The 72,089-nt window shown below is 37.6% G+C and overlaps 4 protein-coding genes across 5 annotated transcripts; all 4 read right to left on the bottom strand.

The window, feature by feature from the left end:
- Positions 1-17,511: 17,511 nt before the first annotated feature.
- LOC136225624 (cucumisin-like) lies at positions 17,512-21,442 on the bottom strand. Its single transcript, XM_066013704.1, has 10 exons — positions 21,305-21,442; positions 21,052-21,140; positions 20,849-20,940; positions 20,319-20,562; positions 19,716-20,226; positions 19,517-19,620; positions 19,226-19,444; positions 18,930-19,041; positions 18,635-18,848; positions 17,512-18,274 (listed from the first exon to the last, which is right to left on the bottom strand). Exons 1-10 carry the CDS (start codon positions 21,404-21,406, stop codon positions 17,742-17,744), a joined length of 2,220 nt encoding a protein of 739 aa, XP_065869776.1. The 5' UTR covers positions 21,407-21,442; the 3' UTR covers positions 17,512-17,741.
- A 19,841-nt stretch (positions 21,443-41,283) lies between these two features.
- On the bottom strand, positions 41,284-44,764 carry LOC136227138 (cucumisin-like). Its single transcript, XM_066015834.1, has 10 exons — positions 44,672-44,764; positions 44,486-44,574; positions 44,249-44,340; positions 43,935-44,178; positions 43,338-43,848; positions 43,137-43,240; positions 42,649-42,864; positions 42,442-42,553; positions 42,148-42,361; positions 41,284-41,819 (listed from the first exon to the last, which is right to left on the bottom strand). Exons 1-10 carry the CDS (start codon positions 44,762-44,764, stop codon positions 41,284-41,286), a joined length of 2,211 nt encoding a protein of 736 aa, XP_065871906.1.
- A 2,333-nt stretch (positions 44,765-47,097) lies between these two features.
- Positions 47,098-54,156, bottom strand: LOC136226883 (cucumisin-like). Of its 2 annotated transcripts, XM_066015556.1 has the most exons (9): positions 53,352-54,156; positions 50,641-50,729; positions 50,279-50,370; positions 49,958-50,201; positions 49,338-49,848; positions 49,032-49,135; positions 48,731-48,946; positions 48,019-48,130; positions 47,098-47,946 (listed from the first exon to the last, which is right to left on the bottom strand). In XM_066015556.1, exons 2-9 carry the CDS (start codon positions 50,712-50,714, stop codon positions 47,206-47,208), a joined length of 2,094 nt encoding a protein of 697 aa, XP_065871628.1. In that variant the 5' UTR covers positions 50,715-50,729; positions 53,352-54,156; the 3' UTR covers positions 47,098-47,205. The 2 variants fall into 2 exon arrangements, with proteins under 2 accessions (XP_065871628.1, XP_065871626.1); XM_066015554.1 differs by lacking the exon at positions 53,352-54,156 and having other exon boundaries at positions 50,641-50,735.
- A 288-nt stretch (positions 54,157-54,444) lies between these two features.
- On the bottom strand, positions 54,445-58,353 carry LOC136227243 (cucumisin-like). The gene is made up of 8 exons (XM_066015909.1): positions 57,957-58,353; positions 56,623-56,866; positions 56,032-56,542; positions 55,848-55,951; positions 55,535-55,753; positions 55,316-55,427; positions 55,044-55,245; positions 54,445-54,971 (listed from the first exon to the last, which is right to left on the bottom strand). The coding sequence occupies exons 1-8, from the start codon at positions 58,060-58,062 to the stop codon at positions 54,445-54,447; spliced, it is 2,025 nt and encodes a 674-aa protein (XP_065871981.1). The 5' UTR covers positions 58,063-58,353.
- Between the last annotated feature and the right edge of the window lie 13,736 nt (positions 58,354-72,089).

The following is a 72,089-nucleotide window of genomic DNA, read 5'->3' as shown; positions in this document are numbered from 1 at the left end:
AATCCCCGCTTTTGAGCCATCTTACTCACGGTCGTAGACCGGAGTTGCTTTTGAGCCATCTGACTCACGGCCGTAGACCGGAGTTGCTTTTGAGCCATTTGACTCAAGGTCGCAGACCTGAGTTGCTTTTCAGCCATTTTACCCGCGGTCGTGGACCAGGGTCGCTTTTGAGCCATCTTACCCGCGGTCGTAGACCAGGGTCGCTTTTGAGCCATCTTACTCTCGGTCGTAGACCAGAGTTGCTTTTGAGCCATCTTACTCTCGGTCGTAGACCAGAGTTGCTTTTGAGCCATCTGACTCACGGTCGTAGACCGGAGTTGCTTTTGAGCCATCTGACTCAAGGTCGCAGACCTGAGTTGCTTTTGAGCCATTGTACCCGCGGTCGTGGACCAGGGTCGCTTTTAAGCCATCTTACCCGTGGTCGTGGACCAGGGTCGCTTTTGAGCCATCTTACTCTTGGTCGTAGACCAGAGTCGCTTTTGAGCCATCTTACTCTCGGTCGTAGACCAGAGTTGCTTTTGAGCCATCTGACTCACGGTCGCAGACCGGAGTTGCTTTTGAGCCATTTTACCCGCGGTCGTGGACCAGGGTCGCTTTTGAGCCATCTTGCTCTCGGTCGTAGACCAGAGTTGCTTTTGAGCCATCTTACTCAAGGTCGCAGACCTGAGTTGCTTTTGAGCCATTTTACCCGCGGTCGTGGACCAGGGTCGCTTTTGAGCCATCTTACTCGCGGTCGCAGACCTGAGTTGCTTTTGAGCCATCCCGTTAGCGGTCGTACACCGAAATTGCTTTTGAGCCATAACCAACGTACGCTAGATTCCGAGAAAAGAACATTCATCGATGGCCATTCCAAAGGTGACGATGGAAGGAATCAGAGGACGACACCGGAATGCGCAGCGCGAAGGTCAGGTATGTTCCCTCCTACTCCTTACGTGTCTTTTACTTTTATATGTTTTACATTGCATGTGTTGCGTTAGCAAAAAACCTTTTCGAAACACACACGTCACTGTCAAAATAGAAAAGTAGGGGCAACTGTAGACACCGAGTCGGAGGACCTGTGACGAAAACTTGAAAACAAGACGGTTGAAGCGATTGATTCCGGAAGTTTTGAAAAAATATATAAAGGATAATAAGCGAAGAAAAATCGGCGGCACGGGACGTGCACTCGGCGTCCGTCGGACGCACCGCGAGTGGCACGCTCTCGACGTCCGAGCAATGCCCGGGTCCGGTGGCACGGTGCGCACTCTCGTGGGTCGCTGAGCACACGCGTCCGGTAGCGCGAAGCGTGCGTCCGGCGGCGCGGAACACGCGCTTGGCGGCCGTGGGGTGCGCACGCCCAACGACGCGAGGCACGCCCCGAGGGTCGTCGGGCGGGCGCCCAACCACCGTTGGGCGAACGCCCGACGAAGGTCGGGCGCGGGCGCCCAACCTTGCGTTGGGCGCTCGCCCAACGCCGTTGGGCGATCGCCCAACGATTGTTAGGCGATCGCCCAACAAATGTTGGGCGGCCGCCCAACATTGTTGGGCGGTAGCCCAACACAAGGTTGGGCGGCCGCCCAACCCCAATGGGCGACGCCCAATTTCCTTTGGGCGTCGCCCATTGGTCCGGGGACCCGTTTGCCTATAAAAGGCACGGATCCCCATGCAAAAAAAAAGAGGAGGGATTTTTTGGATAGCTTTCTCACTCTAAACATATTTAGAGAGAGAGTGATTTTTTTTGAGAAAAATATTTCTTTTTTCTCAAAAATTCTAAATTTCCTAAAGTTCAATTTTTACTAAATTTTCATTAAAAACGGAAGATCGTGGTTCGTGGAATCAATCGGCTTCGACTGTCAGATACCGAATTTAAGGTATTATCCGAGGACTAGACTCTCTTTTATTTAATTTTATTTATCTTCCTCTCCTATTTATTTTTATGTTATAGTTTTTATTTATTTAGTTATTTATTTATGTTGTCACATTTTATTTAATTAGCGTATTTATTTAATTTTCATCTCGTGTTGAATAAAATTCGGTTTTGTCTTAAAATAAAAAACCTCGTTTTGATATCCCAATACGAACCGTGATCCGATAAAAAGGTAGTTCGGGTATCGAAAACGTTGTAATTATAAGTTTTTAATTTAAAAGAAATTTCTAAATAATGTTTTGAAATAAAAAACGTCGTTTAGGAACTTCCGTTTTCGACTATGATCCATCTTGGGTAGTTCGGAAATCCAAAACGATTGAATTAAATTTAATTTAAAGCTTTTGAATAAATCTGGAAACATTTAGGAGTGCTGCTGTAATTTACCTATTCTGTCACTAAAGGCTGTTTACCAACGGATTTTCCGTCGGTAAGTCTGCCAAAACGTAAAAAATGCCATTTCAGTCCCTTTTTCCTAACTTTTAAGCTTTTAATCTTTAATATATATATGTATAATTATGTAATATATGTTTTTCAAATTATTTTGGACTTTTGGCATATGTAATTATTTGAGGATATTTGTATACCATTTTTTATACTATTTCCTAAATATAAGTATAATTATGTATATGTATTTCCTTTTTATTAATTTAGGCTATGTTTTAAATGATAGTTATTTGATATTTTGAGAAATAATTGATAGACATTAGTATATGTTATTTTTGGTATTTAAAACTATATTAGTTAAGTATATATATATAGTGTTGGGATATTTGAGTTATTTTGTTGATTATTGAATGAAATTATTTTTGGGTAAATGTTATTTTCTTATTCATAAGATTTACTTATTATTTTCACATTTTTTTTTTTGTATAAATGTGTTGTACCTATTATTTTCATATACATATAGTTCCTTTTGTGTTAACTCTTACTTTCATATCTTTTTTTTTGATTTAAATGTATATATATATATATGTCTAAATTATTTTCTTTATTCTTTTGGCCCATTCATGGGTCCATGTTCCAAATGAGTATTATTTGAGTGTGAATATTAGTTTAAAGGGTTTATTATTGTAATTGTAATAAGTAGAGAATCCATTAAGGAAAAATGGGAAAATAAATCACAAAAAGAGTTTTCAATTTAATTATTTAAACTAAAAGGTTTTTTAGAGATTCTTAATGTAAATAAATAGTGTTTTCTTGACATTTCAAATCGTTTCTTAAAACATCACGCTTTAAAACCTTAGTCCGTTCCAATCGACGGATTAAGCGAGCCTTGTAATTAAAATCGTTTTCATTGTAAATAATAGAGTTTTGAATCGTTTTCTTAAATGATTTGTACAAAATAAAATTGACTTGTATGTTTAACCACGTTTTCTCATCAAAGGTTTTTATCTCAATGTTTTCAAACCCTCGAGTCGTTCCAACGGCGATTCGGGTAAACTTCATCAAACGGGGTTTTAAAACGCACCTAAATCGTTCCAACGGCGATTAAGGTGCGAACCATGTAAATAAACTCGTTTTGGGGGAACAAGTTAGTGTAGAATAAACACACGACATGATTTTTAAATACGGTTGTAAATAAACCACTTCTTTCTCCCCCCTCTCTGTGTATGTATAACATAAATGGGTGATTCTTTACTAATATGGCTTTTCAATAATATATGCTCAAAACGGTTTCAAAAAAAAGAGAAAGAAAAGGGTTTCAAATGAATTTTAAACTTAAAGAAGTATACGATTAGTCCGTTATCGCCTAACATGCTGAGTAGGAGGCCGGTGGTTCATAACCGGGCGATGTCGGGGTTCCTAGTAGCCTTTCTCCGGAAAGGAGCTAGCCTTCTCGGCTCGTACCCAAGTTTCCCGAACCCACACCGGTCTCCCGCAAGGGATCAGTGTTCATTTTCCCATTCGTGGGTGGCGACTCTTCCATATCTCCGAGCTCCGGTCCTGCCGAGCAGCTTGATTCCACGATTGGTTGCTTTCGGCGCCAATCACCGCTTACGTCGCCATGAGGTTGTCCACCCCCCGGTCCGCCCGGGAGATTAGGCCGCGGCACCTCGTCTAACAGTGGTAAACATCTCAAATGTTTCATCCTTGCTACTCAGCAAGATGATCCAAGTGTACCGAGAGAAATCATCTACAATGACTAAGGAAAATTTCTTACCACCCAAGCTGAGTGGCTGGATAGGTCCGAAAAGATCCAAATGTAGTAATTCCAATGGTCTCTTGGTTGAGACAATATTTTTACTTTGAAATGACTTCTTAGTTTGTTTGCCTTGCTGACAAGCTTTACATAATTGATCTTTTTCAAATTTAAGTTTGGGTAATCCCTCAACTAGTTGCTTTCTAGCTAATTTGGCAAGAAGATCCATGCTTACATGACCAAGTCTTCTATGCCATAGCCATGAGTTATCCTCTTTAGACACTAAGCATATATTTTTAGAAAACTGTTTTTCTAAACTCAGCATGTATACATTGTCTACACGAGGGGCAGTTAAAATTAATTCGTTTATTTTTCCCTCGAGTATTTGGCACTTAGTATCATCAAATACAACCTTTCTGCCGCTCTTGCAAAGCTGAGCTACACTCAGCAGATTGTATTTGAGACCTTTAACTAAGGAGACTGACTCAATAGATGGGTTACCTCCGATAGTACCTGAGCCGACTATCTTACCCTTCTTATTGTCTCCAAAGCTTACACTTCCTCCTCGTTTAAGCTCTAGTGTGATGAACTGAGTTTCATCACCAGTCATGTGCCTCGAGCATGCGCTGTCTATATACCACAGTTTTGATTTCTCCACGCATCTCAGGCTCACCTGCATTTTAGACTATTCATCTTTAGGTACCCAATTCTTTTTGGGTCCTCGTTTGTTAGCATTAACAGGTGCAAAGTCATATTTTAATTTGTGACGGCATACTTTGATAGTGTGGCCACTTTTGCCACAGATGTCACAATGAATTACCCATTGGGGGTGGTCAGCATTATTGTGCTGAGCATGCCAACATACCTTTGTGGTATGTCCTCTCTTTCCACAGAAGTCACATTGGATAGTCCGCTTATTGTGCCAGCACACTTCTCTTGTGTGCCCCTTTTTCCCACAACAGTCACACTGTATGAACTGTTTATGCTGACTAGTACTTGAGTACTGAGCATGGGGTTTATTTTTATTTGAGCCTCTTATTTGGCTTTGTAAGGTAGTGACGTCCTTTTTCAGTTTTTTTGAATCTGATTGGACCTCCGAGATAAACTTTTGCATAATTTCCATGTTACTATACAAAGTTGAGTTGTCTTGGAGAAGATATTAGAGGTCACTCAGCTTGACCTCTTCAATCTCATCACACCTCCTGCTAAGTGCCTTTACTTTCTTATTACACTTTTTAGTTAGTGTATATAAATCACTCAGGGCATTTACCATCTCATTTCTAAGCAAAAGTAAGGATGTTACCTCATTGTTGTGTACCTCCTGGTCAGTTTCATCAGAGAGGTCATCTTGCTCAAATTGAGAGTGGTCAGCATCATCGACCATGAAGCATATGTTCGCCGTTTCATTTGCATCAGCTTCGGATGATGTTGACTCATCACTGTCACTCCATGTTGCTACCATTGCTTTCTTGTTTCCCTTCTTATCTCTCTTGAGGTTTGGGCAGCTTGACTTGATGTGCCCAGTTTGGTGGCACTCAAAACATGTGACAGGCTTGGAGCTGTCCTTCTTGTATTTGTCACTTGACTCAGCTTTGTATCTGTCATTTTTTCTGAATGGCCTTTTGCTGTTCTTCTCATTCTTCCTAAACAGCTTCTTCATTTTTCGTGTAAACATGGCCATCTCCTCATCGTCTGATGAGTCAGCTTCAGTCGAGTCAGCTTTCATGACAAGTGATTTTTGTTTCTTGTCTTCTGACTTTTCTTTCTCTTTAGCTTCAAAGTTTTGCATTGAGATCTTATGAGTCAGCAGAGATCCGATCAGCTCGTCATACTTGTATGTGGTCAGGTCCTAAGCTTCTTCTACAGCAGTTTTCTTAGCTTGCCAGCTCTTGGGTAAGCTTCTCAAGATTTTCTTTACTTGCTCTTTGATGCGCCTCACGTCGTTCGGTACCGCAAGGCTCACTAAGGGATAAGTGTACCCCATCGTTATCAAGTAATAAATCTAGAAAGTCCAGGTATCGAATCCACATGACTTATTTACCACAAGTATCGAGCTACTTGGTCTCAGGTGTTATCTAGGCTTTGTGGGTTTTGAGTTTGTTTGTTTAAGTTAATCTACTCCTAGGTTGAATTACGCTACTCCTAGCTAAGTTATACTAATTCTAACTAAGTTATTCTACGCCTAATTAAGTTAAACTACTCCTAATTAAGTTATACTACTCCTAGGTGATCTTTCACTAATGCAATTACCCGAAGGAACATGGTATGAACGATAATAATGAAGTTAGGTTATTAGGTCTATTGATTAAAAACCTAATCTAAGTCACTTGTATTCAAGGCGATTAACCCTACTTACCCTCCTGAAGTTCCTAGTGCGTGATTCCCTTGTAAGGCCGAAACTAGGTCTAAGGCTCAGCAATTTGGGCTTAATCAACTAAGAGGTCGTCAATCTCCTAGGCTCTGACTAGGTCAGATTCAGCTCACAATATGTGCCTACTAGATTTTGGGGCTTTTGAATGAGTTAAACCAATTTAATAAAGCGTAAGACAAAGATTAAACAAATAATCATAGAACAAAACAAGAGCTAAAATATTATTAAAGGCGAAGAACAATGTCACATGATACAATTAGCCTAGGATTCATAGACTGTATCAAAGAGTACAAACAAGGAAAGATAAAAGGAGATACAAAAATCCCTTTCAGGGAACATGTCTACTCTGCAGCCGGCTTCCTAGGTCTTAAATACGGACCTTGAATATTCCTCGGAGAACAGCTTTGAAGGAGATTCAATGGAGGTTGAAGAAGATGGAGGAGATGGAGAGGAATTTTAAGGGGAAAGCTAAAGTAAATTACAATAATGAAAGATATTTAATTTACAATGGAAAAGTTCTATTTATAGTTGTAGCTCGGGCCCTCTTTTTGACCTATTTCGTATCTTTATGCAGGTGGGAAGTCGTGGGACCGGTCGTGGAGTCGTGGGGTCAAAACTGCTTATTTTGACCAATTCCCGCAGGTCAGCTCGCCGAGCAGGGCGCGCTGCTGGGCGAGCTGGCCCTTGCAGGCCAGCTCGTCGTGAGCTGGAATGGGCAGCTCGCCCGAGCAGGCCCCTGGAGGCCTCCTCGGCGAGCTAGCCTAAAAAGGCCAGTTCGACGAGCCGTTTTGCCCTGCACGCTTCCGCACGGTTGCTCGATGTTCCACGATGTAATTTTTGCCTGAATTTATCCCTGCGCATGCACGAAAACTCCAAATAACATTAGTCTCGAGGCTAAATTGACCCGCCAATCGCTCATTTTAAGCAAACGCTCCGTTTGGTGCGACTTTTGGCGGATCAATTAGTTATAAAAGATAACGGAATTATAACATACATGCCATTTTGGCCTTATTTGCCTAAAATGATCAGAAAACGAGCCTAAACAACAAAATGTTACTAAAACATTTTCAATTCCTAACTAACTCACACAAAGGCATATAAATGCGAGAATTGCTCGCTTATTCATGAAATAACACTAAAAACCATCCTAAAACCGTACCCAAAGATAGGAGTTTTTGACCCTTATCAAACCTCCTCGCACTTAAAACCTTACTTGTCCCCAAGTAAACTAAAAAACTAAACCCGCAATCACAAGCAAGCTAGAAAACCTCCCGGTTTGACTAGGTGCTTGACACAATTTCGAGCATCTGTAATTACATGCATTCGGAAATACAAAGTAGAGACACGATATCCAAAAGCCACATTTCAATTATCATAGGTCATATGTTTTAAGAAAAAGGACACATGTTCAATTAAACGAGCTTAAGGGGATAGCTAAATAAAACACCTCACCATAGGTAGTTCACTCAATTCACACAATTTTGGTGGCTAAAGTGTTTACTCTCGGCTTATGTTCTTGCTTAGGATTACGTTGATTTTGCACGTTCATCCGAGTTCCTCTACTATGCTACATGACTCCGATGATATAAAAAACAGCCTCGAATTGGGGTTGTAATGTGGTTAGAGGGTTAAAGGTACAACAAGGGTTAGGAGTTCTAGCACTAGAAAAACAAAGTTTAAAGATGGCTTTAGCAAATTGTGAAGTGATTGAGCTTTTTATTTACATATATATATATTTTTTTTCTTTTCTGAGACGTTCTAATTTTAAGAACTGGGAGATAGGGTTCTCCTTCTTTTGTTCGTCTCTTTTCTTTTCTTTTTCTGTTTTTCTTTTTCTTTTTCTCTTTTCTCTTTTTTTTTGGATAGTGATGCTCATTCACTTCTTAGCCCTTTTGGCTTGCTACTATGATGCCATAAACAAAGATAAAGCGCTAGAAGAAAACAAAGGCTCAATGCGAGCTTTGCAAAAACTCGGGTTAAGTAACAAACCAAGTGATGGTTTGCAAAAATTGGGTTAGGACGAAAGAAAAATCTACAACTACAAAAATATAGGCTCAAAGGGGCTTCCTAGAGTGGATGAAAAAGAGAAAATAAGGTAAAGAAAAGGGTTAATTCTAATGAGGCTGATTCATCGTTTATCATCTCAAATCATTGCATGTAGGTTCAACACAGTATTAGGTGCAAAATCTGTAATCTTTCCACAAGTCAAAGCATTCACACAAAAATGTCAAGAAAAAGAGCTTTTTTATGTTCGCTCTTAGGCTCAAATTCAACTCACAATTCTTTGGGTTTCAATTTTGTGTTTAATAGTTCTCCCCAAACTCAAGTTTAACATCACATGCCTTCAATTCTTAAGTTATCTACCTAAGTAATGATTTTAGCATTTCTTCAAAAGTAGGGTCTAAATGCAAACTTTAGCTCATGTTTTTACAGATACAAGGATTGTGTCCTACACCTAAACTAGTTGTCATGCAATCTTAGATTCGGTCCTCAGCCCTCAAGGACAAATACCGAAGTTTAGATTTGAAGGAGGTTCACGGTTTTAGGTCATAAACATGCGAAAACATAAATAAAACCCGAAAACGCTTAACTAAACTAGACACGACGCAACAAATTTTTTTTAAAAAATTATACAATTTTTGTAAGTTTGACTACCCCTCCTCCTCACACTAAAAATATGCAATAAGTTCCAACATTGCATCACAAACCATAAAGAACAAGTGTAAAAAGTTAGGGTGGAGAAGTCAACTTACTGATTTTATCGCAATCGCCAAAAACTTGATGATTTGCGGTGCCGATTTTTTATTATTATTAATTTATTTATTTAGCTCCGTTCGGAAAAAATCCCGAAATGTTGCTTATCTCGGTCGAGCAGCTCGGCGAGTGCCCAGCTCGCCTGAGCTGGGGTGCCCAGCGAGCTGCTAGGCGGCAGTGCCCAGCGGGCTGTTGGGCGGCAGTGCCCAGATCGCCCGAGCTGGGATACCCAGCTCGCCGAGCTGGGCCTCCCGGGGCGAAATTACGATTTTTTTTCCAGCTCGTCGCGAGCTGGAAGGCAGAAGGTCCGAAATTTTTTTTTAACCCGAGAACTTTAAAAAAACGTAAAAGAAAACTAAACAAACCTAAAAGTATATCTATAAAATTTATTAAAAAGTAAAAACCTGAAAGTTGTATTCAAACTTGGGTTGCCTCCCAAGAAGCGCTACTTTTATAGTCTGTTAGCTCGACATAGAGTTCCTTCCTAAGTATAAGCTTCTATCCGCGTTAGGAACTCGAATTCCTTAACAAATAATCCGTACCTACAAAATGGATTAAGAGCCTCAAATGAGTTAAATAAAAACAAGAGGCCAAATTTAAACAGATTATGAAAACGTTTGGTTTGCTCCCTTTTGGATTCTCTTGGTAGGTCGAAGAGAATGAAAACTTCTGAACAAGGAGTAAATCCAAACTTTTCTAACTTTTGAGGAAAATGTAGTTCATATACACAAGCTTCGATATGATCATTTATTTCTATCACATGATTTATGATTTTAGGTTTTGAACCGGGGTTGCTTACTGCTTCCGGTTCCTCACTTACCTTGAGTGATGCATGTGACAGTGGGCTTGGTTCTACCTTTTTGTCGTTCCTCAAGGAGATGGCTTGAGCTGATTCCCTTTGTGAGATTTCTATGTTTTCCTTTATGCCTGGGAGAGCATCTCGGGATTGCTCTTACATCTCATGGTTTATTTGAGCCAATTGGTTGCTCAAGTCCTTGCAAACCTCCTCGTTGATTGTAAGTCGGGCTGATATTCCTTTCAAAAGGGACAGCACCTGATTTCGTGAGCTAGAGGGTTGTGGAGGAACTTGGCTTGCTTGTTCGTAAGGGAACATTCCCAATTCGTTTTCCATGTGCTCATTAACAAACCTATTTGGAGGCCTCAACATGTTAGGGTTCCCTTATGACAGATTTGAGTGTTGAGGTCTCCTCCAATCACTACCATAAAAGCTGTAAGAATTGGGTTTAGAATTATACCTTTGGTGATTACCCACAAAACTTACACTTTCATTGGTGTTGAGGCTCAGTTTCGCCATCAAGATATCCATTTTCTTATTTAAGTCGGCCATGGAGGGATTGGGAGCCTCATTCTCCAGGGCATGAATGTATTGTCTTGATGGGATAATAAACTCTTGAGCTTGCCACTCGACCCTTCTTGCCAATTCATTGATCAAAGAATGCTGAGAAAAAGTGAAGTTCTAGCACAAAAGTTGATAAGTAAAAGTATATAGTTATAAACAAATACAAAAGATATGAACAAGTATAGAAGTTATAAAGAATTATATATAAACATGTATAAACGATATAAACAAAGGATATTCACAAAAGAATGCCTAAACTAACAAATCTACCTTTGGTTCGATATTGCAGAAGAAATAAATCCCCGACAACAGCGCCAAAAACTTGATGCGCCTCACGGCATTCGGTACCGCAAGGCTCACTAAGGGATAAGTGTACCCCGTCGTTATCAAGTAATAAATATGGAAAGTCCAGGTATCGAATCCACATGACTTATTTACCACAAGTATCGAGCTACTTGGTCTCAGGTGTTATATAGGCTTTGTGGGTTTTGAGTTTATTTGTTTAAGTTAATCTACTCCTAGGTTGAATTACGCTACTCCTAGCTAAGTTATACTAATTCTAACTAAGTTATTCTACGCCTAATTAAGTTAAACTACTCCTAATTAAGTTATACTACTCCTAGGTGATCTTTCACTAATGCAATTACCCGAAGGAACATGGTATGAACGATAATAATGAAGTTAGGTTATTAGGTCTATTGATTAAAAACCTAATCTAAGTCACTTGTATTCAAGGCGATTAACCCTACTTACCCTCCTGAAGTTCCTAGTGCGTGATTCCTTTGTAAGGCCGAAACTAGGTCTAAGGCTCAACAATTTGGGCTTAATCAACTAAGAGGTCGTCAATCTCCTAGGCTCTGACTAGGTCAGATTCAGCTCACAATATGTGCCTACTAGATTTTGGGGCTTTTGAATGAGTTAAACCAATTGAATAAAGCGTAAGACAAAGATTAAACAAATAATCATAGAACAAAACAAGAGCTAAAATATTATTAAAGGCGAAGAACAATGTCACAGGATATAATTAGCCTAGGATTCATAGACTGTATCAAAGAGTACAAACAAGGAAAGATAAAAGGAGATACGAAAATCCCTTTTAGGGAACCTGTCTACTCTACAGCCGGCTTCCTAGGTCTTAAGGACGGACCTTGAATATTCCTCGAAGAACAGCTTTAAAGGAGCTTCAATGGAGGTTGAAGAAGATGGAGGAGATGGAGAGGAATTTCAAGGGGAAAGCTAAAGTAAATTACAATAATGAAAGATATCTAATTTACAATGGAAAAGTTCTATTTATAGTTGTAGCTCGGGCCCTCTTTTTGACCTATTTCGTATCCTTATGCAGGTGGGAAGTCGTGAGACCGGTCATGGAGTTGTGGGGTCAAAACTGCTTATTTTGACCAATTCCCGCAGGTCAGCTCACCAAGCAGGGCGCGCTGCTCGACGAGCTGGCCCTTGCAGGCCAGCTCGCCCGAGCTGGCCTAAAAAGGCCAGTTCGACGAGCCATTTTGCCCTGCACGCTTCCGCACGGTTGCTCGATGTTCCACGATGTAATTTTCGCCCGAATTTATCCCTGCGCATGCACGAAAACTCCAAATAACATTAGTCTCGAGGCTAAATTGACCCGCCAATCACTCATTTTAAGCAAACGCTCCGTTTGGTGCGACGTTTGGCGGATCAATTAGCTATAAAAGATAACAGAATTATAACATACATGCCATTTTGGCCTTATTTGCCTAAAATGATCAGAAAACGAGCCTAAACAACAAAAAGTTACTAAAACATTTCCAATTCCTAACTAACTCACACAAAGGCATATAAATGCGAGAATTGCTCGCTTATTCATGAAATAACACTAAAAACCGTCCTAAAACCGTACCCAAAGATAGGGGGTTTTGACCCCTATCACTCTTCTTCAGTGAAGTTCTTGCCGAGTCTTGTCAGCTCATTTATAATATCAGTGAACCTAGAATTCATTCCAGAGATATCCTCGTTGTCGTTCATTTCGAACAGCTCGTACAATCTCATATGTTGGTTCACTTTTGACTCTTTGACCTTGCTTGTGCCTTCATAGGTCACCTCGAGCTTTTTCCATATCTCCTGTGCTGACGGCAACCTGATATTTTATTGTATTCTGCAGCATCTAGAGCACAGTGAAGCATATTGATAGCCGAAGTATTGTTTTGAAGTTTTCTGAGGTCATCTTCCGACCACTCAGTTTCACTCTTAACAACTTTCTCATTGTCAACAGTTTTATATGGCACGTATGAGCCTTGAACTATTGCAAGCCATGCACTCATGTTTGTGGCTTGAATAAATTTCTTCATCCTATTCTTCCAGAATGTATAGTTAGATCCAAAGAATAGGGGAGGCCGACCAATAGATAATCCCTCAGGGAGTATCTGTATTGTTTGGTTCCCTGGAAGGAAACGAGTGCTGTTCTCAGCCATTTATGGGGATCCGCTCAAGATAGTTATATCTTTGAGTAGTGAGCTTAGGCTCTGATACCACTTATTGGTCCCGTGTGATTAGTTCCAGGGGGGGGGGGGGGTTAAGAACTAATATAACTTTTTCACTAATTAATCTTGCTGACTTAATTATTTTGGTGAGTTTATTGACTCAGCTTTGGTCAGCTTGGCCCAACTTAATGTAAGACAGCTTTAGTCAGATGCTGACTAAGACTGTTTTACTTGAGAGTTGGGAATTGACGCTTATGTGGTCACCTTCCAACTCAGCACACCAATTTACTCAGTGTCAGCTTCTAACAATTTATATGCTGAGTAAATATTACAAGCAACACAAACACACACACAGATATATATATATATATATATATATATATATATATATATATATATATATATATATATTTGAGAGAGTTAGAAATTACTCAGTATCACTTATCCTGGTTCGGCCTCTCCGCCTACGTCCAGTCCCCAGAATCCTCCGGGCTTTCAGAATCCAATACTGAGCTCTTTAAGGGTAGAGCACAAACCGATTATAGGCAGTTGAGTATGCAAGAGTACCTTTCTCTATTCGTCTACTCAACTCCTACTAAATGCTACAACCCAGCACTTAGATTTCTCTACCACTAAGTACTAAATACCAAGTACTCAGCTCGTACACTCTCAATATTAAAATTGATCACACACTTGTTCCTTTTAAGATAAAGAACACTTTAGATGACTACAAACAATCAATCTAGCATTTACACAAAGAATAGAAGATTGGTGTAAGCTTTCTCTTTTGTTTTGAGTGCTTTGAATTTGTATCTTTCTCACTTGTAATTTTCTGTAAATCGGCAATCTTCCAAATAATATCCTTGTCCCTTTTATAGTTAAAATATGAGGAACAAATCATTTGAATTTGATTTGTTCTTTGAGTCCAAAACGGCTCTTTTGGGGGACAAACCTCTGGTCAGCTTCAGACGTGCAGGCCAATCCTGTCTTCTGAATTCTTTAGATGTCAGATTTGTCTTCTTCCTACAGTCTTTGTTTTCTTGTGGCAGTTTGTCTTGTAGCATAGACCAGTTGACTCATGCATCTTGGAATTTGGCTTTTGCGTAATTCAAGACTTTTATTATTGGCGCAGACAGTTGTCGAATTTGTCTTTTAGCTTAACAGATCATTCATGCTGTCTTGAAGATCACTCAGCTTCACTTCGACATTCATTGTCTTTTGTTTTTCACCAAGTTACATACTGAGTTCTCTTTCACTCAGCTTCCGTGGTCAGCTTCGTTCTGTAGGATCTATTTCTTGAGGCAGACTTCTTCTGTGTTCGGCCTTGTTTTACTCAGCTTCTTTGTTCAGCTTTATTCTGAAGCTGTTATTCTGAAGATGACTTATCTTCTCTTATGCTGAGTTGCTCTTCACTCAGCTTGTGTTTTCATGCTGACTTTGTCCTGTCTTAATCTTTATTTCTTTTTGCATTTATACTCAATATTGAACAAACGGATTAGTACAATTAAATCAAAGCACTTAAATTTAATTGTCTCTTAATCATGGATTAAACTTAAATGATTTTGTCAAATCAAAATCTTGTGGAAAGGTGTTTCAACAGTAGACAGGTTTCCTGAAAGAGATTTTCTTACTCTTTTCATAATTTGTTTATCTCTTGATCCAGTCTATGAATCCTAGGCTCATTGTATCTCCATGACAATTTTCTTCATCTTTAATGATAATATAGTTTTTGTTTTGTTCAATTGATTTATCTATTTAATCTTTGTCTTACGCTTTGTTTGATTGGTTTAACTCATTCATAAATCCAAATATTAAGTTGAACATATTGCGAGCTGAATCTGACCTAGTCAGAGCCTATAAGATTGATGACCTTATAGATGATTAAGCCCAAATTGCCGAGCCTTAGAGCTAGTTTCAGCCTTACAAGGAAATCACGAACTAGGAACCACAGAAGGATAAGTAGGGTTAATCGCCTCGAACACTAGTGACTTAGATTATGTTTTTAATTTGTTGTCTAAACAGTCTATATTCATCATTATCGTACCATTTCGTATCCCTTCGGGTAATTACATTATTGAAAGATCACCTAGGAGTAGCTTAATTTAACCAAACTCAATCTCAAACCCCCCCAAAGCCTAGATAACACTAGGAACCGAGTAGTTCGATACTTGCAGGAATAAATCCTGTGGCTTCGATACCTGGAATTTTTCAGATTCTATTACTTGATAAGGACGGGGTACACTTATCCCTTAGTGAGTCTATCGGACCAACATCTGTTAGGCGCATCAGTTGTAGGCATAAAACCATCTCTTCCATCAGCTGTCCCATATACTTCAGCACTCTTACGTACTATCCCTGCAAATAAAAAGAGCAATGTTTACCTATATCAGCATCACGAAGTATATATTGTCCTAGGTGAAAAAAGATAAAGACCAGAGATCTAACATTTTCAACGATATAATAGATATCGTTTCCAGCTGCTGAAATCAACATACACAAGAGTAAATCGGATGGGGAAAAGAAATAGTAAGGAATAAAGAAACTCTAATACATCCAGGAACGAAGTAAATATGGCTTACCTTTACCTTGTTTGGACCCAGTGAGAAAGCAACCGGCCTGAGATAGCCAAAGAGAGGGGTGGGAGAGATGAAGATGAGCTGCACGAAACCTAGTTAGTTAGGGATTTGGAATGATAGAGGGATTTATATATGAGCTGAAATTTCAGTCAAACAGATTGAACACGATAAGTTTTCGTTGGCCGCGTAAGTGAAAATTTCATTGCCGCTTTTTTTGTTTTTCGCAAACAATGACAATTATTTATAACTAATGTCATCTAATGATTAAGTAAATTTTGACTTAAACGCGCGCTTTTTATAGATGACAGACTTGTATCATCGGAAGACCACATTTGAATTGAGCTGATTTAAACTTACGCTTTCAGATGACAGAATTTTAATATACTGTCACGAAAAATAATCAGACGACACGAAAACAAATCTCTGTTATAGTGCTTGTCTTTGCAACAACAAAACAAATAAACTTCTGCCATTTTGAAACTAAAATTACAGCTTTCAAAGTTTCTTTTGTATAAATTTACTTTGTTGATTTTCAGAACACAACCATTCAACCAGAGATGATGAAAGGGTTTTTCACGCGCGAGAAAAGGGTTAAAAGTTCAATTTTGGCTTAATACATACCCAACCCCTTAAAGTTGTCCATTTTATTCATTTAACCCCCTCAACTTAAGGGACGTCCTTTTAACCCCCTAAACTCCAAAAAAACGCTACTTTTAACCCCATATTTTAGACTGCCGAGATATAATGTTTTCCGTGTGTATCACGCGCGTGACACGTGTGTATCCCGAATTACCCAGCCCCCTAAAGTTATCCATTTTGTTCATTTAACCCCCTCACCTCACGGGACAACCCTTTAACCCCCTAAACTCCAAAAAAACGCTACTTTTAACCCCATATTTTAGACTGCCGAGATATAATATTGTCCGTGTGTATAACTTCAATTAGGACTTCTGCTCGGCGAGCAAGAGCATATGTGCTCGTCGAGCAAGGGCTACCTTTCTTGTATGCATTATATTGTGTAGTGACTACCTTTCTTTTTTGCTGTTGTTCTTATATTGTCTATGCATTATCTTGTGTAATAGCTACCTTTCTTGTATGCATTATATTGTGTAATGACTACCTTTTTTTAATATGATGAAATAAACTTGATTTGCTCTTTTCTTTCCTACTTTCTTCTTTTGAAAGTCCTTAATATTGAAAAATTGCTATAAATATCATTTATTCATCACTTCTCTTCCACTGTATTCTATACTTCATGTCAAATCAGATTTTAACTCTTCCTTTGTATTGCCTTCCACTGTATCTATATACACTGTGGTCATAATTCATACAAAGTTAAAGCATTTTTTACAATTCCAACGTGGATTGAGACCAAAAAAAGCACCAATTAAAAATTAGAAAGACACCAATTAAATCTTCTTTATCTCCAATACCCGTACTTGAGTTGGAACTAGGATTTTTTTGGAGTTTAGGGGGTTAAAGGGTTGTCCCGTGAGGTGAGGGGGTTAAATGAACAAAATGGACAACTTTAGGGGGCTGTATGCATTTTTTTCCCGTTGGAGGCAAGAACAAAATCCTCCCACGCGCCTCCTGTGTTTGAGACACAAACGTTGACTAGGTCAATGCCACGTCGGACGATATGGAGTTAAAAGTAGTGTTTTTTTGGAGTTTAGGGGGTTAAAAGGATGTCCCTTAAGTTGAGGGGGTTAAATGAATAAAATGGACAACTTTAGAGGGCTGGGTATGTATTAAGCCTTCAATTTTCTATACAAGAAGGAGAAGACCATATAAAAGGAAAAAGTTGAAAAAGGTTAGATTGTAAAGTTTAGTTTTCTAGATATATATAATAAGAAATTTTTTGGAATAAAGACCCCAAGAAATATTGGTTAGTGTGTTCAAAACCAATATGAAATGGTGGAATTTAAGTACAAATTTTAACACTAAGAAATATTATGTTTCTTTTCATAGAAATATTCATTAAGGTTTCTATAACAATTTTCAATTTCTATAGATTTCTGTAGTAGTACATTATCAATAAATAGTTCTCTATTCATTATACAATAGAGAATCTTTCATTAACGTGAATAAATTTCAATTATTTTATAGCACTCATATCACAATAAAAACACCACTTATTTATGCTTCAATGTCTGAAGAAAACAACATCCAGAATCATGATCAATGATTATAAATAAATCCCACAATGGGAGTTCTGACTAGATGAACACCATCATCCCAAATCAAAATGCCAGAGGAGATTGGATATTCATCACTCCCAATAGCCTCCACAGTAACGGTGAAATCCTGTTTTTGGCCAACAAATTGGAAGGAAAGAACATCTGGTTGAACTTTGATTTTAAGTCCTGATGGGGCATGTATGAGTGCCTTATAAGTAGATGATGCTGAACCAACATTTGTCACAGTTCTACGAAATTTGCGAGCTATAGTTTCTCCTGACAGCACAGACACCCCGAAAGACGGGTAGTTCAGATCCCACACTGTTCCATTTATTTGTTTAGAACATGCACTACTGTCTCCAGTAACAAGCTGAAGTTGCGTACTATTATACCCTTGTCCGCATAAAAACTTAACATAATCAAGTTCTTCAGCATCATATACTAAACCAGGATCCACTGACTTGGTAGGATTTATTTGCCCTGATCCATAAGCAAATTCGGCATCGGTGTTCCGGGAAGAAGTCATGGGATAGGCTGCAAGGGAGAACATCAAAAGCACAAATTATGAACAAACTTATTATTAGATTGATGTATATTATGCACAAATTCTGAATATACTATGATTAACTATGGAAATTTCCGTCAGTAATTATGTATATTTTTTTAATTCTCCACTTAATGGACGAAAATATGTTAAAAATTACAAACTTTATGGGGGACTATTCATCAGTGATGCTATTTACCCCGTTGATTCTGTCCTAGCATCAAATGTTAACAAATTCTGAATATACTGTAATTAACTATGGAAATTTCTGTCGGTTTCTCCCCTTAGCCGGAGGGTCAATGGACCCTTTCGTGACGCTTTGTTAATCTGTCGCTATATCAAGCCAATACCTGTTGTCATAAGAGCGGATTTGATGGCAGCAGGAGACCAAGTTGGATGGAATGACTTGACATAAGCAGCTGCGGCGGATGCATGGGGACATGACATTGATGTACCAGAAATTATGCTGTATGGAAGTACTCTTTTATCCATTTTTGATCCTGTCACACTAGTAGCTTGAGACCATGCTGCTAATATGTCCACTCCAGGACCTGTCAAGTCAGGCTGGAAGACAAGAGGAAGTAAACATGGATTAGCATTATGCAAAAATTCATGGCATGCAGAAATTCCTTTAGAGTTAGTTACCTTGAGAATATCTTTAGTTATTGGACTAGGTCCTCTCGAAGAAAATGAAACTACAGACGGGGCAAATTCATCCTTAGATTCGACACTCTTGAATATTGTTGCAGTTGGTTCACTGGTGAAATATTACAAAGAATATACTGAAATTAGTACTTCTTTTTTAGCAATACACTTATCCAATTAATTGATACTCTACTCTTGTACGTTTGTTATTTCTTAATACTAATGGTAGAAATCCCTCGTTAATTGGTTAGATGTATTACTTCACGAATAAGTAGAAATTCTCGTCAACAAAGTACCTAGTGGAGTTCAAGTACTTCAACACATAAGTCATATTAGTAGGGCTTATCAACGTAGCCGGTAAAGCAAAAATATAGGCTACATCACCACGCGATCCAAAGTTTGACACGATACCAAATGCACCAATAGAAAGCAAATATTCTTCATCAAATCTATCATCACAAAGAACAATTTTCCCTTCAACCAAAGTGTTGTTCAGGGAGTCTAGCATGCAAGACCTGCATTTCAGAATTATCATCAATTGTTTTTCCCTGCTATGCCAAGTGCATTATATGTTGTATTTTCTTTACCTTGGACTAGAACCGGTTTTCCCTGATGATGTATTTAGAGCATTACCAGCATAGATGATCGGATACATGGTATTTTCAATTGAGAAAGTATTTATTGAAACTCCCTGAAAATAGAGGAAACTTGGTACATTATCATGTATTCCAATAGATGACAATGAAATGAAAGTTTTGATTAGCAAAATGAAGCATGAATCCTCACCTCAATGATGGCTCCATTGCCTAATTTCAACTTGGTAACAAACTTTCTGTCTATAGTGCTAGCAGCCACAGAAAGAGACCAGGGTGAACAATTTGAGACTGACTCAGGAGTAGGACCTTCGTTACCAGCAGAGTTAGATGTGAGTATACCATTCTTCATTGAATGGAAAGCTCCAATTGCTATGGAATCCTCGAAATAGTCCATCGCCGATCCTCCGACAGAAAGAGAGATTATATCAACTCCATCAGCAATAGCATCATCAAATGCTGCAAGAATGTCTGCATCTGAACAATCATCAGACCAACATATCTTGTAAACAGCAATTCTAGCAGAAGGAACGCCTCCTCGGGCTGTCCCTGAGGCAAAGCCTAGTAGGCTCGCTTGGCTAACTATGTCTCCTGCTACTGTTGATGCAGTATGAGTTCCATGTCCTTCTGAATCTCTCGGCGAATCAAATTCTTCAGGGCCTACTGCCCCATCACTATGGTAGTATCGAGCTCCAATTACTTTGCTACAAGTTCATATAATAATTCTTAGCCTCGTTTAGTGATTCGGGTTCATATATAATTGAGATTAGATTAGTGTATATATATATAGATTTACTTATTGCAAGTGAAGTTTGAGCTTCCTTGGCAAATTCCCTTCCATTTGGATGGAGGAGGACCAAATCCTTCATCATTAAAGCTTTGAGATTCAGGCCAAACTCCAGTGTCAAGCATTCCCACAATGATATTGCTTTCATTTGTTGATCTTGTGACATTGACTGGGAAGTTCATGAAATTCCAGGACCTTGTGGAGTGGAGTTTCTTCTTTTGACTAAGGAACACAGATACCACACCTTCCATTCCTACAATAATAATAATAAATCAGAACAACAACTCTCCATACTATTGCCTTTACTTTCTATCAAGAATAATGGGCTAGAAGTGGCAATTTCTGGCTTCGTGTCAAAATCTTGTTATGTTATATATATATGTTCATATATTCTTTTTGTGGTGGTCCATTTCCATATGGTTATATATTGACGTAAATGCTTGAGAAATGATAATTGCGTCAATTGTCTCGTGTCAGCTGGATTGTTTCCGTAGATCACCTTGTCTCTCACAAAAATTAGTACTCGTAGTTTCACCTACCATCAATTTTCTGCTTCTCTTCTTGTGTCAACTTTGCTGCAAAACCGTTGAAGCTCCTATGGTAGCTGTGAAGTAGATAATCTGATGCAGCACTGGTGAAATTCAATCAAATTTACAAAGTTAGCTGATTTAAAAACTTTAAGAACTTAGAACTTCACATGTTACAAGATATATATAAGTCAAATTTGAAGCACCAATATTACCTGCCAAGAATTTGTTGCAACATACTAGTATGCAGCATTGATGCACTAAATTCACCCTTTGGACGTTCTCCCATGTACACAATGTACACCTGCATCCATTAATCTTGATCAAATTTATGTCACTATGATCATATCACTATTGGCCAAAAATATCAAATGAGGAACTAATTAATGAAGTAAACATCAAATTCATTCACTGAAGAAACAAGATTTAACTAATTAATTAGAGATTAGATAGAGGAAATGAAGATGCCTTTCGTTCTCCATCAGAAATGTCATGGCTGCTGCAAGTACCACAGTTGATGAGGTTTACAAGGAGAATGCAAGCAAGTAAAACTGTATTTAGACCTGCCATTTGATTAGCAAGTTAATTAATTTGTGCAAATGTGTTAGTAAAACATGTGGTTATATAGTAGGAGAAATACATAAAGTCACCACCTTCTTTAATCATCCAGTCATCATAGATGTATTCTTGAGTACAGTGGCGGAGCCAGAAATCTATATATGACATTTTATTTTAAAATAAAGCTCCTAAACCAACTCAACTACCTTCAACTCTTGAAATAATACTACATTAGTTAAATATAAACCAATATTTGGGAGACTAGATCAGAAAAATTAATGATACTCAAGGGAGGAACCGGTGGCCGAAGAGGCTTCGGCCCCCGAGCCCCGGACTGGCACCGCCCCTAGTTGAGTAGTAGTCTGCAAATAGGGAAATAAAATTATTCCAGCTAAGCCAATAGAAAGAACACCACTTGCTTGTTAGTCCTTATATAGCTCTTTAATTCTTATATAGCTCTTTAATTAAATAAGGCTTAAGGCCCAAGTTGTCCCCCTAAACTATATCTTCAAATTCAATTGGATACTCAATCTCTTAAAATCATCAATTAACTCCCTAATCTATACCAAAATTGACAATCGGCCTCACCTCAGGATTTTTTTCTTTTAAAACGAAATCTGTTAAGACATCGTGAAATTGTTGAGTTACAAATGATTAAAATAATGCATCAATTGTATATTCTCTCAACCAAAACAAAATTAGATTTTCTTCATTTTCAATCCATTAACAATCCACTAAAACTCTAATGGCTTCCACGCTGCCGGATTAAGACTAACCTTCCTCATTTTTTTCCTTCCAACACTAGCATCTCTTATCCATTTTGCCTCTTGATCCTATCCATCTCTTCTTCAATGAAAACTTCATTGTACTTGGTTGTTGTTGAAGATTTTAAGCGTGTAATTCTAGTTATAGGAAGTAAATATGAAAATTAAAATTGCACTGGAATGTTATTGTTAGTTGTTATGAAGATGAAAAACTGCTTTTCAAGATATTGGAGAAGTTGAAGTGGAAGCCATTAATAAGTAATCTTCCTTAATCTTTAAAAATGTGATTTCAAAAATAGTGCTCATTTTTTCAACCCAAGAAGGCTAGTTCCGAGAGAAAACCCTCTTGTAAACCTAATAAATTCAATAAAATTGTCTTCAATTTTCAAGCTATTATGAGGTCTATAAGAGGGTTTTCTCTAGGAACTTTCCAGTTGTACCACCAGGTCCAGGTTTGAACTCCGTTTTTATTAGATTGTTGAAGATTAACAAACTTATTATGATCCATGAGATAAATTTTTTTGAAACAACCAGGAGATAGATGATTATTACAATAATAATAATAGTAATAAACTTTGCATAATAACCAAAACAAATAATTCAAAATAACATGGAAATAGGCCATAATATATAATGCGCATTTGATATATAATGTGAACTAAAAGATTAGAGGAAATGAAGCAATCAATCTAGGTTCATTACTGAACTAAAGAAGTGAAGTACATATTTTTAGCCTAGTGATTAACAGTTTAATGTAAGCGCATTGTACGTCAATAAAAAAATATATATTTATTTAAATATTAGATTTTATTAACTCGTATTTAGATTTTAATATTGGTGTATTGTAAAAACATCTATGTTAATATTGTTAGTTATTACTAAAATTAGTTTTTTAACTAAAAATATTATATTTATATTTTTCAATATATATTTTTTAATTCTTGAAATTCTAAAACTTTTTCATTTATTATATTAGTTAAATCTTGAAATTAATATTTTTGAATACTTTCAATTAGTTTCATTTTATTCATTATTTTTGCTATTTTCTACTATTTTTCTTTATTTTCGTAATTTCATTATATCAAATTATCTATATGCTTGCTTCAAAAAAAAAAAAAAAAAATTATCTATATGCTGCATATATTTTTCATATTTTTAACACTATATGATTGTCTTCGGTTTCGGTGAGTTTCAATTAATTTCATCTAGTTTCGGTCAATTTCCATCTATTTCAATCACTTTTAGCCAATTTCATCAAATTTCACTTTAACCCACTTTCATTCAACTTCATTCACTTTTACGCACATTCAATCACTTTCACGGAATTTCAATCACTTTCACAGTAATATATATTATTAATTTCAATCACTTAGAGCCATACAATTCTAGTATTTCTAAATATATTTGATGTGTGGATAAAGTATTTTATAACACTTTTTTTTACCAAGTCGTTTATTTTGGATTAATTGAAGTAATTAGATGTGACCAATGAAAAGGAGATAAACACACAACTTGCTTATTCCAATAATGTATGAATATATATAGCTATTTGATTAAATAATTAGTAAGTTTCATCCATCTGATTAGAGTTCTATAATCATAAACTAATATCAATATTAGTAAATTATTGACCATATATATACATTTTGTAATTCTTCTTTTCTTGGTGGTCTGAAAATGCTTGGCGCATATTAAATACAGTAATCGGATAGTGGAATTTTGATGTGCAAAGGTTTTACTACAATATAGTCAAGACATATCCATATTGGCTAAAAGCTCAATTTCATCATTTGCTACTTAAAATAAATTAGATATAAATTTAAGTCGTCCATTTATTATCATAAATAAATAAATAAGAATTAATTTTAGATTTTGTTTGTTTTGTTAAAACTGCATTAATTAATAATACAAAATGCCATATCTTATAAAATTAATAAACTAATAATCTTTAAGTGACGTAAAAAAATCGAAAAGACTACGTAAGTTTTTTTTTTTCATTATTATTTTAGGACAAGGGAAACAAATAATCTTAGCCCCCTTTGATAAGATGTAATGAGTTTTTGTAATGGAATGGCCATTACATTGGAAGGTTATTACATGTTTGATTATATATTAAAATTTTGTTATAATGGAATGAGAGATCTATAGATTAAATTTTGTTGAACGACTATTGTAATTCCCGTCATATAAAAAAAATGTCTTGAATTCTCATTGCATCAAAAGCACGTAATCCTAATTTCTATCTTTAAAGTTCCATCTAATCAAATCTCACTTCTAATCATTCTCAAAAACGTAAAAACTAGAAAAATAGAAAACAAAATAAAGTGAAAAAACGAGTGAAAAATGAAAAATAAGAAAATAGGAAAAAACGGTGAAAATGGAAAACGAAAAAACGAGACAAATGTAAAAAAAATACTATGAAAATAAGGAAAACTATATACTAATTTCATGTTTTTCATGTTTTTTTTTGTTGATTTTAATTGTTTAAATAAAATTTTACGATTATATTTAACTAAGCAAACATAAGTATTACTATAATGATAATTACATTTCATCATTTTTTTTATTTGTCAACCAAACATGGTAATGAAATCACTATTCTATTCCATTTTATTATGACTTTGATTACATTGCACTACGACACACCAAACAGATTGGAAGAAAAGTAAAATTTTATTCTTATAAAATAAGTCAATTAAGGGACTAATATTATGCATTTCAATTACAAATAATGATGCAAAGTGCGACTGCGAGTACAAAGTTATGGAAGAACAAAAAAAAAAAAAAAAAAAAATTCAAAGAAAAACTTGGAGGAATTAAAAATGACTAAATTAAATAGATATAAACCCTAACTTCTCTTCATTAAGAGGAAATCTAAAAAATTCATTGATAAGATTATAAAAGTTCCAATTACATGAAAATGATGATGAGTTTCTACGATTGTAAAATCTAAAGATACAATTACTTCAAAGCTAAATATATAATTTGGATAAATAATTTACTGGTTCTTAGTATTATTTAGGGAAAATTATACAGAAATTTATCTTTTAAAAACTATTTACAACTATTTCAAGTCATAATTTTGGATTATATCAAGAGTAAAGTTCAAATAAAACCTCTGTGGTTTCACTAATTTTTAGATAAAGGACTATAGTTTACTTTTTGTCAAAACAAGGATTGAGGTTTCAAAATTGGATTAATGCTATTAAAATCATCTTTAACGACCTGAAAATGAAAATTTTCAAGAATTAAAGTTGTTCAATGTCATATTTTCTATGGACTACATTTTCGATTTTCGAAAATCATCTTTTTTGGAACTTTCTCTCTCTAAACATTAACTTTCTCTCTCTTTACCAAACATCACCTAAACAATCTCAAAATAAAAAATTTGAAGAATTAAAGTTGCTTAAAATATTAGTAGTTCTTAAAATATGTCATTTTTGAAGTCGTCCAAGGTGATTTTAATAGTATCAATCGAAAAAGTCCTTATTTTGTGAAAGTTAAAAACTTCAATCATCGTTTTGACAAAAAGTAAACCACAGTCATTTATCTGAAAATTAGTGAAACCACATGGGTTTTATTTGAACTTTACCCTTATATCAACTAGTAAAATCGGTACTTTAAATATATTTTAGGGATTAAAATTTATAAATTAGAAGTCTAGAATATATTTTCTAGGGTTTATGATTTATGAATTGGAGTTTAGAATTTTTAAATTATGGTATAAAATCATAATATTTAGAGAATAATGATATATTAAGAATTAAATTTGATGATATGATTTAGTTGTAATTTTATACTTAATCATGATATTCATGTATTTGAGGGATAATTACTAATCTGACCCAATCAAGGACCCCAATTTACATATCTAACCCACATTAACTCTAAGTTACCAAATTAGACACTTTCACCCATTTTGGACAAAACTACCCTTATTCTTATATAACAACCATTTCCTCTTTCCCTTTCATTTACTTTCATATTCTCATAGCAAAATTCATCAACTCAACCCAAAATCTAAGCACATCCATACCCCATTCAAGTTCATGTAAGTATCATTTCTTCATTTTTCATACACATTACTAGAAATACACAGTTGGTATTCGAATGCATTTGCTTGAATCTTGACATTTTCCGATTCCGCCATTGTCGCCCGATGTGTCGCATTCTGGTGCTCAAATGCGACACAGAGAATCAAATACGACAAGGATTCACATATAGCTTGTCGCATTCAGAGCCATGTCACATTTGTGGTTGCATTTGCGGTCGCATTTGATGAGCATGTCGCATTTAGGGGTTGCATTTTGGTATAGCTTGTCGCATTTGAGTCGCATTTTGGTGTAGCATGTTGCATTTGAGTCGCATTTACATATGAATTGGCTTTATTATGTTTTGATCACGTGTCCATTTTACTAAATGTAGAAGTATGTCAACCAAAGAGAGGTGTATGTGTTTTTTTTATCTTGGAACGGACTGTGGACCACAGAGGGAACTGTGATGACATACGTGGGTGGTAAAGCGAAGTTGTTGGTTTTGCCAACAGAGATTGACTTGCAAAAGTTGAAAGAGAAAGTTTATGGTGCACTTCGCGTTGATTCAACCTCGTATGATCTCCAAATGTCTATGCAGGTGACATATGGTCCAAATAAACTGCGTGGTGGGTAGCACATATTGATGACGATGAAGATGTCATGGGATTCATAGAGTATTGCCGAATGAATCCAACCGATTTGATTCCATTGTACGTTACTCTAAACATGCGAACAATACAAGCTTCAGCATTGCGACCTAACAAGGATGGACATATTGGTCAAAGCAAACCAACAGAAGTAGTAAGTAATGATCCCACCATCGAACTGGATGCTCCTATACATGGTAAGGATGATAACGATGGTGGAAATGGTATCGATTATCAGAACTACAATAATGATGATTATCTGAATAATGATAATCATGATCATTATGATGAGCATTATGATAATGATTATTGTTACGATAATGTTGACAATATGGAAAATGAAGATATCACTCAGAATGAAATTCCTATTAAAAGTGTTCATGAAACAGCTAAGCAATCTGAATGCGTCCAACGTATCCCATATGAGGATGGTGATGAAGATAGAATGAAAAGAATGACTGATCCATTTCGATGGTGTCCAAAGCCATGTGATGCGCCCGTGAATATGATTGCGCCTAAGCAATCAAACGGAGGGATTACTTTGAGGGTCAATGATATATTTTCAAACAAAGTTGAATTGCAAGATTCACTTGGAAAATATGCAATTGAAAATTCGTTTGAATGGAAGGTTTACAAATCAAACAAGTCTTTGTTTGTGGTGAAATGTAAGGATGTGGACAAATGTAAATGGAGGGCTAGAGGGATCGTCATTCCAGGTTCCAATTTGTTCAGGCTTTCAAGAATGGATGGTATGGACATGCACACTTGTGGGAGAGATCAGATATGTCCGCACCATAGGCAAGCAGGGAAACGTGTTGCAGGGATACTACTCCGAAATAAGTTTGATTTGGAAAATCGTGTGCATCGACCAAAGGATATTGTTTTCGATTTTGAACGAAATTTTTCCGTTAATCTCTCTTATATGCAAGCTTGGAGAGAAAAACACTGGGCATTGGAAGCTCAGAGTGGTTCGCCGGAGGAATCGTTTATGTTGTTACCGGACTACTATGAGATGTTGAAGAGTACAAACCCCAGAATCGTGACACATATCAAGACAGATGATGATGATCAATTTAGATTGAACACAATAGAATCAAGACATATCAAGAGAGAAAAACACTGGGCATTGGAAGCTCAGAGTGGTTTTGAAATAAGAACATTGAACACAATAGAATTACATAAATAAAACATAATATATAACAAAAAACGTACTATTACAATATCATTTGAAATCTAACAACCATCCATGAAATAACTCAACTACAAGGCGCAAACGGAAGAAAGTGCCATCCGTAGAGTTGTATGGATATACATATGAGTCATCATGAGGGAGATCATGTAATCCACTCAGGACTTGTGCGTTTATACAAGTCCAAATACCACAGTCATTTGAGCCGGATATTTGTTGTGGCACCCCTGGAACTCTACTCCAAGTGATCATCCGTCTCACATTTTCACGTTCATCTACAAAATAGCCGCTCAATTCCATGACTCTAACAATGACTTCTAAGGGTGTTTTGGGGAACGCATCCAAAGGTTGCTCCGACATGTTTGAGATAAGGTTGTCATATATGTGAAGGTGCATAGACCCCAACTCTAACACTCCTAGGATCCAGTGCTATTGCTTGTAGTTGATCGGTATAAACACTCTTTTCACTATGTGCCATGGGCGAACAAAATTATCTGCATCACCTTTTACCCTTTGTATGAAATAGTGTGCACTATCCCACCCTGGTTCATTGAAGCCCTTCATATATATAACTTGGCCCATTAATCCAACAAAATCTGTATCAACTGTAGTCCATTCTGCATCCACCTTAATTTTAAATGACTGTCGCCTCAGTAAATACAGCCAACCAGTGATATGCTACAATAGTGATTATGTAAACCTTTTAATACTATAGTAAAAGACAAATAATTACAAATGAAAAGGGAATATTGGATGGATTAATGTTACCTCATTGAATATATACGACCCTTGTTGCCGAAGGGTATTGAACCACACTCCATCAATCTGGTACATATCTAAACCATCCAAATATATTCCCTCAGTTGAGTCAGGACCGTTGATCCATGCTTCTAGCTCCTCTATCAAACATGCATCTATTCGGTGGCGCTGATCATCAACATTACAAATCACTGGTCTTTCCTCAAACCCGTCAATGTATTGGCCACCATATAAGGCTAATGGATTGGTGTACTGTAATGGATCGGTGAACAGTGAATTCAAATACTTGCTCACTTTAGGAACCCGTTTACCTCGTCCACGTGATCTCCCTCTACCTCTAACTGTGCCTCCACCCCGGGTTGGACCTTTATCTTCACCTTTCCCAGTCCCTCTACCCCTCATTGGACCTTTATCTTCTTTTATGGCAACCACCTACAAAAGGAAAAACATGGTAATGAGCTTATCTCATTGAAGCTGTAATGTAATAGCATGTCGCATTGGAGGTGAATGCGCTCCAATGCGACAAGCTTTAAGGTAATAGCTTGTCGCATTGGAGGTGAATGCGCTCCAATGCGACAGGCTATTACCTTAAATCTCGTCGCATTGGAGGTGAATGCGCTCCAATGCGACAAGCTTTAAGGTAATAGCTTGTCACATTGGAGCGCATTCCATAACAAAATGCGACCCAGAGATACGATTTCATGTATAAATGCACGACTTCTACCTTTTGGACTTCTTGGACTTGCTGCAACTTTGGTGCAACTTCTTTGACTTGTTCTTTTGGCACTTCATGGACAACCTCCCCTACTTGGGCAACTTCCTCAGGAACAGAATCATCAAGATGGACAACTTCCTCGAGCACAGAATCGTCTAATACGACAATAACACTCTGAACCTCCTCTCGATTTCTGCCCATATTAACCTCATCGCCCTTGGTCAAATCCTCTTGAACCATATCTACCTCTTTCTGAATGTTTCCATCTTTACTTGGCTCCTCTTGAACCATAATAGCTGCCTCTTTCTCCTTTCCATCTTTACTTGGCTCCTCTTGAACCATGTCTACCTCCTCCCGAACAATACTGGTCTCAGCCTCCTCATTCTCCCGAACCTTCTCAACCTCATTCGCATTTTCTTTATCGATCTGATTATTATTGGGTCGACTAGTCATCTTTAAGTCTTTTATATCCCCTTCAATCAATGATACTCGTTCCTCTAGGTTTCCCAACCTACTACCAACCTTGCTAAATTCTCCCTTGCACCACCTATGATGCATATCAAGCACATCCATCAGAACTTTCTGAAGTTGATCTATCTCGGTCGTTTGTGTTCGTGATGCAATGATATATCTATCAACTTCATCATCCCCTTCCTCATCATCTTCAGCTCCTTCACCACCCTCTTCATCATCACCTCCCTCTTCAGCATGTCCCTCCTCATCATCTCCCTCCTCATCACCTTCCTCCTCCTCATCACCTCCCTCCTCATCATCTTCCACCTTCTCCTTACCTTTGCCTACTTGGGCAAATATTGCATCTATATCAGCTTCCCGTCCTTCAACATGGTCCACCAAATACGTGTACCAATCGAACTCTTTCTCTTCATCCCCGACCACAAGACGCGCGTCTGGAAGATCATCAACCTTACATTGCAAAAAAAATAGTGATGTATTGGTAAACAAATACAAAATAAATGGAAAACATAGAAATCTCATTGCACTTACAGTAAACGTTTCTCTAACTGTTTGGTTTGAGGGGATTATTCTCTGGGTCCATCTCAGCAAACGTGGAAGTGGGTTTCCACTTCTCATGCTGTAATATGCATGAGTCACCTTCCACAACTCAAGAATCCAACTATGCAAAAAAGAGGTATCCCTTGATAAGCACTATAACCATGTCGCATTATACTTGAATGCGCTCGAATGCGACAAGGTTAGCAACCCAACCTTGTCGCATTCTATTTTAATGCGCTCGAATGCGACAAAGTTAGCAACCCAACTTTGTCGCATTCTACTTGAATGCGCTCAAATGTGACAAGGTTATATTGCTGAACTTGTCGCATTTGAGCGCATTAAAAATGCGACACAGATGTAACTTTGGTGATCGCATTCGGGCGCATTCATACACCAAACATATATATACACAAATCATACACCAAATCAATACCATATATAAAAATAAAAACCATACCTGGAATACGTGTGCAAATCCAATAAATTGATATGGAACACGTCCCCTATCTCCCGCTGCATTTGCCTTGACTAACTTCATTCTTTTCCTAATGGCCCAGTCCAATGTCCTATATGTCTCCTCCCAAGCCAACGTACCCCATGGAAACTCATTAAACAGTTTTGGATAATCTGCAAGATCCAAAATCCAATCCTTTGCATGCCTATCGTTAGCATTGTCCTGTACATTGCCATGCACAAAGTACAGCATGGCAATCATCACAGCATCTTGGTCAAATCTGTCAGTCGCATCCTTCTTCTTCCATTCTATACTTTTCAAAACTTCCAAGAAGTTAATTGTCGTTATTGTCTTATATTGCTTGAAGTACTTCTTTCGCAACCTTTGCGGCATCTCTAATTCATTCATCCTTTCCATGAATTCTCCCGTGTTTACCCCAAACCTTAAACCACTTATCAGGCCAAACTTTCAATCTCCAAACCTCATATCAACTCCTCTCACCCTGAACCACATCTTCTTGTGTTTACTTTCTTTATGTTTAATCTCCCGCGATAGGACATGATGAACTATTGCAGAAGAGAAACTAGAATCTTCATATCCAAATATTGACCAAAACATGTTTTCCTATAGATTTCTATCTGCTTTTCACATTCTATATATAATTCCTTATTTTACTTACAACCTTATCGCATTCGTCTGTGAATGCACTCAAATGCGACAAGGTTTAAGGTAATAGCTTATCGCATTTGAGCGCATTTAGGTAACAAATGCGACAGGTTTAAGGTAATAGCTTGTTGCATTTGAGCGCATTTAGGTAACAAATGCGACAGGTTTATATACATGTAAAATGCTCGCATTTGAGCGCATTCACATACGAATGCGACAATATTTCGATGGTAGCCATTAACGTCGCATTCAAGCGCATTCAAGCTTCATTAATGGCGGAAACAACAAAGAAGAAGATGATGCATGCTTACCTTATGTTTCGCCCGTCCTTCCTCTTCGTTTGCCGTCGCCGTCGCCTTCCGTTTTCTCTCCATCCTCGCCGCGTGCAGCAGATGAAAATAGGCCGGAGGTAGGAGATGAAAATAAATGAAAATGCAGAGAAGAACATGCCGGATTATATATAGTGATGAAAATAAAACGTATAATGCAGTTGAAACGAACTGAAACTGAAGAAGATGAACCACAATGAAATTGAATGGGAAAGGTCAGGTGAGGAAGTCGAAGTGGAAGCAACGGGAGGTAGGAGATGAACCTTCAAACTAAAATAAGGGTAATTTTATCCAAAATGGGTTTAAGTGTCTAATTTGGTAAAATGGAAGCAATGTGGGTTAGATATGTAAATTGGGGTCCTTGATTGGGTCAGATTAGTAATTATCCCCATATTTGACCCTATTATTTATCTAACACTATGTTAGGGCCTCAGGCGAAATAAGAGATAATGTGGCCTTAATAAAAAAAATTATACTTAAAAGTCTAAAAATAGAAATTTGGGCCCATTTTAGACCTAAAATATCATATTATTTGGTCATTTTTAGACCTAATGGGTATTATAACTCAATTTATAACTAAAACAATAGTATATATTCAATAAAGTTAAAAAAAATTAGACCCCTTTTAACCTTGGGCCCTGGACGGCCGCACCCCGGACCTATACCCAGGGCCGACCCTGCACTATGTTTGTTCCTCGTATTATTAATATTATATTACAAGATCCATAACTTTTATTCTCTTCAATCTTCTAATCCATTTGGACAACTGATTTGTCCTTTAATTTAAATATTAAAGTTAAATTGTATTTTTTATACTAAATTTTAGCATGTTTACATTTTTACTTAAAATTTATTTTTACACTTAAAAACTGTTATTTTAAATATCAAAAATACACTTTTATACTTTTAATTTTTTTGCAAACAAGAAACAATTATTCTCGGCATCTCTTTTTCTCTCCACTCATCTCTCTCCTATTTAGTTTTAATGAAAAAAATACAATTTAAATATTTTAGTATATAAAAATAAACATATTAAAATATTTATATTTTAAAAATATTTTAAACAATGACATCACATAATTGGAAGATTCCATAGGATCTTAGTTGGAGTCCCTTTATTACTTGAACCCGAAGCATCTCTCTTCTAACGAGACACTCCAGACCTTAGACTCATGCATATTGTGTAATCATTTCGATACAACATATACAATAATTTGTACATGCATGTATCTTCTCATACTCCATACCCTTGGGGCACATAAGTTTCTTTGCCTCGTAGGTAGACATAGGAAGTTCGTTTCCTTCGGGAAGCATTTCTCACAAAATTTTCAACAACTGTGTAAAACTCTTGTCTACCCAACTGTGGCTCTCCTTTAGGCTGAATAATTTGAGGGCGAGTGAAAGTTTAGTAAAGATTTTACAACCTTCATATAACGGTTTCTCAGCAGCTCTCAAGATACTTTCATACGTCCAGGGTTGCTCTGTGAAATGGTCTTTTTCATTGTGCATCATCTCGTCAATCTTATCCCTCTCCACTTCATTATGTTCATCAACTTCATTATTGTTTTCACATTGAATAACATCACCTTTAATTGAGCTTTCCAAATCATCATACATCTCACCATGACATGTTCATCTTGTGTAGTTATTTTTAAAACTGCGATAAACTAAGTGATGCTTAATGTCACATGTCGTAATGCCTTGAATCATGGGTTTCCTATTCCGAGTAGTATTGGGTTTCAGATTCCTAGTTGGATTAGGATCATGGGTTCCTAGTGGGATTAGGTTAGATTGGGTATTATAAATACCCTATTATGTAAACCTAATCATTGTAATCTGATTTTCGCCTCCTAATAATACTATTCTCCTTCTGCCCGTGGACTAGCCAACACAACGTTGGTGAACCACGTAAATCTGTGTTTTTCGATTCTTTATTATTTTATCTTTCATTAATTCCGCACAACAAACTGGTATCAGAGCTTTCGGTTTCCGATCGGGGTTTTGTTTTCTGGAGAGAAAGATGTCTACAATGAACGTGAAAATCAAAAAGTTCACTGGGAGAAATAGTTTCAATTTATGGCAGATCAAGATGCGGGCTTTGTTAAAACAACAAGGTCTGTGGACGCCATTGAAGAAGGCAACGGGAGAAGTCACTGCTGAGATGGCGATTCTGGAAGAAAAGGCACATTCGACAATTATGTTGTGCCTCGCAGATGACGTCATCACTAAGGTCTCAGACGAAGAGACTGCTGTCGGTCTGTGGATGAAGTTAGAGAGCTTATACATGACAAAATCTCTCACGAACAAACTTCTTTTGAAACAACGTCTGTTTGGCCTGCGAATGTAGGAAGGTACGCAACTCAGGGATCATTTAGATCAATTGAACACATTATTATTAGAATTACATAATATTGATGTGAAAATTGAAGATGAAGATGTTGCTTTGATTCTGTTGGTGTCTTTACCTCTTTCATATGAGAATTTTGTTCAATCATTTATTGTTGGTAAAGATTCTGTGACCCTGGAAGAAGTTAGGTCATCTCTTCATAGTAGGGAGTTCCGTCATAAGGTGAGCAATACAGGTGCAGATAATCAGGCCTCTGCACTGTTTGCCAGCGGCAGTAAGGGAAAAGGAAACAGTGGAAATAAGAAGTCTAAGAAGTCGTTCTCAAAGGGTCCCAAGCCAGACGACACATGTAATTACTATAAGGAGAAAGGATATTAGAAAACTGATTGTCCAAAGAAGAAGAAGAAATCAGAAAATCAACCAGGTTCTGCTGCTGTAGCAGATGGCGACAACAGCTCTAGTTGCTGATGGACACACTCATCACTCTGATGTGTGGATTCTTGATTTAGGAGCATCTTATCATATTTGTCCAAGGAGAGAGTGGTTTTCAACTTATAAGCAGGTAGATGGAGGTAGCATTTCAATGGCTAATGGTCATGTCTGTAAAGGAGTTGGAATAGGCTCGATCAAGTTGAGGACACATGATGGTAAGTTCTGCACGTTGAACGAAGTCAGGCATGTTCCGTTGATGATGAATAATCTGATATCTCTGAGTCTGTTAGACAGCAGGGGTCTCAGCTGGTCAGGAAAAGATGGAGTTCTACATGTTTATAAGGTTCTGATGTGATTCTGAAAGGTGTGAAGCATGGTACTTTGTATTTCCTACAAGGTTCCACTGTTACAGGTTCGACTTGGGTCATCATGATGAAGCATAAAAGTGAAGCTTTCAAGAATTTCAAGCAGTGGAAAGCATTGGTGGAAAACCAAACAGGAAAGAAGATAAAGAGGTTGCGAACTGATAATGGTCTGGAATTCTGCTCGTCTAAGTTTGATCAATTCTGTAAGGATGAAGGGATTGCTCGGCATCACACAGTCAGGAATACACCGCAACAGAATGGTGTAGCTGAACGAATGAACCAGACATTACTGGAGAGGGTGAGGTGCATGCTCTCTAAAATTGGGTTAGAAAGAAAATTCCGGGCTGAAGCGGTGAACACAACATGTTATCTGATTAACCGCGGACCACACACCGACATACAACTCAAGACGCCTACAGAAATATGATCAGGAAAGGTTGATGATTACTCAAATTTGAAATCTTTTGGGTGCACAATTTACTATCATGTTAATGAGGGTAAGCTAGAGCCAAGAGCCAAGAAGGGAGTGTTCGTAGGCTATGGAGATGGAGTTAAAGGCTTCAGGATCTGGTCTCCATCAGAGAAAAGGGTCATTTTGAGCAGAAATGTAGTCTTTGACGAAAAATCTGTGCTTAGACCCATTGTGAAGCCTACAATTGCAACAGAAACTGATAGCATTGATAAACAGGTGGAGTTTCAGGTCATACAGAGTGAGAGTGGCTTGAAGGAACAAGAGTTAGAAGCAGAAATAGAGCTACCAGAGTCTACACCATCAGTTTCTCAACCATCTGAAGCTACACATCGTAGCTTAGCTCAAGATCGACCAAGGAGGGTTGGAGTTAGGCCACCTAAGAGGTATGAGGACAAGGTGGGCTATGCACTACAGTTGCTGAAGAGGTGGACACTCGTGAACCATCAACTTACCAAGAAGCTGTTTCAGGCACTGATTCTGAGAAATGGCTTGCTGCTATGGGAGATGAGATGGAATCCCTTCATAAGAATCAAACATGGGATTTAGTCATACCACCTCCAGGGAGAAAGATTATTACTTGCAAGTGGGTTCTCAAGATGAAGGAAGGGATATCACATATAGAGGGAGTCAAGTATAAGGCTAGAGTTGTTGCTAGAGGTTTCAATCAAAGAGAGGGAGTGGATTATAATGAGATATTCTCACCAGTAGTCAGACACACCTCTATTAGAGTGTTGCTAGCTATAGTTGCACATCAGGATTTGGAGTTTGAGCAACTTGATGTAAAGACAGATGGTTTCCAGATTCATGGGAAGGAGAATTATGTTTGCAAGTTGAAGAAGTCCTTGTATGGACTTAAGCAGTCTCCTGGGCAGTGGTATAAGAGGTTTGACAGCTACATGATGCAGCTGGGCTACACCAGGAGCCCATATGATTGTTGTGTCTATTATAATAAATTGGAAGATGAGTCTTTTATCTATCTGGTGTTGTATGTAGATGACATGTTGATAGCTGCAAGGAAGAAGCACGACATTCAGAAGTTGAAGGGTCTTCTCAGCGCAGAGTTCGAGATGAAGGATTTGGGTGCAGCTCGGAAAATTTTGGGAATAGAGATTTACAGGGACAGAAGCAAAAGGAAACTTTTTCTATCACAGAAGGGCTATATTCAGAAGATCTCGTCAAGATTTTGCATGTCTACCGCAAAGCCCATAGATACTCCTAGTGCTGCAAGTTCACATCTGTCTATTGCTTTTGCACCTAAGTCTGCTGAAGAGAATGAGTACATGTCTCGAGTTCCCTATGCTAGTGCAGTAGGAAGCTTGATGTATGCAATGATCTGCACTAGACCTGATCTTGCACAGTCTGTTAGTGTTGTTAGCAGGTTTATGGGTGAACCTGACAAGGAGCATTGGCAAGCTGTGAAGAGGATCTTTCGGTACCTAAAAGGTACATCTGGCGTTGGTCTCATTTATGGAGGTGATACAGAGTGTTTGGTGACAGGTTTTTCAGACTCTGATTATGCTGGAGATGTTGACAGTAGAAGGTCTATGACTGGTTATTTTTTCACTCTTGGCGGATCAATTGTCAGTTGGAAAGCTACTTTGCAGCCTACAGTGACTTTGTCTACTACGGAAGCAGAGTATATGGCACTGACTGAAGCTGCTAAGGAGGGGATTTGGCTTAAAGGACTGGTTAGTATCTTGGTCTACATCATGATCAGGCTACAGTGTATTGTGACAGCTTGAGTGCAATCTGTTTAGCCAAGGATCAGGTTCATCATGAGAGGACCAAGCATATAGATGTGAGGTATCATTTTCTGAGAAGTGAGAAGAGGGTCAAGGTGAAGAAGGTAGGCACTACTGACAATCCGGCTGACATGTTTACCAAGCCTGTTCCACATAGTAAGTTTCAACACTGTTTGGACTTGCTAAACGTCAGAGATTATTAGTTGCCCTGTGGGGGCGACTTTGAGGCAGAGAGAGAAGTCTGTTCATCTAGCACTATCATGGGTGCATCTGTTATGTTTTCAAGAGGATTCAAGTCAAGGTGGAGATTTGTCGTAATGCCTTGAATCATGGGTTTCCTATTCGGAGTAGTATCAGGTTTCGGATTCCTAGTTGGATTAGGATCATGGGTTCCTAGTTGGATTGGGATCATGGGTTCTTAGTGGGATTAGGATCATGGGTTCCTAGTGGGATTAGGTTAGATTGGGTATTATAAATACCCCATTATGTAAACCTAATCATTGTAGTCTGATTTTCGCCTCCTAATAATACTATTCTCCTTCTGCCCATGGACTAGCCAACACAACGTTGGTGAACCACGTAAATCTTTGTTTTTCGATTGTTTATTATTTAATCTTTCATTAATTCCGCACAACATCACATATGTCACGAAACCCCTTCGACTTGTTGCAATCACTACAAGGACAAAGAGTTGTATGTGATTTATTCTTCAATTGGTGTTTAAGGGCAACTTTACTGAACTCCTTAACCCCTTCTAGATATCTTGAATTTGTTCTAAGGCCATATCTCCAACTTCGTTCCATTTTCAACCACTAAAGACCATGCAAAATAAAGTTTTCAAAGAGTTAAAACAATGTGCATTTTTATGATCTACTTGTGAAATCATATTTCATGGATCAATATAATAGCCAAATGATGAATTGTGGTTTTCCATCATTTCCCTACCATATCAGTAAACATAATATTGTTAAATACCATATCAACTATCAAATACCATATACTAAGAGAAGAACATCAATAATTTCAAAATCCTATGTGAGGCATTTAATCAAACAAGTGATATACAATCGTTATTATATCACGCAGACTTAACACAATAAAGTAAATTCACATGACACTAATGCCAAAAAATTAGTTGAGAAGAATAATAATAATATTGCACCTAGAGAAGATGAAGCTAGAGAAGACGAAGACGCGGACGAGGACATGCTAAAGAAGACAAGGACAAGCTGGAGAAGACGAAGATGCAGACGAAGATGAAGCGTTCATGGCGAGTTGGAGAAGACAAAGACTAAGGAGAGCTGGAGAAGATAAAGACCTAGATGAAGACAAAGTGAGAGGACGAGCTGGAGAAGACGAAGTGAGAAGTGAAAAGATATAGGGTTTTAAGAGTGAATGTAATCGAATAAAGATACCTTTTTACTCCCGCACGACGTGTCTCGTTACCACACGTCGTGTGATAGTCAATAGCGACACGCGTGACAAACGAGCGTCGCTATTGACTTGATTCCTCTCAATATTTTTGTTTCTTTTTAGCTATTTTACGCGCCGTGAGGAAACTAGACACGCCATGTGGAGCTTTTATGTCAATAGCAATGCTCATTGGTCATGCACGTCGCAATTAACTTGATTCCTGTCAACATTTCTGTTTCTTTTTCGGTATTTGACACAACGTCTAGGAACGAGACACACAGTGTAGAGATTTTAAAGTCAATAACGACGCATGATTCTTACAGGCATCGCTATCGATGAAGTAATTTGGAATTAACAATTATGTAAGGGTCAATAGCGACATACGAGATTTATAGGTGTCGCTATTTACTAATCCATAGCGACACATTATCCATGTTCGTGGCTATTGAAAAATTCATTTAAATTCGTTAAAACTATAGGTTCAATGGCGACACATGTTAATAAGGAGCATCACTATTGACCAATCAATAGCAACGCATGGTACATATGAGCGTTGCTTTAGACAGTTTCAATACAAGGACTGTCGCAATTGTAGTCATTAACTGCGTTAAAAGAAGCATTGCTAATGAGCAGTTTTCCACTAGTTCTCATTTATTGATGAATACACATAGTGAGATAGATCTGTGTTGTGCATGCTTCAAGCCAAATGGACATTTGCATGAGTGGCTGTGTTAGATATTATAATAAAACTATTCTTGGACCTTAACTATCAGCTTGAGCTTTTAGTTCAAACGGTTCCATGACACGTCCTTGTAGATGTGGAACTTAATAAACCATCAAATTTAGCTATTGCTATGAATTTAGCTATGACGTTTGAGTAAAAATAAAATAAAACATTATGGGAATCGATATAGAAAAGAGAAAACTTGTGACGTGGCAGCCAAGGCTTCACTCCTCTTATATCCCAAAATTGCCACCTTAACTAACATTAACCGAGGTAATAGTATAAAAACCGACAACAAAACAACAAAGTGCTAGAGCATCTCAGTTCGAGTCCGAGTGGCGGCCTAACATCCTATGATTTTTAAAGGATACAATAAATCCATTACTTGACTTCCTAATGACACCAAGCCTTTATTGCAGCTCGCGCTACTGAATCCGCTGCTTTATTTTCAGTACCAACAATTAAGAATTGTTTTCTTCACCATCCTAAGTTAATTAACCAACAGACAAGAGTTGAGTTGGATGATAAAACAACTCGAGGTGAGTAGTCGTATTGCATGAATCATCGGTCTAAAAAGCATTTTTGGCTACAACAACAAACAACAACAAAGCCTTAGTCCCGAAATGATTCGGGGTCGGCTAACATGAACCATCATATAAAACCGTGAAATCAAGTCGTGTCAGCGACATAAATTCGCTCCCTCCACTCCGTCCTATCCACTACCATATTTTCCTCAATACCCAGTAAACTCATATCACTCTCGATCACCCTCCTCCAAGTTTGCTTAGGTCTTCCCCTACCCCTCACCACTACATCCCTTTGCCACTCTTTGGTTCTCCTAACCGGCGCATCAAGCGCTCTCCGTCTCACATGGCCAAACCATCTTAGTCGATTTTCTCTCATTTTATTCTCAATAGATGTGACCCCTACTTTTTTCCTAATTATTTCATTACTCATCCGATCTTTTCTCGTATGACCACACATCCATCTCAACATACGCATCTCCGCCACCGACATCTTATGGATGTGGCAGTGTTTCACTGCCCAACACTCCGTACCATATAACAATGCTGGTCTAATTGCCGTCCGGTAGAATTTTCCCTTCAATCTATTAGGCATGCCGGGGTCACAGAGGAAACCCGTAGCACTCTTCCACTTCGACCAACCAGCTTTAATCCTATGAGCAACATCTCCATCTACTTCTCCATCCGCTTGGATAATAGATCCTAAATACCGGAAGCAATCCGAGGCCTGAACAACTCTCCCATTCTAGAGTTTGTCTCCATAGTTCCAACTTCCTCTTCACTCCTTCTTTCGTCTCATCAACCAACACAATATCATCTGCAAACAGCATGTACCATGGTATACCATCTTGAAGTGAACTTGTTAGTTCATCCATAACGATGGCAAAAAGAAATGGGCTTAGTGCGGAACCTTGATGCACTCCAATCGTAATAGAAAACTCTTCAGTCTTCCCAACACTAGTACGTACACTCGTGCATGAGGTCGGCGATTCTACACCCGAGTGACATCCTACTTTTGAAGCTCTTTCTTGAAGCAGAGGGTGATATTATAGATCCAATTATTAGTTCTGAATTAGGTGATTTTACAGATTTTATTACTTCCTAATTATGTTTCATATTTATTTCTATATTAGTTTTATTCCAATTAGAAGAGTATAGTTTAATTCCTAAATTATATAATTCATATAACTGAATAGAATCTCGACTGAATGCAAGTAATTTTGAATTATTTCATAGAAATCATCACAAGAGAACACATCATTTATTTTGGTTCAATCCGAAGAAAAATGGCTTCGAAAATTATGATTCAGGATCATAAATAAATCCCACGACCGGACTTCTAACTTGATGCACACCATCATCCCAAATCAAAACACCAGACAAGATTGGATATTCATCACTTGCAATAACTTCAACAGTAACTGTGAAAAACTGTGTTTGGCCAGGAAATTGGAATGAAATAACATCTGGTTCAACTATGATTTTAAGTGTTGGCGGGGAATGTATGACTGCCTTGTAAGTAGATGCTAGTGTACCAACATTCGTCACAGTTCTATGAAACTCGGTTATAGTTTGTCCAGGCACCACAGAGACAGCGAAAGAAGGGTAGTTCAGATCCCAAACTGTTCCATTTATTTGTTCAGAACATGCACTACTGTCTCCAGTAACAAGCTGAAGTTGCGTACTATTGTACCCTTGTCCGCATAAAAATTTAACATAATCAAGCTCTTCAGCATCATATACTAAACCAGGGTCCGTCGCCTTTGTAGGATTTATATGCCCTGATCCATATGCAAATTCCGCATCGGTGTTCCGGGAAGAACTCATGGGATAGGCTGCAAGGGAGAACATCAAAAAAACCATGCATTATGAACAAAACAATGGTTTGATTGATGATTCATTCGTTATAGATCAATCTAGTAGGAGATCTTAAAAAAATTCAGGCGTCAATGGATGAAAATACATGAAAAGTTTCATACTTTTTTAGGGACTAAGCATTAGCGATGCTATTTATGCCCCAGATTTCGTCGCGAATATCGAATTCATTCAAATTTTGAAGAGATTGTAATTACCGATGGAAATTTCCGTTTGTAATTATATTTTTCTATATTTCTCGGACCCTCTGTGACCTCTTGTTAATCTTTCCCTGGATTAAGGGATTACCTGTAGTCATAAGAGCGGATTTGATGGCAGCAGGAGACCAAGTTGGATGAAATGACTTGACATAAGCAGCTGCCGCGGATGCATGAGGACAAGACATGGATGTGCCTGAGATTATGTTGTATGGAACTACTCTAGTATCCCCTTCTGATCCTGTGACAGTAGTAGCTTGAGACCATGCTGCTAATATGTCCACTCCAGGAGCTGTCAGGTCAGGCTGAAGTTCAAGAGGAAGTAAAAGTTCATTAGCATATAGTATTGTGGCATGTAGAAATTCCTTTATAGTAAGTTAATTACCTTGAGAATATCTTTTGTTATTGGACTAGGTCCTCTTGAAGAAAAGGAAACTACAGACGGGGCGAATTCATCGATATCTTCGAAACTCTTGAATATTGTTGCAGTTGGTTCACTAGTGAAATGTTATAAAGGATATACTGAAATTAGTACTATAGTTTACCTCTTCTATTTCTGTTACCAATACACTGAAATGTTACAAAGAATTACCTGGTAGAGTTTAAATACTTCATCACATTAGTTATATTAGTAGAGCTTATAAGTGAAGTTGGTAAAGCAAAAGTGAAGGCTACATCAGTGTAAAATCCGGTTGATACTATGCCAAATGCACCAATGGAATGCGCATCTTCATCATCGAACCCATCAGCACAAAGAACAATTTTCCCTTCAACCAAAGTCTTGTTCAATGATTCTAGGCTGCAAAAACTGCATTTCAAAAATTACCATCAGTTGTGGTTCCAGCCCAATTTCTTGTTATCTTAAAGGACGGCGATAGGGGAAGAAATAAACTGAATCACATATGGGACATGGAGAGAAGTGAGTGGATGATATTAGTAAAGTGCGTTTCTAATACATGTTGAACCATTTTAAAGTTGCGAGCATTAAAGAATGAAACTTGGACCAAAGTGGAGAATATCTATATGGTATTAAGCCAGACTATTGCAAGTTTGGTGCATTGTATGTATTATTTCCTTTACCTGGAACCTGAACCAGTGTTTCCTCCTGATGCATTCATAGCATTACCAGCATAGATGATGGGATACGTAGTATTTTGTGGCGAGAAAGTATTAATAGAAATTCCCTGAAAATAGAGGAAACTTGGTACATAATCATGTTCTCCAATATAATAATTAAACAAAACTTTTGATTGATCAATAGAATGAAACATGAATCCTCACCTCATAGATGGCTCCATTACCTAATTTCACTTGGGTCACAAACTTTCTGTCTATAGTGCTAGCAGCCACAGAAAGAGACCAGGGTGAACAATTTGAGACCGACTCAGGAGCAGGACCTTCGTTACCAGCAGAGTTAGATGTGAGTATACCATTCTTCATTGAATGGAAAGCTCCAATTGCTATGGAATCCTCGAAATAGTCCATCGGCCATCCCCCGACAGAAAGAGAGATTATATCAACTCCATCAGCAATAGCATCATCAAATGCTGCAAGAATGTCTGCATCTGAACATCCATCAGACCAACATATCTTGTAAACAGCAATTCGAGCTGAAGGAACGCCTCCTCGAGCTGTCCCCGAGGCAAGGCCTAGTAGGCTTGCTTGGCTAACTACGTCGCCTGCTACTGTTGATGCAGTATGAGTTCCATGTCCTTCTGAATCTCTGGGTGAATCAAATTCATCAGGGCCTACTTCCCCATCACTATGGTAGTATCGAGCTCCAATTACCTTGCTACAAGTTCATATAACAACTATTAGCCCCCTTTAGTGATTTGGATTCATATGTAATTGAGATTAGATTAGTATATATAGATTTACTTATTGCAAGTGAAGTTTGAGCTTCCTTGGCAATCGCCCTTCCATTTGGATGGAGGAGGACCAAATCCTTCATCATTAAAGCTTTGAGATTCAGGCCAAACTCCAGTGTCAAGCATTCCAACAATGATGTTGCTTTCATTTGCTGATCTTGTGGAATTCACTGGGAAGTTCATGAAATTCCAGGACCTTGTAGTATGGAGTTTTTTCTTTTGATTTGGGAACACAGACACTACACCTTCCATTTCTACAAAAATAATAATAAATCAGAACAACAACTCTCCATATTCTTTCAATTTTTTTTATCAAGATACTACCAGCAATTTTCTGCTTCTCTTCTTGTGTCAACCTTGCTGCAAAACCATTGAAGCTCCTATGGTAGCTGTGAAGTAGATATTCTGATGCACCACTGGTAAAATTCAATAAAATTTACCAAGTTAGCTGATTTAAAAACTTTAACAACTTAAAACTTCACATGCTAGGGAAGATTAACTCTTAATTTAAAGTGTAAAACACAAGATATATCTAATTTGAAATTTGAAGCACCAACCAACCTGCCAATTATCTGTTTTAACATACTAGCATGTAGCATTGTTGCACTAACTGCCCCCTTTGGACGTTCTCCCATGTACACAATGTACACCTGCATTCATAATGTGAAGAACATTTGTTAATTAATTCACTGAAACAGCATTAATTTAACTAATTAAGAAGAGATTAGAGAGAGGAAATGAAAATGCCTTTCGTTCTCCATCAGAAGTTCCAATAACAGTACTGTTGATGAGGTTTACAAGGAGAAGACAAGCAAGTAAAACAGTATTTAGACTTGCCATATGATCTGAATGTTAATTAATGTAAGTGTAAAACATAGATGTTTATTGTTGCAAATATGAAAGTAAACCATAGGGTTTTATAGTAGGAGAAATACATAAAAGTCAACTCATTTATGGTACATTGGGTCATCAGACATGCAATCTTGAGTAGTCCGTCAACAAGGAGATCATTACAGGTAAGCCATTGTAAATTTTCTGACATTGTAAAACACATAACATATTGCTTAAAAAGTCAATTTAGCTGTTCAGCTTTCAATCGGATCAATCTGTTTAAAGAAAATCTTTAGATATGAATTTAATTTATAATTTTAAATTTTTGCTCTATTATTCTAAAAATGTGTCATTTATGATTTCTGTGGCACTTGCATAAATTTGTAATGCTAACAAATATAAAATAGTTATGATTATCATGAATATAGTTATTAAATAAGATATACACGTGGCTTCATCTAAAGCATGCAAGGTCGTGCAGAGCAAGGAGTGATGGCAGAAACAAGAAAAGTTTGGTGGCCACAGCCTCCCGACCCCTGAATCACCCCTATTAGGGATGTCAGTCCTCTATCTCCAGAAGATTGAAGTTGGGGTGTCATATGATTTTTTTTTTTTACATGAACGTATGTGTAAATTGCTTCCCAACATAGCAGTCTTGTATGCACAACTGGCAAAGATGACCTTCCGATCATACTGTGTTAGAATGAGCATTCATCAAGACAAGTGGACAGATAAGATGTCTTCTAAATATATTTCAGAGTAGGACCTTTTTTTTCACATCTAAAATTCAGAAATACACTTTGGACATATTATAAACTGTCTAAATTACATATGCATTAAGGAGTCGACGTCTGTCCTGAAAACAAACTTGGAAACACGCTAAACCGACCACTGAAATTACCTCTAACACCTTATAAAAGCATGTGAGGTCTAGACCTCTCCACGGGTCCGGATACCCGTTCGGCCCGTCCACGCGTGTGTCCCTTGGACCCGGTTTGGACAATAAAAAATTGTTTATAGGCCCAGGCCGGCCCAGACCCGCTAAAGCCCGCCTATTTTTTGGGCAGGCTTGTGAAGCGCCCGGCCCGCCTATTAATATTGATTTATAAATATATATATTTATATGTTAAATATTTATTTTTAAGTATAATATTTGTTTTTTATAATTAATAATTATATATATATATATATATAGGTGGGCTTATATGGGTTGGGCTTGAGATTTCATTTTTAAGTCCGAGCCCGCCTAAATTAATAGTGGGCTGGAATGAACTTGAACTGAGAATTTTTACCTAAAAACCCGATAGGCCCGGTCCAAGCCCGGCTCAGCTCAGCCCATGGACAGGTCTAATGTGATTACAATCAAGGTACATAGTACATAGACATATCTATTGTAATTTATTTTCAATTAGTTAGTGCTAACCTTCTTAAACTCTCTAATTTAAGCATGGGATTGGTATCACTAGCTACCAGACCCACCTTGATCCTTTTCATATGTTACCTCAAGCCTAAAAATGATTACAGCAATCATCTGAGCACTATCACCCATATCAGTCATTTAAAATTGGTGCAATCGAGGGTGGACTAAAAGAAATATACATTCATGGCTCATCTAATAATACAATGAATCCATCGTGGAAGGGTGCAGTGGGATCTGGTTCCGTATCATATTAGATGGGGCATGGAAGAGAATTTGAATCCTTTTCCGATTATTTTCGGCCACGGAAGTGTTCGGTTATACCGAAGTCTGAAGTACATAAATGCACCGGGAGATATCGTGATGAGTTGGAGTCTCCGCTAGGCAAGAGTAAGGAACACAAAAGCTTTACATGATTTAGATCTCGAGAAAAACATTAGCAGGGATGAAAGATACTTATACTAAGATTTTCCAAAGATCGAAAGATAACTCATTAGGAGTTTAATAAGTTGAAAGTAAAGGTTAACAGTTCAATCAACTAAAATCATAATGATTGGGGCTTTTAGATCCTTTTTGCCTTTTGATATAGTGACTAATAATATAAAATAATTCAGATGTAACCTAAATCTGTTCTACATAATACTCCATCCGTTTCATATTACATGTCTTTCTAGAGATTTTTTCTTTACATGTCATATTATATGATCAATACACATTAAGTCACTTTTTGTGTGCTACAAAATGTGGGTTTATAGAGATTAATTAAAATAATTAACTTATTATATAATAAATAAATAGTGGAACCAATAAATATGCGGCAACAAAGTTTTTTTTTTCTAATATCCTTAATTTCTTGTACAACCAAAAAAAGACATCTAATATGAAACAAAAGGAGTAATAATTTTAAACCTTGGCAACCAAAAAGATCAAACATTAGGCATTTTAAGTAACCATATAATTAGAAGATCATATAGGAAAAACATAGTTCTAGTTTCCCATTCAGTTTACAAGAAATTTATGTTTCAAAAATGGATCAAGGATATGTAATATGTGCAACTATAGGACTTCTCACTTGATACTTTCCACCATCCCAAACCAAAGAACCAGAAATCATAGGTTTAATCATGGTAGCTTCAACAGTCACAACAAATGATTTCTTCTCCCCAATGGACTCGAACGAAAGAACATCTGGTTGAACTTCAATTTTTAGTCCTTCCGGAGCATTTATAACAGCCTTATAACTTGATTTAGCTGCTCCAACATTAGTTACAGTTCGGTGAAAGATCCGAGTTACCGATTTCTCATACTCTGTAGACACAGCGAAAGAAGGGTAATTCAGATCCCACACAGTTCCCTTTGTTTCTTCAGAACATGTATAATCATCGCCTGTAACAAGTTGTAGCATTTCGTTGCTATATCCTTGCCCGCATAGGAACTTAACATAATCAATCTCTCCAGCATCATAAATCAAACCCGGGTCAGCTGCCTTTGCAGGATTTATATGGCCTGATCCATAACCAAACTCTGCATCAGGATTCGTGTCGGAACTCATTGGATAAGCTGTTGTCATTAGAGCAGATTTTATAGCATCAGGAGACCAAGTCGGGTGAAATGACTTCACGAAGGCTGCTGCACCAGATGCGTGCGGGCAAGCCATGGATGTGCCGGAGATTATGTTGTAAGGAACGATTCTGTTATCTGTTTTGGATCGTGTTAGATTAGAAGCTTCTGTCCATGCTGCTAAAATGTTCATTCCAGGAGCTGTCAGGTCAGGCTACGTAGAACAGGAAAGAAATGTCAAACAACATCAAGAAAATTTGGAGAGTAATAGTTCCTGTAATTTTACCTTGATGATGTCCCTTGTTACCGGATTAGGTCCTCTTGAAGAAAAGGTAGCCACAGTTGGGGCTAGTTCGTTATCATATTCGATTGTCTTAAATATTGTTGCGGTTGGTTCACTGGAAGGACATAAAAGAAAAATGCAAATGAGGAATTCTACAGTGGTTCGGATCCAATAGACTAGATGAATATAAACTCATCACATTTATATATACATGCCAATAATGGACAATATGCTATTATATGACTCCTCCGGTGGCAGAGTCGAAGCTGATGGAGGAGCAAAACTGCAGATTGAGATTAAAGTTTTTGTTTAGCTAGTGCAAACCAAAATGGCGTCGTTTTGATCTACTGCTTATACCCTATTCTGCTGTGGCCTCGGCAAGAAAAAAAAGGATGCTCAGCCCATAAAGGGTTGGGTATCTCGTTCTTCATCTGCTGGAGGTGTACCCGTAACAAGCAAAGTTGCAGGGTTGAACCAGGAAGTGACCACCTCTGTAAGGGGTGATTCCCGTCGGCTGGGGGTGCAACAACATCCCATGCCCCACCTCCGCCTATGGCCCCCTCTCTTAGAGGTGATCCCCCGCGGCCGGGGGTGGAACAGCATCCCATTCCCCCTCTGCCTCTGCTTCCGTCTATGGCTCCTCCTTGATGGAATTAAGATCGTATGGCCTTAATAATTATGCAATCAACATTAATTTAAACATAGTTGCAGATACCTTGTAGATTTTAGGTACTCCAAAATATCAGATCCATCACTCATGCTTAACACAGTAGCAGGTAAAGCAAAAGTAAATGCCATATCTTTGAAAACCCCATTTTGCATTATGGAACCAACAGCCCCAGCATCTATCGCCCCATCACTTTCAGGAGCATCACAAAGAACAATTTTTCCTTCCACCAAAGTCTTGTTCAAATAATTTTCTTTGCACAACCTGTACTTTCAACAATTCAATGTCGGCATCAACTTCTTATACACTCATAAATCATCTTTTTACTTTATAAATATTGATGTTTTACCTTGAAGAATACGAATCCTCTCCATTGGTCATGTTCGGTGCATCTCCACCATATATAATAGGATACATAGTTTTCCAGAGATCGAAAGTATTTACGGAGAGTCCCTGCATTGAAGCAATTATAGCTAACTCTTTTTATGCTTGATAATAGGCTAATTATTCTTGGTAAGTACTAGAAAATGCAGATTTGTGACAGACATTTCCATGATATTCCGTAAAATGAATTTTTTCGATATTGTTACCGAATTCATGGATCAGTTTACGTCGAATCAGGTTCTTTTACATTTAATTAGGCCTGCGGGCTCACCTTGTAAATTGCTCCATTACCTAGCTTTACTTTGGTTACAAACTTCCTGTCTATAGTGCTAGCAGCAATAGATAGAACCCAAGGTGCAAAATTTGCTAGTGTTTCAGGTAAAGGACCTCCATTCCCAGCAGCATTTGATGTAAGTATACCGTTTTTCATAGCATGGAAAGCTCCGATAGCCATTGAATCTCCGAAATAGTCCAAAGGCCAGCCTCCAATTGAAAGAGATATTATGTCGACTCCATCAGCAATAGCATCATCGAACGCTGCGAGAATGTCAGCATCTGAACAGCCACCAGACCAACATATTTTGTACACAGAAATTCGAGCTGAAGGAAGGCCTCCTCGAGCTGTCCCTTGAGCAATTCCGAGTAAGCTTGCCTTATTAACAATGCTTCCTCCTGCTGTTGATGCTGTGTGAGTCCCATGTCCTCCAGAATCCCTTGGCGAAGCAAACTGCCCAGGAAGTATTTCTCCTTCACTATGGTAGTATTGAGCTCCAATCACTTTGCTGTATAACAAAGTAAAATTGGGACAAAATCCAAATTACTCTTGCTTATATCTTGTCTTGTCTATGAAATTTAGTCCCCCCAAAAAAAAAGTAAGAATTGATCATATACTTGTTGCAAGTGAAGTTGGAGTTTCCATTACAAGTTCCTTTCCATTTAGTTGGAGGAGGACCATATCCTTTGTCATTGAAACTTTCAGATTCAGGCCAAATTCCTGAGTCAAGCATTCCAATAATGACGTCACTTCCATAAGTTGATCTTGTAAGATTTAGGGGAAAACCCATAAAATCCCAGGATCTTGTTGTAAGGAGTTTCTTCTTTTCACTAGGGAACACAGAAACAACACTTTTCATGCCTGAAAAGAAAAAGAGAAATATGTATCAGAATAACTGAATCAAAAATTGGTTTTCTTCCGTTTGATTAAAATCCCACCTTCCAGTTTCTGCTTCTCTTCTTCAGTCAATCTAGCAACAAAGCCATTGAAGCTCCTGTGATAGCTCCGGATCAAGAGATTTGCTGAACCACTGGTTAATACAATCCACAAGGAGATTCAGCCCCTTATATATCAAACTTGACATTTGCTCTATCAATTAGCTCCTTGTAGATGGGAATTATGTTTTTAAATTATCCGAAATGCACATTTTGGCTCGATGTTGCACTGAAACTTTGATTTTAAAAAGTTTAAACATTTTGAAAATTGAAACTCTCATAAGCTTTTATGAAATTTATCCTAGCTGTTGTCATTTCATTGAGAAATTTAACACTCAGCATCCTAGTGCAGGTGAAATGCTAACCTTCCAGCAACTTCTTGTAGAATGTTGGTGTGAAATTCTGTTGCAGAAAATTCACCCTTGGGACGGTCACCCATATATACAACATGTGCCTGCATGAGAAAAAAAAATATACGAGTAAAATATTTAAATAACAGTAACTCATGTAATAATTAGGTTTCCCACCTCACATGGCATTCTCTTCATAAAAATTCATACCAACTTTCAGCACTTAAATTAACAGTTTGATAGACTGGAAATACATGAAAATACTCAAACAAGAGAATGTTTCATGTGACAGAATTAATAACAACAAACATTATGAAAGTAAAATTCATTTATACAATTAAAGGGGAAAAAATATGAGATGTAATTTCATGCCTTTCTATCTCCATCAGGTGTGCAATGACAGCTATGAAAAATACTGGTTAAGAGAAGCCACAGAAAAGGCCACTTGGGGCTTGCCATACGAGCAATCAGTGCAGTGTAGAGCAAATTATAGAGGACTGAATGAGTGTGAATTTTCAGGACCAAAATGTAATGGATTTTATAGGAATAAAATTAATTTTGTGCTTATTCCATTGGTAAGCTCGTCCCCAAGGAAAATCCTTATTCTGCAGCCGGCCATAAATGCCATCAAAGTACTGCCATCACTAAGTTTTCTACCCTGGCCTCCTTCGAACAGCATATTATTGTATTCTTCTTTCTCAACCAAATACGAATAAATGAGCCAAATCATATTCTTTTTGAAGGTTCTACTCTCGACACAACCTATAAACAAAAAAAAAAAGGTTACATATTTTTTTTTGGTTATAAAAGCTAAAAAGTGTAGGGGTTGAGCGGTATCTCTAGCTTAGGACTAAGGACAGCCTTAAGGCTATAAAGAGGTTTATGAGAGGGTTACATATTGCTCCACCTATAGGAATTTCAACAACAGTAGTGGCAATCGAACCCATATGGCGTTGTCAGAAAACTTGCTTCCTTCTGGTCGAGCCCACCCTCATAGGCAAAGGTTACACAAATTACATGGGAATGATTGATGTTAAAAAAATAAAAGGTATACAAGGGATATTTGATTAGTGGTAGGGTCTAATAAAAAGGACGGCCCAGTGGACTATGCATCCGCGCTAAGCGAGGGTCCGAGGAGGGGTCCCACCACAAGGGTGTATTATGGACAAACGTTCACCTGCATATTTTTTTATTTTTTTTTGCAAGAGGCCGCTACTAAGACTCGAACCTTATTTACAAGTCAATTCAAAGTTTAAACTTAAGATGTATAGCATTTAAACATGACATATAATACCATCAATGAAAGGTTACATTTTAATCGTGTCAAATTTCAACAAATTGAAATTTAGGGTCAAACAAAATTTTAGCTAAATACAAAGGCTCAAAATATTGTTCTATTCAAATAAATGTAGTACAGTAGTAGTATTAATTTTTGGAGAAAAGTTCTAAGGCTCCTCAACTTTTCAAATTTTGTTGATTAAGCCAATGAGTTTCAGTTTGATACATTGAGCTATTGATCAATTATGACTGCACAAATTAAGCCCCTGCTGACTAGAAAATGCCAGTTTTGAACATAAACCCAGTTAACATAGCTTTATTTTGTCCTAAAAAGTGATACTATCAAGTACTAGGTCCAAGTAACACGAATGAGAATGAGTATTGTCTCCATTAGGATTGATTGAGTATCGTCTCCATTAGGATTGATTTAAGCTGTTTTTATAGCTTAACCATGTGAGACGTAGAGCGCTTGATGCGCCGGTTAGGAGAACCGAAGAGTGGCAAAGGGATGTAGTGGTGAGGGGTAGGGGAAGACCTAAGCAAACTTGGAGGAGGGTGATCGAGAGTGATATGAGTTTATTGGGAATTGAGGAAAATATGGTAGTGGATAGGACGGAGTGGAGGGAGCGAATCTGTGTCGCTGACACGACTTAATTTTCACGGTTTTATATGATGGTTCATGTTAGCCGACCCCGAATCATTTCGGGACTAAGGCTTTGTTGTTGTTGTTGTTATAGCTTAACCATGTTTGAAAGATTTCCCTATCAACCCTCTTGTTATTTCGGCCATGTAAAAGGGAAGTGAAGGGTAAATTTTGGCAAGTGATTGTTATCCTGAATTTTCAGATTTGATTAGCAAGTTGTTCTATCTTTGTAAATAAAGATTTAAAGTTAAATGCCATTTGGCAAAATTAAAGAGGCATTCTTTGAAAAATCTAGGATAGTATATATAGATAATTTAGTTGTTCTTTAGCAATTTGAATACAATTTCATTCTTTGAGGTACTCAAAACCATATGTAAATTGAAGTGGGTAACTTTTGGCCAAGAACACTACATGGAACTTAGGCCTATGTGGGGGAATTGGTGTGCATGATTTTCAATCTTTTTATCACATACCAGTTGATTTGGATGAGCCAATAAGAAGATTAAAATAGGTTTTGGGCAATTCGGTTGAGAATTATGAGTCTTCTGTTCATTGGGAATTTTTATCAAACAGCTAGTGTGCACACAATAAGTGAGTGAGTGAGTTCCAGCCAAACTGAAGCATGAAATTGGCCACTTTGATGAATTCAAATAAGAATTAATCAAAGGATATCAACAAATGACACATACAAATGCACCTACAGAAATTCAACCCAAAATTTCAAGACTTTGAACCCTAGAAAATTGAATTTACAAGCTAGAAATTGAAGCATTTCTTTGTAAATTCAAGTTAAAGAGGAGACTACCTTATTTAGGATGACAAAGGAAGATTGACAAATTGATTTTGGACGAGATTAAGAAATTTCGGAGTTGCAGAATCTGAAATTTGCGTGGAAGAGTGGTTGTTGACGGGGGGACTTATGTGGACGTGGTGACCGGCGTGAATGCTGGCGACAGTGCGGCTGCTGGCGACGCCGGTGATTCAGGCGACATGAGAGCCAGAGATTGTAGAATGCTGAAGGAGAACTGCAAGGCATCTGAGAATCGGGCATTCACAGAAATTGTCAAACCATATACCCGATGAATTGGTGGAGCATTACTTGGCCAAGAGTGGGTTTCAATGCCCTGATCCATTGTAGAATCAGAAATTTGTTGCAGAGGTTGCGACTGATGCACTTTAAGGATGCAAGGGCCGTCAGTCAATAGTTGTGAAAGGTAAAAGAGACAAGAAGCGAAAGGATAAACGCCTGACTTTGACTACGGTCCTATGGAGGACCTGCCCAAGGGATTGCCTGATTATGGGGTAAATTACATACCAGGTGTACAACCATTAGCCTAATTCACATCTTTGGTGTGTAACCTTCATTTTTGCAATTTGATTCGAAGCAATGGCTTAATGGATTTTGGTGCTCACCAATTTGATTCGAAGCAATGGCAGGTCAGTTGCAGATTTACATCCTGATATCAATACTTATTTAGCTTCTATATACTGTTATGTTTCTAAATACTAAAGCTCTGAATGTTGTTCTTTGTGTAAGAAAAGAGATGATGGCATAAATGTTTTATCATCTTATCTGAGATATTCTATCTAGGATTCTTGCAGGAAGTCTTTTTCCGTATGCTTTCCAAAATTGGTCTTTATTTTGATAATGGCACTTTCAATTGTTGTATGTCTATGTAGATTATGAGCAGAATAACTAGTAAAGTAAAGGAACATTTGGATTGCTAATTGAATTGCCCCCTTTTTTCTTTGGCAACTTCACCATTATGTTAAACAGCTTGATATATATAGTCTGTCTTTGAATAATTAAGCCACAATCTTGCACTTTAGTATGAAGAAGCAGAAGTCCATTCAACATAAAACGTTACCAAGAACAATTGTTTATATGTTCATTTAGATCAGAAATTGGTAATATGTGCCACTATAGGACTTCTCACTTTATGGAATCCATTATCCCAAACTAAAGAACCAGAGATCATAGGTTTAATCATGGTAGCTTTAATTGTCACAACAAAAGATTGCTTCTCCCCAACAGATTTGAAGGAAAGAACTGCTGGTTCAACTTGAGTTTGAAGTCCTGCAGGAGCATTTACTATGGCCTTATAAGAAGATCTTGCTGATCCAACATTTGTCACAGTTCGATGAAAGGTTCGGGTTATTGATTCCTTATATTTGGTAGACAGAGCAAAAGAAGGGTAATTCAGATCCCATACAGTTGCATTTGCTCCTCCCGAGCATGTGCTATCATCTCCTGTAATAATCTGTAGCTGTTTATTGCTATATCCATGCCCACATAGAAATTTAACATAATCAATCTCTCCAGCATCATATACTAATCCGGGGTCAGCTGCTTTCGCAGGATTAATATGACCTGACCCGTAACCAAATTCTGCATCCGGGTTGGTATCAGCATTCATGGTGTAAGCTACAAAGAAGATTAAATCCAAAAACTGTTAGTTTGGGATGATGTTAAATGTATGATCAACAAAACCATTACCTGTTGTCATTAGAGCAGACTTGATGGCATCAGGAGACCAAGTTGGGTGAAATGACTTGACATAAGCAGCTGCAGCAGACACGTGCGGGCAAGACATGGATGTGCCAGATATCATAAAGAATGGAATAATATCTGATCCCAATGTAGGAGCAGCTTCTGTCCATGCTGCTAGAATGTTCACCCCGGGAGCTGTCAGATCTGGCTGTTAAAACATGACAAGTTTAGAGTCATCAAAACCCCAGGAGAAAAGAAAACAAGATAAGTTTACTTACTTTGATAATGTCCCTTGTTATTGGATTAGGTCCCCTTGAAGAAAAGCTAGCCACAGATGGGGCTAATTCATCCTTATATTCAGTGCTCTTCAATATTGTTGCAGTTGGCTCACTGAAGATTTACATCAGAAGAACGCAACCCGTTTATGATTATAATTAATAGACTTTTATCTACAATCATAAATAAAACAGATAAAAGAACTGTATAAGTGTAGATACCTATTAGATTCCAAGTACTTCAATATGTCAGCTTGATCACTTATGCTTATTACAGAAGCTGGTAAATCATAAATTTCAGCGATACGGTTGAATCCAAATCTCAATATAGAGCCAACTGCACCAGCATTTTTAGCACCTTCTGTTCTCGCTAACTCATCATCACATATAACAATTTTGCCTTCAACCAAAGTCTTATTCAAACTTCCTGGAGTGCAAAACCTGCATTTCATTGTAGGCATGAACATTTCAGTATCATATGATTTAATTTAATGCCAATGCTATATTTATTTTCTATCTCTAATTTTCCATTTACATTGAAAGTTCCTGATTTTCTCTGTCAGTTGCGTTTGGTGCATCTCCGCCGTAAATGATTGGATACATAGTATTCTCCATGTCGAATGCATTGATGGTGCGGCCCTGCATTGAAAAAGCTGTAAGAATATTGTTGAGTTGAAGTATTATTTCTGTACATTAAATAAATAGGCTTGCAAGCTCACCTCATAAATTGCTCCATTACCTAGCTTCACCTTGCTTATGAAATTTCTATCAATGGTACTAGCAGCAACAGAGAGGGTCCAAGGTGCAAAATTTAGGATTGTTTCAGATGATGGACCTTGATTCCCAGCAGAAGTTGATGTGAGGATACCATTCTTCATGGCATGGAAAGCTCCAATAGCAATAGTATCCTTCAAATAGTTCACAGGCGTGAGACCAACCGAAAGAGAGATTATATCGACTCCATCAGCAATAGCATCATCAAATGCTGCAAGAATGTCAGCATCTGAACAGCCATCAAGCCAACATATCTTGTAAACAGCAATTCGGGCAGAAGGAACACCTCCTCGAGCTGCCCCTGAGGCAATGCCTAGAAAGCTTGCCTTTTCGACAATGCCTCCTGCTGCTATTGATGCAGTGTGAGTCCCATGCCCTCTTGTATCCCTTGGTGATGCAATTTCTCCTGTAAGTAGTTCTCTTTCACTATGATAGTATCGAGCTCCGACCACTTTGCTATTATCAAATTCAAAACAGTCAAAACAATCCTTTTAAATCTACAATTAGAAGTTTGTTTGCAAGGGCTAAAGATTTACTTGTTGCAAGTAAAATTTGAGTTTCCTTGGCAAGTTCCCTTCCATTTGGTTGGAGGTGGACCAAATCCGTCATCATTGAAACTTGCAGATTCAGGCCAAATTCCTGTATCAAACATTCCAATGATGACATCACTTTCATAAGTTGATCTTGTTACAGTCTGGGGGAAACCCATAAAATCCCAGGACCTTGTTGTTTGGAGTTGCTTCTTTCTACTTGCGAACACAGAAACTACACCATCCTTGCCTAAAAAAGTAGAACCAAAACACAATCTCAAATCTCTTACCCTTACATCACATAATTATACTCTTTTTATGGATAGCAATGTTTATGCTAACCTTCTAGTTTCAGCTTCTCCCCTTCAGTCAACTTGGCAACAAATCCATTGAAGCTCCTGTGGTAGCTATGGAGCAAGAAGTCTGATGCACCACTAATAAATGACATCAAGTATCTCCCAGTAAGCTTCTTATGTTCTCAAAATTAGCTTACTCAACATTTTTGTAAAATGCGGATTAAATTACCTTCCAACGACATCTTGTAAAACGTCGGTATGAAAAGTTGTTGCAGAAATATCCCCCTTTGGATGGTTTCCCATGTATACAATATATACCTACATCAGAAGAAAAATCTTAATTATGGAACAGTTAAATCACACAAAGTGATCATATTCATGGAAGTAATCACTACTTTTCTATCACCATCAGGTGTGCTGTGGCAGCTAATAAGATAGCAGTAGAAAAGGATAAGTTGCAACAGAGACCAATTCATGCTTTTTAGAAAGAATACTCCTAATAAGAACCAGATTAGTAAAAGATTAGATGGCTTTTATGGAAGCTAAATATAACCACTTAATCTTAGTTTATTACATATACATGCAGATGCAAGATGCTAATTGGGGAATAAACCCACCAGGACTTTTCATATTTGTCATCAATATTTTGACTATATTCCATTGATACGTCCTGCAGTGGATAATTTATTAGAAAGCCGGCTACTTTTTAGGCTAAAATTAAGTTGGTCTAAAATATTATTAGACTGCTGTCTTTTTCCTTCAGAACAGTCAGGATTCTGCCTCTTGCTTGGGTTTACATAGTGTCTTTACACCAAACATGGATGTACTTCTTTTTTGTTGTTAAAGGGCGGCCCGGTCGCATTACGCGTCCCCGCTGAACGAGGGTCCGGGGACCTTGTTGTTTGGAGTTGCTTCTTTCTACTTGCGAACACAGAAACTACACCATCCTTGCCTAAAAAAGTAGAACCAAAACACAATCTCAAATCTCTTACCCTTACATCACATAATTATACTCTTTTTATGGATAGCAATGTTTATGCTAACCTTCTAGTTTCAGCTTCTCCCCTTCAGTCAACTTGGCAACAAATCCATTGAAGCTCCTGTGGTAGCTATGGAGCAAGAAGTCTGATGCACCACTAATAAATGACATCAAGTATCTCCCAGTAAGCTTCTTATGTTCTCAAAATTAGCTTACTCAACATTTTTGTAAAATGCGGATTAAATTACCTTCCAACGACATCTTGTAAAACGTCGGTATGAAAAGTTGTTGCAGAAATATCCCCCTTTGGATGGTTTCCCATGTATACAATATATACCTACATCAGAAGAAAAATCTTAATTATGGAACAGTTAAATCACACAAAGTGATCATATTCATGGAAGTAATCACTACTTTTCTATCACCATCAGGTGTGCTGTGGCAGCTAATAAGATAGCAGTAGAAAAGGATAAGTTGCAACAGAGACCAATTCATGCTTTTTAGAAAGAATACTCCTAATAAGAACCAGATTAGTAAAAGATTAGATGGCTTTTATGGAAGCTAAATATAACCACTTAATCTTAGTTTATTACATATACATGCAGATGCAAGATGCTAATTGGGGAATAAACCCACCAGGACTTTTCATATTTGTCATCAATATTTTGACTATATTCCATTGATACGTCCTGCAGTGGATAATTTATTAGAAAGCCGGCTACTTTTTAGGCTAAAATTAAGTTGGTCTAAAATATTATTAGACTGCTGTCTTTTTCCTTCAGAACAGTCAGGATTCTGCCTCTTGCTTGGGTTTACATAGTGTCTTTACACCAAACATGGATGTACTTCTTTTTTGTTGTTAAAGGGCGGCCCGGTCGCATTACGCGTCCCCGCTGAACGAGGGTCCGGGGAGGGGTCCCACCACAAGGGTGTATTGGGGGCAAGCCTTCCCTTGCCAATTTAATTGGCAAGAGGCCGCTCCTAAGACTCGAACCCGTGACCTCTGGTCACACGACAACAACGTTTTACCGTTGCGCCAAGGCTCGCCCTCGTACTTCTTTTTTGTTGTTATCCTTAAAAAATTATTCTAAGTTTAATAATCTAGAATAATTATAAGTAATGTTAAGAAAATATTTACATTAAAATTTGGCTAATATAAGTGTACTTATGAGACATATAATTAAGGTTTAATACTTCCATCGTATCCCGAATTTGTCCAATTTTCTCACTTAGTTTCATCTACTTAGTGGTCAATCTATCAACCCCTCAACTCAACAAATGTAACACCGTGTGCCCTTTATATGCCTATATAACATTGATTAGCCCCCTCAACTAATCGTGTGCATCTTATTAGCCTCATTAACTCACTAAATGTAACGCTTCGTGCCCTTTTGGTTTTTATGTCTGTTTCAAACCAGTGAAGGAAGGGTTCACATCACATCATGATGCATAAGGTGTATTAGAATGGATGTAGAAGGTGTTTTAGTAGGTGTATTCAATGTCATGTAACCACAATAGAGGCCAAATCTATGAGAATTTTTTAGCTGAGGGGCTGATAGGTTGAACAATAAGTAGAAGGGGTTAAGTGACAAAATGGAACATGTTCAAGGGGCGATAGAGGTATTAAGCCTGTATTTAATTTATGGGTGGGATAATCATGGAATTTAAGAATCTCTAAGAGCATCTCCAACAGACTCCTTTTTTGGGCTCTTAAGTTAAATTTTGGAGAGTTTGAGTTAAAAATCAACTAAAAAAAATCTCTTAGTCACTCGTCAAATCACTAAGAGTCTTGCTCCACTATCTATTATTATCGAGGAGTTTTTCTTCTTTTGCTATTAGTAAAAATAACAATATATGTATTTTAATATTTTAAATAGCGATGAGTCAATTATTTATATTATTTTTAGAACAACAAGTGTTGGTTTGTTCCCCGCTTAGGTTGCATCATGTGGTACAAAATCTCAAATTGCACCGCATGATGCAATCTGAGCAGGGGAAGTAAGAAAGCAATAGGTAATTTCTTCACACCTAAGTTACTCTTGTTGTAAAACATTGCAGGGGATTTCCTTTGTTTCCTCCTTTGTGTATGTTTGCCCTCAATTGTCTTTCGAACGCCTTTTTATGTCGGATATGTTACACATTAAAAATTATGTTGTGGGTCTCAGGTTAGTTGTCGGTTACTTTAATTGTATTAAGTCGCTAGATGAGAAGCAAGGAGGGTCTATGCGCATTTTAGATCGTTGTTCTTTCTTTGCTAATTGGATCAATGATATGCGGTTTGTCGACATGGGGTTTAGTTGTCCTTGTTTTACTTGGTATAGAGGGTTCACTCCCGAAGATTGCTTGTTGTCTTCATAGAACTCTCTGTAATCTTCAAATTCGCAATTTATTCCCTGAGGTGACTGTCAGACACCTTCCCACAAACCGTTCTGATCATACTCCTATTTTATCCAGTGTCCTGCCCCGCCTAATAAACTGTTTCAGTTTGAAGCCGCTTGGTTCCGGAATGAAAACTTCACACAAATTTTCAAGGATAATTGGGACTCCAATTTGAATATCACAATGGGTCTACAAAGTGTTTGGAAATATTTTCCGAATGAAGAAAAGACAGCTTCGTCGACTAGAAGGGGGTGTAAAGGTGCCTCAGGGTTAGTATGAACGAGGGTCTCCTTCGATTGGAGCAGAAATTAACTTCCGCATTGAATGAAGTTTTGCTGCATGAAGAGACCCACTAGTATCAGAAAGCTAGAATGAAATTTTGTGCTTTGGAGACAGAAATACGCCTTTTTTTTTTTTTTTTGTTGGGAATTTTCCTTAATTGCGATAATTTAGCGGAAGCGATAAAACAATTTTATTGAATTTATGAGGTTACAATGAGATAAAACCAAAATAGTACACTCAGGTGTTTCCCGAAAATACCTGAAATAATTATCTTTACTATTTTGTCTCTCCCTTAAATAATTAAACTACCCTCTAATAAACACTCAAAATTCACAAGGCACCATTGTACCTCCTCTCAGCTACATCTTTCTCCCACTCCTTTTTTTTCTTATTCTTGCTCAATTTCACTTTCTTTCTTTTTCCCACTATTTTGATACAATGCTCACAATTATTCTGCCTATTCTTGCTCAATTTCACTTTCTTTCTTTTTCCCACTATTTTGATACAATGCTCACAATTATTCTGTCATTACCTTGACATTTATAATGCCAAGATGATGGTCAAGATGATGGTGTGAATGCAGCCAACAAGAGTCAACTCTTGTTGGCGCAATTAATGGGTGGCACCGAATTTGGTGCTACCCAATTAATAAATATTTTATTTTTTTTAATTTTAAATTACAAAAACAATCCCTCCAAAATATAAATTACAAAAATAGTTTTTCATAATTAGAACTTCATAATAATTCTTTAATTGTTTTAAATTAATAGTTAACTTTCTCAACATTTTTCATGTCTCTACTTTGATTCGGCATCATCAAAATACAGTGGATGGTTTAAAGAATGATTGTGGAGTTTAGATTTGGGACATGGAAGAGATCAAGGTGGTGGTGTTTAATTTTTTTTAAAGGTTGTTAATGTTAGAAGAAAAAAACTTTCGCACATTCTGTTTTTTTTTATAGTAATTACAGAGTACAAATAGATAGACAAAATAGGAAATAGATAAAACTCCCTCATTGTGGAGAGAGGTACTTCATTTCTATTTATACTAATCCAAAAGATCTTGTACAATAATAAATTTTTTGACTCTTCTACAAACTTCTAAACACGGACTATATTTAACTTACAAAAGTCAAATATCTTAAACTACAATTTACATACATCTAGAATAAAAGATACATTTTAATTAAGTACAAAAAATAGAACAAATTTCTCTATTTTGTAAGGCTCCTCCTTGAAAATTTTGTTCTAATACTCCAAGAAGACTTCTCAGCTTTTCAAACCTTCCTTTTGGGAGTCCCTTGGCCATGATGTATGCTAGCCGTTCTTCAGATGAACAATGTAGCAAACTGATATCCTTATCAGCCTCTAATTGCCTCAAAACATGATATTTGACCGGTATATGATTTGAATTCCTATGAAAAATAGAATTTTTAGTGAGGCATATAGAAGACTTATTATCAACATAAATAGTTGTGGCTTTTGTAGAAGTCATTCCCAAATCCGTCAACAACTTTCTCAACCATACAGCATGGTTAGCAGCAGGAGCAGCAGAGATATATTTTGCTTCTCCTGATGATTGTGCTACAACATCCTACTTTTTGGAACACTAGGAAAACACATCATTCCCAAATGAAAAAACATAGGTTGATACTCTTGCAATCGTCATCATTTCCAGCCCAATCACTGTCGAAAAATCCAATTAAATTTCCTAGTTCCCCGCTTCAAACCATAATCCATAATTGATTGTTCCTTCACATACCTCAAGATCCTTTTAGCATGAACAAGATGTATTTGATGAGGATCATGCATGAATCTAGAGAGAAAACTTACTGGGAACATGATATCTGGTCTAGTGTGAGTAAGGAGGTGTGAATTGGTTATGATTGGCAGGCGAGTTTGAATGGGGATTACTCGGTGTGAATTGGTTATGATATTATTGGTTCTGATGATTCATATGGAAGTGACACTCTCTGGCATCTAATTTGGAGCCTTGCGATTCTAGAGAGGATTAAATGTTTTGTTTGGCTAGTCGGGCATAGTGGCATTCTCTGCAATGCTAATCGTGTCCGTCGATTACTTTCACCTGATGGGAACTGCCGCGAGATGCAATTTTACTAAGACGGAGATTCATCTTTTGTGTGACTATTATATGACGAAGTCAATGTGGCATTCGCTTATCCCCATGCATTTTCATGGTCAGTTTTATTTTGGGTCTGCCTTACACAGTGGCTCAAACTTGAGTTATAAAGGTCAGTTTAAATATAGTCCATGGCCCATTTTCTTTCCAAACACGGTTTGGTGGTTGTAGAAATGGAGACATGACTTTGTGTTTAACATGCAACAAATTGCTAAAAATCATGTTGAGTTTCTTATTACTAGTGTTAAGGAGATTATGAGTGATAATGAGTTGTTAAGCCGTGACAATGTGGCTATCACTCGCATTATTTGGGTCAATTGGAAGCCCACGGACATGGGTTAGGTTAAAGTTAACACTCATGGTGCTTGTAAAGGTAATTCGGATATGTCCTCTGCCAGTGGGCTAATTAGAGATTCCAATGGTTTATGGTGTGGGGTTTTGTCGTCAACATTGGGTATTGTCCATCTCCGCTGGCTGAGCTTTGGGTCTCTATTTCGGGCTCCGATTAGCTTGGGATAAATGCTACATGAGTGGTGGAGGAGCTAGACTCATGATCATCCTTTCTCTTGGATCATGTTAGGGTATCCATGATAGGGATTTTTTTATTCCTTTTTATAAGGAAGGTAATTGTGCTAATGACTGTCTGGCGAATTTCGCAAGCTCTTGGATCACATATAACTTCTCCATGCCTCCTTCCTTTGAAAAAGAAAAAAAAAATCATATATGAACACTTCTTTTCTATGTAAATTTTCCTAATTTTTTTGAATTTCTTAAAATATAAACCCTAATTTATATATTTGAGACGGGCCCAAAAATGTATAAAACGGATTTAGTCTCTTGGTCTCCATCTTTCTGTAGCTCATCCGCCTAGTGGTATTAGAGCATCTCTAGTGGTTACTCTTTGTATGTGTTTTCATCAAAAAAAAGAGTAGATAACCATTAGACAGGTTGTTCTCAAAATTAGTTTGCTACTAAAATTGGGAGTGTACGGACAGACTGAGTGAAAAAAAGACAATTAAAAAGACATGGTAGAGAGTAGATGCATGCACCTTTCTTTAATGATCCAATTTGGGCGAGTGTATGTTACACGCCACAAATAGCAAGTTTGGCGACTGCCATTCTAGAAAAGGTAGTGCTACCTTTTTCTTACAAAATATCATTTTTGATTCATTTTTATTAATCAAAATTGTTCTTTGACCCTTCATAATTTCTTTTCCACTCCATAATATTTTAAATAACACATCTCTTCTAGTGGTGTGTATTTTTTGTTTGTTCTTTGTCTTAGGTGGCATTAAAGAGATGTTTGCACCATTAAAGGTGCTCTTAGGCATTTGCTGCTGCAACATTTAGGGTTTCTTTGTTCTATAAAAAAATAAAAATAAACAAATAACAAAACTTATTAATTATTAGACGTATAAATGTGCAACTCAAGCTTGGATCAGAAAGAAAAACTGTTGGGTGCAACTGCAATTTCAGAAAATCACATATTATACTCCCCATATATTTAACTACATTCGAATTATATATATATTCCTTAATAAGTAAGCCCGATATATATAATTTATGTTTACTTGAATGAAAATTGCGTCAATTGAGGTTGCCCTATTATTCATCCATTCGATGTTTCTTCATGAACATCAAACCATCTAACTATATGAATTGACTACTCCATATATGCCCACCTTTTTTTATTTATTATTTTGCTTTATCGTGAAGAATTATACGTAGAACACTTATCTTATCAGTGAAATATGTAATATTAAAATAATGTTTGACTTGGAAAGAAATAGGGTCAAAATGAAGGAATTGTCTTTGACTACACTCTTGAGTAGTTCCAACAACTGATAAAATACAAAAATAAGGGGGCGTTTGGTTCAAACTTCAGAATCGGAATTGGAATCGGAATCGGAATGTTACGGAATCAGAATCGGAATGATTATTTATTTATTTTGTTTGGTTTAATTCGGAATCGGAATCCGATTACTTTTAAGAGTGTTTGGTTCAAATTTCGGAATTGGAATCAAAATCAAAATCGATAATGAACAAAATTAAAATTTCTTAAATTTTAATAAATAAATAAAATATGAAAACTAACTGAAAAAAAATTAATTATAAAAATATTTATAAATTGAATTAATATAAATAAATATACTATATTATATTGTAGTTATAAAATTTATTATTCTAACAATATACTATTTGTAGAGCAATCCACTATAATATAGTGGATTATATTTTATGAATCTACAATCCTAGAAAGATTATATTATTATACTATATTTTTAGAATTATTATTCTAACAATATACTAGATTATATTATATAAATGAATACAATATATTATAATATACGGTAGAACATATGTGTGGGTGGTTAACTTTTTAATTTTTTTTTATATATAGACAGTTAAAGGCGTAAAACGTGGGTTTTTTTTTTGAGAAAATAAAAACGTGGGTTTTATTTTATTTTTTTTTTTCAATTAAATTTAATAAGGGAATGGGAATCATATTTGATTGAAGGGGAAGGGAGAGGGAATGGCTGATTCCCATAGTGGGGTGAATATGATTCCATTCCTACATCAAATTTTATAAAACCAAACATCAACAATAGTAATTAAATATCATGATTCCCATTCCCTACTCTAAATAGGACTAACCAAACACCCTCTAAAATCCATTTTATATTCTTCTCTCATGAAATTTATAATTTAACTAGGCAAAAAGTATAATTACGCCCCTATCTTTCATTTTTTAATTCATTAAGCCCTTGATCTTTTATTTGGATATATTAAGTCCCTGATCATTTATTTTTTATCTCATTAAGCCCTTTATGACCAAATTAGTAAGTTATGGAAATTTAATTCTGTTAAAAATACGTTATTAACTTCATCTGTATTTGAAATTATTAAAAAATATATATTTTTCCAGTTTGAATTAAGGTTTTTACAGTTTTCCTACAACCATATTGCATATCCAAAACTGTTTTCAAACAGTAAAAAATACAAATTCCGAATGCAGATGCAATGAATAACAGTCTGTTAACCGATTTTTATGTTCAAAATTAATTTTTTTTGTCATCAAGGGTTTAATGAGACCAAAAATAAATGATCAGAGGCTTAATGTATCCAAATAAAAGACCAAGGGCTTAATGAACAAAAAAAATGAAAGATCAGGGCCTTAATAATGCTTTTTGCCATTTAACTATCACATTTTTATTTATTTATTTATTTATTATGTTTTAATACAACCAACCAAACTCTCCTACTTGTATATATATACACAGTATCTAAAAATCTTAGGAGGAGTTGGGGAATGAGATTAGATGAATTAGAAGTAAACCCAAGGTTTTGGTTATTTTGAGATTTGTCTTCATTCGATCTCGGATCTATTTTCTCTTTCTCAGATCTATCTTCTCTCTCTCAGATCTGTCTTCTCTCTCTCAGATCTATCTTCTCTCTCTCATTAAGCCGCGATGAGAGAAAGAGAAAGGGAGAGCGTGCGGGTGAGGGAGCGGTCAAGGGAGAGGGATCGGGCGGCGTTAGGCGGTGGGCAGGCGCGGAAGGTGGGCGAGTGGCCGGATCTGGCTGGGGGTTTGGGGTGTGGGGTGGATTTAGGGGCGAAATGGGAGAGGGAGATGGGAGACAGGGATGCGGCAGGGAATGGGAGGGGCGAGATCTTCGGATCTGAGGCGGAATGGGGGAGAGAAGCGGGGGGTAGGGGATCGGCAGTCAAGGAGGGCGGGCCGACAGTCCAGGAAGGCGGGAGGGGCGAGATCTTCGGATTTGGGGCGGAAGGGGAGAGAGAGGCGGGAGGTAGGGGATCGGTAGTCCAGAAGGGCGGGCCGGAAGTCTAGGAGGGTGGGCCGGCAGTCTAGGGGGCTGCGGTTCACGTCGATTCCATGTCCAATTTGAATTTGGGTTCTAGGACATTTGTTGATGCTTTAAATAAAAAATCTAACGAGCAAGGCTTGGGGAAAAACTCATGGAGAGATACAGTGATGGGGGTGGTCGAGGAAGAACCCGTGTTAGATGAAGAAATTGTAGAGGATGAGTCTGAGGAGGTCTATTCTGACTCTGATGTTGAGGATGGAGAACAAGATGACCCGTTATGTCCTGTGATTCGGCTATCCTCGGTGGATAAACGCGCCCTCAGATCTAAATGGAAGTTAGCTTCAATAGTTACTGTGCTTGGTAAAAGGATTAGTTTTAATTATTTCGCTCAGAGAATCCATGCGCAGTGGGCTAAAAAAGGGAAAGTCACCATTACTGACTTAGAGAATGACTATTATGTTATCAAATTTACTAGAGCGGAGGACTTTAATGCTGTTATTAATGGTGGCCCTTATATTATCTCTAATCATGTTCTGGCATTAAGGCCATGGGTCCCTAATTTTAATCCTCATGACTGTTCAGTTAATAAGATTCTAACTAGGGTAAGATTCTCGGGTTTACCTATTGAATACTATAATGAAAGCTTTCTTAATAAAGTTGGTGGTCTTGTTGGGAAAGTTCACCATGTGGATAAAACCACCATTGGGGCAGTGAGAGGTAAGTTTGCCAGGGTTTGTATTGATATCGATCTAGCTAAGCCTCTTTTGTCTAAATTCTGTGTTCAGAATACGGTTTACTATATTGAATATGAAGGCATTCATAATATTTGCTATGAGTGTGGTATGTTTGGCCATACTTATGAAGGGTGTCCAAAGAAAGAGAAGCTGGTCGTAGAGGTTATGGTGGCCGATAAAGAAAGAGAAGAGGGGATTCAAGGTGAAGGGAGGAACTTTGGCCCCTGGATGCTGGCTAAGAGGTCGGTTAGACGAAGGACTCGGGCAACTGTTGTTCAGAATCGTCCTCCTGACATTAGTAAGGAGATGAATTCTCTCCAGATTGCCCCTGAGATCAAGGAAAGGCCCCCCAATAAGAAAGTTGGTTCTTGTGATGAAACGGTCCTCGGTTCAGGATCTAGATTTGGGTCCTGTCTATTGAGGATGCTCATGAATCTGACCACTCAAACGAGCATATGGAGCTAAGCATGCCAGGGTTAGAATCTGCTGAGCCGGAGGCCAATAAAGTAGAGATTGTTAACCCTCTATTTGATTCCAAAGTTGTTGCCTTGGGGAGCTCCCAGAATCATGCCCCATTTGGGAAAAAGAAGCACAATGAGGTTAGTATCCCGAAAACCTATGTTGATAATTCAAATGGAAAGGCTATGGAGGTCAATAAAATGAATATGAAAAAACCTAAGGGTAATCAGAAAAATAACCATAGCTCTTTGGATGTTTGGGATAAAAGGGGGCCTGTTGGTACCTGTTCAAGGCTCTCAGGAGCCCCGAATAAGTACTTGGTTTAGGGTGTTGTGCCTGTGGTCAGTAGTCTGCCTTTTTGATGGACTTTTTTGTATGGAATGTTAGAGGTGCGGCTAGTAAGGCTACCCGTATCCATGTTAAAGATTTAATTAAACAATTTAACCCTTCTTGCATTGCGTTCATCGTTTCTTATGAATTGATCATACTCAGCTTTAGCGAAATTCTTCGGTTCTTGAACTGAGACGAAAGCAACATTGCTGAGGTACTTCCTGAGTTGATTCCTCGTCATCAGGGTATTCCCAGCAGAATCAAGGATTGCACTTTCTGAGTGCCCTCTTGGGATCCTTATCTCTTTAGGTAGATTCATGTCTTGTGATGTCTGTGTTTCAACAATCTCTGCAGAAGTAGATGGGTCAGTAAAAGTAATCTTAGGTTCACTCTTACTCTTGGTCAGCCTTTTCGTGAATGACTCAGTAGCTGGATCTTGGTCAGTGGTTACTGAGTGTGGATCATCTTCGGTCAGCGGCTAGTATCTACCTGCAGGTTTAGTTTCGTCGAACTCTACATGTACTGACTCTTCTAAAACTTGAGTTCGCTTATTAAAAACTCTGTATGCTTTGCTGTTTGTTGAGTAGCCCAAAAAGATAGCCTCATCAGCTTTTGAATCAAAGTTTGCTAAGCTATCTTTGGTATTTAAAATAAAACATCTACAGCCAAAGGCACGAAAGTATCCAATATTGGGCTTTCGTCCTTTCCAAAGTTCATAGGGGGTTTTCTTTAATATAGGTCTAACTAGAGCCCTATTAAGAATATAGCATGCTGTGTTAACAGCCTCTCCCCAAAAATACTTTGGAAGCCTATGCTCATCCAGCATTGTCCTGGATATTTCAACCAGAGTTCTGTTCTTCCTTTCTACAACCCCATTTTGCTGAGGTGTTCTAGGAGCAGAAAAATTGTGGTCAATGCCGCTAGCTTCACAGAATTCAACAAACTTTTGGTTTTTGAATTCTCCACCATTATCACTACGGATGTGAGCTAATTTTAGGTCTTTTTCATTTTCAATTTTTCTAACCAAATTTCAAAATGTCTAAAAGGTTTCATCCTTACTGGTCAGCAAGATGACCCACGTATACCGAGAGAAGTCATCTACAATGACCAAGGAAAATCTTCTTCCACCCAGACTCAGCGGCTGGACTGGACCAAAGAGATCCAAGTGTAGTAACTCTAACGGACGCTTAGTTGAGACAATATTTTTGCTGTGAAAAGATTGTTTGGTTTGTTTTCCAGCTTGGCAAGTGTGGCATAATTGATCTTTTTCAAATTTAAGTTCGGGCAGACCCTCAACCAATTGCTTTCTTGCTAATTTGGCCAGGAGGTCCATGCTTACATGACCAAGTCTCCTGTGCCATAGCCAGGAATTTTCTTCCTTTGATACTAAGCACACAGTTTTTGAAAACTTTTTCTCTAAGTCTAGCATAAAGACATTATCTATGCGAGGGGCAGTTAAGATTAACTCATTTGTTTTACCCTCGTATATTTTACATCCAGTAGCATCAAATATAACTTTTCTCCCATTGTCACATAGCTGAGCTACGCTGAGTAAGTTATATTTGAGTCCGCTGACTAGGGAGACAGATTCAATAGTAGGATTACCTCCGATGGTTCCTGACCCTACTATCTTACCTTTCTTGTTGTCTCCAAAACTTACGCTCCCTCCTCGTTTATGCTCAAACGTGATGAACTGAGTTTCATCACCCGTCATATGCCTTGAGCATGCGCTGTCAATATACCACATCTTTGAATTCTCAGCACATCTCAGGCTTACCTGCATTGTAACTAGTTACTTTTAGGTACCCAATTCTTTTTGGGTCCTTGCTTGTTAGGTGCAATAGGTAAAGCATCATATTTTATTTTATGGCGGCATACATGGACAGTATGGCCATTCTTTCCACAGAAGTCACAACTGACCTTCTGTTTAGGATGTTTCACTGACTTGTCAGCACCCCAGTGCTGAGCGTGCCAGCACACCTTAGTGGTGTGTCCTTTCTTCCCACAAAAGTCACACTGGACTTTTCGCTGGGGATTCCATCTCAGCTTAGTACCTTGGTACTGAGTTCTCAGAGGAATGTTTCTTTTATTTGGAACCTTTAGTTGGTTCTAGATAGTTGTGACGTCCTTTCTCAGTTTCAATGAAACTGATTGGACTTCAGAGACAGACTCATGTATGATTTTCATATTATCATGCAGAGTTGAATTGTCCTGAAGAAGGAATCTGAGGTCACTCAGTTTGACCTCTTCCACTTCGTCACAGCGCCTGCTGAGTGCTTTAACTTTCTTATTACACTTCTTGACAAGTGTGTAGAGATCACTCAGGGCATTAACCATATCGTTTCTGAGCTGGGGAAGAGTAATTACCTCATTTGATTGCTCCTCATCATCTGATGCGACGGATAGGTCATCATGCTCAGAGATGCATGGCTCAGCAAGTTCGTCAGCCATGAAGCATATCTTCGCTGACTCGGTGGCTTCAGTTTCTGTGGATGAAGACTCATCACTGTCACTCCATGTAGCCACCATTGCCTTTTTGCCACTCTTCTTGTCTTTCCTCAGTGTAGGGCAGCTTGACTTAATATGGCCGGTTTGATGGCACTCAAAGCATGTAATGGGCTTTGAGCTGTCCTTTTTGTATTTGCTGTCGCTTGAGTCAGCTTTATACTTATCAAACTTTCTGTAAGGCTTCTTAGAGTATTTGTCATTTTTCCTAAATAGCCTTTTCATCTTCCTTGTGAACATAGCCATCTCCTCATCATCAGTTGACCTCCCGTCAGTGGAGTCAGCTTTCATGACAAGGGATTTCTGCTTCTTGTCTTCAGATTTTTCCTTCACCTCGAAGTTCTTCATAGATATCTCTGAAGGGAATTAAGGCTAAGGTATAGCAGCGGAAATATAAAAATTTTAGCCTACTTCCTTTTAACCATAGGATCCGTTAATCGGTATTTCATATAAAGAGGGATAAGAAGGAATACCTTTCGATGAACAATCTACCGTTGTTAAAGAAGCTCCCACAAATCTTCTCCGAGATTCCAACCACAAAGTATAACACGGTGAGGTTAAGATGGAATCAACCCTTATGAGATGCAACCAAATTAGATTTCCTCTAATTAACCAACACAAGATCAAAGAGAAAAAAGGGATGGATGAGATTAATCAATTGACGGAAGCCGTATGAATTCTTGTCCACGAACTAGGGGATGCGAATTCACTCTCGCTTACTTAATGTAGGTTTCGAAAATCACAATAAGGGGAGGGGATTAGCTTGGTCGAAATTCTCATAGGGAGGGGGTATATATAGTCGCTTGTATCTAAACCCTAGTTAGATAGGAATAGGTTACTTAATAGGAATTCCATTCGGAATAGGATTCCTAATTATTATCTTATAATATATCAAATACATTTAGGATAATAATAAATAACCTAATTGGATAATAATAGGAGTATATTAATCTAATTAAAACTCCTAAGTTAATTATCTCTTAATTAATTTAATTCACAAACCTAATCAAATTAGGATTAATGGAATTAAAATAATTCCTTATTTACTATATATAAATTTCGGCCCCCTCTATATAAATGGGCCTTACTGGGCTCAATTGGGCTTCCATCTATTAATCATATCCATCTCTCTTTTGGTTCCAAGTCTTATGTGTGATCCATTAGGTTCTTACTACTTCTGGCCGTATGCAACTATTAAATTAATTTCTTCAAGAATTATATTTAATCCTTGCATAACGGAATGATGTACTGAGTATGTTATAGGCAAGTCTGTAATCATTCCCCCAGAGTCCGTTAAGAAGACAGGTTGATTCTGTCGTTAACCCTTCCGTATTAGTTACAGTATAATTCGATCCTTTATCAACTATATCCTTGAACTGAATCTTATGACTATGGGTGATGTCAAGTCACATATAGCGAGACGTTCGTTTTACTTGTACAGGCCGAGTCAACTCAAATAGATAGGTTAAGTGAAATCTGTATTTCTACTCTTAAGCTATCACCTTGCAAGGATTTAGAGTCGAGTCTTCCACAAGCGATCCT

The sequence above is a fragment of the Euphorbia lathyris genome, chromosome 4 (genome assembly GCF_963576675.1).
Source record: "Euphorbia lathyris chromosome 4, ddEupLath1.1, whole genome shotgun sequence".
NCBI classification, from domain to species: Eukaryota; Viridiplantae; Streptophyta; class Magnoliopsida; order Malpighiales; family Euphorbiaceae; genus Euphorbia; species Euphorbia lathyris.
The sequence above is the reverse complement of the archived record's forward strand: the minus strand, read 5'-3'. Positions and strand labels throughout refer to the sequence as shown.

What these genes read in the sequence shown, in the direction of transcription:
- LOC136227243 (XM_066015909.1), bottom strand. Translation starts at nt 58,062, where the DNA reads ATGTCATTTATTAGTGGTGCATCAGACTTCTTGCTCCATAGCTACCAC. An exon ending in GGAGAAGCTGAAACTAGAAG is followed by an intron (nt 56,867 to 57,956) that starts GTTAGCATAAAC and finishes CTACTTTTTTAG; the next exon opens with GCAAGGATGGTGTAGTTTCT. An exon ending in TAACAAGGGACATTATCAAA is followed by an intron (nt 55,246 to 55,315) that starts GTAAGTAAACTT and finishes ATGTTTTAACAG; the next exon opens with CCAGATCTGACAGCTCCCGG.
- LOC136225624 (XM_066013704.1), bottom strand. Translation starts at nt 21,406, where the DNA reads ATGGCAGGTCTAAATACAGTTTTACTTGCTTGCATTCTCCTTGTAAAC. An exon ending in TTTCTGATGGAGAACGAAAG is followed by an intron (nt 21,141 to 21,304) that starts GCATCTTCATTT and finishes TAATGGATGCAG; the next exon opens with GTGTACATTGTGTACATGGG. An exon ending in TTGCAACAAATTCTTGGCAG is followed by an intron (nt 20,941 to 21,051) that starts GTAATATTGGTG and finishes GAATTTCACCAG; the next exon opens with TGCTGCATCAGATTATCTAC.
- LOC136226883 (XM_066015554.1), bottom strand. Translation starts at nt 50,735, where the DNA reads ATGCAGGCACATGTTGTATATATGGGTGACCGTCCCAAGGGTGAATTT. An exon ending in CTACAAGAAGTTGCTGGAAG is followed by an intron (nt 50,371 to 50,640) that starts GTTAGCATTTCA and finishes TGTATTAACCAG; the next exon opens with TGGTTCAGCAAATCTCTTGA. An exon ending in GTAATGGAGCAATTTACAAG is followed by an intron (nt 49,136 to 49,337) that starts GTGAGCCCGCAG and finishes GCTTCAATGCAG; the next exon opens with GGACTCTCCGTAAATACTTT.
- LOC136227138 (XM_066015834.1), bottom strand. Translation starts at nt 44,764, where the DNA reads ATGGCAAGTCTAAATACTGTTTTACTTGCTTGTCTTCTCCTTGTAAAC. An exon ending in AACACTGGTTCAGGTTCCAG is followed by an intron (nt 42,865 to 43,136) that starts GTAAAGGAAATA and finishes TTTGAAATGCAG; the next exon opens with TTTTTGCAGCCTAGAATCAT. An exon ending in ATCCGCTCTTATGACTACAG is followed by an intron (nt 41,820 to 42,147) that starts GTAATCCCTTAA and finishes TCTCCCTTGCAG; the next exon opens with CCTATCCCATGAGTTCTTCC.